The 72,089-nt window shown below is 35.0% G+C and overlaps 2 protein-coding genes across 3 annotated transcripts; both read left to right on the top strand.

Annotated features, from left to right (window-relative positions):
• Positions 1–20,181: 20,181 nt before the first annotated feature.
• On the top strand, positions 20,182–47,421 carry LOC120079636 (probable manganese-transporting ATPase PDR2). 2 transcript variants are annotated; one of them, XM_039033902.1, is made up of 22 exons: positions 20,182–20,334; positions 20,455–20,753; positions 28,121–28,213; positions 29,628–29,830; positions 35,432–35,504; positions 35,654–35,826; positions 35,912–36,083; positions 36,550–36,654; positions 36,736–36,846; positions 36,954–37,040; positions 37,117–37,299; positions 38,845–38,895; positions 38,991–39,116; positions 39,239–39,318; positions 41,476–41,584; positions 42,986–43,114; positions 43,862–43,927; positions 44,129–44,200; positions 45,246–45,397; positions 45,544–45,655; positions 45,741–45,857; positions 46,006–47,121. In XM_039033902.1, the coding sequence occupies exons 2-22, from the start codon at positions 20,505–20,507 to the stop codon at positions 47,119–47,121; spliced, it is 3,579 nt and encodes a 1,192-aa protein (XP_038889830.1). In that variant the 5' UTR covers positions 20,182–20,334; positions 20,455–20,504. The 2 variants fall into 2 exon arrangements, with proteins under 2 accessions (XP_038889830.1, XP_038889831.1); XM_039033903.1 differs by lacking the exon at positions 20,182–20,334 and having other exon boundaries at positions 20,505–20,753; positions 46,006–47,421.
• Positions 47,422–49,641: 2,220 nt separating this feature from the next.
• Positions 49,642–59,004, top strand: LOC120079922 (50S ribosomal protein L18). Its single transcript, XM_039034378.1, has 3 exons — positions 49,642–49,930; positions 50,274–50,453; positions 58,503–59,004. The coding sequence occupies exons 2-3, from the start codon at positions 50,343–50,345 to the stop codon at positions 58,953–58,955; spliced, it is 564 nt and encodes a 187-aa protein (XP_038890306.1). The 5' UTR covers positions 49,642–49,930; positions 50,274–50,342; the 3' UTR covers positions 58,956–59,004.
• Positions 59,005–72,089: the final 13,085 nt, after the last annotated feature.

The raw sequence follows: 72,089 nt of genomic DNA, 5'->3' as shown, positions 1-72,089 counted from the left end.
ATAATTTGTTTTATAGGATAAATTGGCTGAAGTCTATGAAGGTGAAAATATTTTGACTAAAGCATTGGGTACAGAGGAACATTGGGGACGTGTTAAAGGAATGGGTTATTTTGTTTCCCACTCCCAATATTTCAAATTAGTAAAACCAAAGTTCTCAATGAGCCAAGAAATTGAAGGAGACCCTAGTGAAAAAAATGTTCGACATGGTAAAGTGTCAAGAGAAATAACTCACAGCAGACAATCTCATCAGTCCAAAAGTGTTGCACTAAGTGCATCTGAAGAAGAAGATACTAAGAAGATTCCTAAAGAAGATTTGGAGGTAATTTATTTGTTGTGACTTTTAAATTTTAATCATATTGTACGTGCTTAACCATGCATGACATTAGTTCTTTTAAATTTGTTAAGGAGGCACCATGCCACTTGGCTATAGAAACTGTAGATAATATTGTTGCAGTAGCCACAGCATTTAATGATGATGTGTCATGCTTAACTGTTAAAGTTCTGATTGACATTGTCATGGGAGAAGATTTGCCTATACCAATTCCTGTGAAGTGTATAATAGAGTTCTTAAATCAAGCAATGGACAAATTCATAACATGGCCTCGTGAATGTGTAGTTATGGTTGACGAGAAAAAAATATGTCTCTTTTTCAGTATATGAGCTTGGTTATTTATTATTTTTCCTACTGTGAATTTTTGTAACTTTGGTTATAGTAGGACCATTGAACAATTAAGAGCTTCGCCAGTCCTCCAAATATACTAACGCCAATGGTACCATCAAACTCTTGAACGGACATGCCATGCATAACATGAACAATGTAGACATGATCCGTATCACAATGGACGAGCATATATTTGGAAGAGACAAATTTATTTATTTAGGCCGCAATGATCTGATCCAATATTGCAATATGGTTGAAATAGGCTACATGTGTATTTTGATATACATTGCATAAGTATCACTCATCTAGATTCACTCATGTATACTTTGTTTCATGTTTAAATAATAACTTTTACTTTGTTTAGGTATCTTTGGGATGAATGTGGTCGTGATATTACAAAGAAGTTTTTTATAATTGATCAAACAAGAATATCGCCACATGTGAAGTCTCAAGATATTCGATCCAGAAATTTAGCCAATCAACTAGTATTGGCTAATTTGGACCAATTAGTCCTTATTCCATGTAACATAGGGTAAGTAAATACAAGTTCTTAAATTATTTTTAATTTGCATTATACACATACTAATATTTCAAAATTGTTGCTTATTATAGTTATCATTGGATATTGATTGTAATCAGTCTACAAGAAAATTGTGTTTATGTTTTGGACTCTCTTCGAAGTAAGGTTCAAGAGGATTTTCATGGAGTTATAAATATGTAAGTGTAATTAAACTTTCTTAGATCTTAATTGAAGTATTTATGTTTAATAATGTTTTCCAACTATTTAGTGGATTGAAAACATGGCAAGCCAATCACGATCTCCAACACCATCAGTCTTCTCCAAAATGGAAACCTGTAAAGGTAAATTTGCATTCATTTTTTAACAATTTATGTTCATTCGAACATAAGAATAATTGTTTTCAACTTCTTTATATGCAGTGCCCCCGTCAATTACATTTTGTAGGATGCGGGTACTATGTGCAAAAGTATATACATGAAATAGTGCATAATCCTACTACTCCCATTACTAGCCTCGTACGTATATTATTTATTTTTTATAAACTAGATTTAATTTAATAAATGGATGTAAACTTATGTTGAATTTATCTCCTTTTTTTTTCCTCTTTGTAGTTCAATACAAAAAATACATATACCCAAGGAGAGATTGACGTAATTCAAACCCAATGGGCAAGTTTTGTTGGCCGATTTGTGTAAGGATGTAATTCTTGTTTTTTGTCTCAATAGAATATAAATGCTAGCTTAGAATGAATGCAAATTTATCTAACCATGATCTGTTTATTGGAAGATTTATGTATAATATTTTTGTGTTTATGGGGTATTTAGTGTTAAGTATTCATGGAATTAGTACTAATTGATATTTGTGAATGAGAGAAATGATGGCTTGGTGTAAGTATTCTATGAAAGTCTGTTATTGTTATACAAAAATGTTGGTGATTAGTGTGTTTATTTCATATTGGATGAGTATATGTAATGGATTGGAAATATTAATTCTTGTTTATGGATAAATTCATAGTGGAAGACAAATATTGATGGCTTGCCATGCAAATTTTTTTATACTTTTTAATAAAAAAAAACAATGACGGACATTTCCTAACCCAACACAAGACATATAATGTCGTTTTTAACTTTTTGACTGAAAAAATGGACTCAGCAATGGAATTTTTTTAAAAAAAAGGACAATAATTGATAAAACGGACAGATTCTAGGCTTCAATGTTGGTTTAAAGGGCATCATTTGATTCTTGGGCTTCAGTTACAACCAACATTAAAGGGTTTTAATGTCGGTTGCAAATTTCATTAAAGGGCCCCTTTAATGTCGATTTAAAACCGACATTAAAGCCCAAAATTCTTCTAGTGGACATGAAAATAGGATTAGGAGAGATTGGTTAGATTTTTATGTCACGAAATATTCGATGAGTTATTTTCTAGATTGAAGGTTTATCATTTAGATTGGGCAGGCTCTGATCATAAACCAATTTTATGTGATATTTTGGATATTCGTTCTAGAAAGAATGGTCATCACAAGCCATTCAAGTTTGATGAGTATTAGACTTTACATGTGGAATGTAAGAAGATTATCGAATCTTCTTGCAATTGGAATGATTACATTACTCAAAAGAACTCTTATCATTCAAAATTTTGATAATTATTCAAAGTACCTTTCAATTTGGAGAAGGAAGATGCTAAATCAAAGGAGGAATAGAATCAATGCTTGTAAGAATGAACTGAAAGATAAATAAGACAGAGGCCCCATAACTAACTTCCAAAAGATTCATGAACTAGAATTTGAATTGGATCGTCTACTAAAGGAGGTCGAAATCTACTAGAAGCATAGATCGAGAGAGGATTGGCTAAAATGGGGTGATCAAAATACCAAGTGGTTCCACAAGAAAGTCTCTATGAGGAAAAGCAAGCGGTCCCCATTGCGCTTTCTAGTAGGTTTTCGGGTCAAGGCGTTGTTATTCCTCTTTTGCACTAGTCCTAATGAAACATGGGGCATTATTGGCAGCAATGGAAAATGGGTTGAAGATACTAAAGCGACTGAAAGACTTTCATTTCCTATTTCTAAAATATTTTTTCTTTAATAAATCCTTCTCCATAAGCTATAGATGCTACCAACCAAAATTACAAAAGAAATTAGTGATTTACTTTTAACACCATTCACAGATAAAGAAATTATAGAAGTTGTCAAGCAAATGTTCTCAATAAAGGCTCCTGGACCCGATGGCCTTCCTGCCATTTTTTCAAAAATATTGGAATATTGTTGGCAAAAGCACGACCAAAAAATGCTTACAGGTATTGAATGAAAGAAATGGATTTCAAATAATAAATTCTACTCATATTGTTTTAATTTCAGAAGACTCTAATCCTTCTTCTGTAGGAAATTATAGACCTTTCTCTATTCATATTAATGGTGAAACCAAAGGGATAATTAGTCCATCCAGGGGGCTCAGATAAGGAGATCCTTGATCTCCATATTTGTTCTTGTTCGTTGTTGAACGTCTCTCATCCTTACTAAAAAATGTTATATCAAGAGTGCTCTTTCATGTTTTCATTTATCTAACACTTGTTCTGTCATTTTACATTTTCTTATCGCGGATGACAACATGGTTTTTCGTAAAACAAAAAAGGAAGAATTGATTAATCTCAAACATATTCTATTCATTTATGAGTCAGTTTCGGGGGGAAAAGATAAATTTTAATAAATCAACAATCCTTTTCTTGGAAAATGTTAACAAAGACAGAGCTACCTTCTTACATGACATCCTTGGAATTTCTTTTGTGAGTGATTTGGGTCATTATCTTGGCATTCCTTCAACCCTCTCTAGAAATAGAACTAATAACTTCAAATACATCCAAAAGAGAATTTGAAAAGTTGTTCAAGGTTGAAAAAGATCTTTTTTGTCTAAGGCTAGGAAAGAAAATTTGATAAAGAGTATTGGGCAGGCCTTACCTACCTATGCTATGAGTTTATTCAGGCTTCCAAAGGAATTTTGTTACAATATTACAAGATCATTCTCAAGATTTTGGTGGAGCTCTGATTCTAATAAAAAGAAGATCCACTGGATGAGTTGGAATAGAATGTGCCTTCTCAAAGCTCTTAATGGTCTTAATTACTAAGATTTGGAGGGTTTTAATCAAGCTCTAGTTGCCAAACAAGTTTGGAAGATCATGGAGAATCTGAATACTCTTGTTTTAGTGGTTTTAAAGAATCTTTGTGTCCCAAATACATCGATTTTAGAAGCTTATTCTTCTATGGACTTATCAACAATTTAGAAAAGTTTTTATTGGGGGAAAATCTGTTGATTGAGGGTCTACGCTATAGGATTGGTAATGGTTCTTCCATACATATTTTTAATGATCTATGGCTTCCTTGTCCCAACACTTTTAAACCCATTTGTTTTAACCCCCTTCTAACAAACTGTCAAGTCTCCGATTTTATTCAACCAGATGAAGCTTGGAATGCTAATCTTTTAAATGAATTTTTTAGTGAAGATAATGTGGCAATAAACTTCAATACTCCAAACAAGATCATATGACATTTTGAGAAAACTAAAATTTACTCGGTCAAAAATGGCTATAAAATCTCTATGAAAAAAATCATTGAAGAAGACTCGTCCAATGAAAATAAAATGGTTCAGATTTAGAACAGTTTATGGAAACTTAAAATCCCTACTAAAATCAAACATTTCTTATGGAGAGTCATTCATAACATTCTACCTACAAAGATGGAACTCAAAAGAAAAGGTTTAGAAATTATACCTCTATGTCCCTTGTGCAATGAGTAAGATGAATTTTTTTATCATATCCTTTTTAGTTGTCCCGGAGCAACTGCAATATGGATGATCTCTGATTGCCCGATTATTTTTGAAGACTTAAACCACAACTTTGTTGATAGATGGAATTAAATCTTGTTGATTTCTTCTCATGATGAATTAGCTCTTATTACTATCTTTTGTTGGGCAATCTGGTATGAGTGCAATAGTGTTGTTTATTGATGCTCCATTGCACATATTGAAAGTCGAGTACTGCGGATTCAAAATTATTTAGAAGAAATCTTACAAAGCACGGCTCCCTCCAATCTCAACTTATTTACATCTACACACATTTCTTCCAATACTAACCTGAAATGGTTGAAGCCTCCACTCAGTACAATCAAGGTAAATATGGATGCAACATAGGTACATAAATCTTCGTTGATGGGTATCGAAATTGTTTGTAGAGATTTCAATGGTTCTCTTAAAGTTGTTGCTAAGGAATTTATAAATTTTGTCTTTGAGCCTCTTACGTCTGAGATGAAAGCCATTCTAGAGGGGATTTGCCTTGCATAGGAACCGGGTTTTCAAACGAAAATTGTTGAGTCAGATTATTCATCAGTCATAGGTCTTCTGAATAGGCATATTGTTTCCTTCATCAAAGTCCTTTGTATTTCTAAAGAAATTTAGGCGTTAGCAAAGATTTCCAGGAGATTTCTTTCTTTCATGTAAATCGTAAATCAAATACCATTGCAAATGAATCTATTGTATGACCAAATATATATATATATATGGTGTATCAGGTGTGATGTATTTTCAAATTGGGCCTATTCTCTTGCACTAACTGATGCCCAAAAGACTTAATAAAATACGTTTCTTTTAAAAAAATAATAATAATAAATAAACTTTCATTATATATATATATATATAACTTACTAATTTGACCACTTTTGTGACTAATAAATTACTATTTAATATAGATATCATAATAACATAAATTCCAAATAATTTACATCACACCATTTGCAAAATATTATTAGAAAATTTAAGGAAAAACTTCATATACTCTAATTAGCGCATTTTAAATTACAAATATATAACAAATTTTATTCATCATAATATTCATAATGTATAAAACAAAAATAAAATTTATTTCCTAAAACATAATGTAACCTAATTATGCAAAATAAAAAAAAACATTAAAATTATTGTAAATTGAAATTAATAATAGTAAGAAAATAACACAGAAACTACAATTGATGAACATTAAAATTGACAAACATCAAAATCTTATCAGTATTGAAAATTGCATTAAAATTTATCAATATTTTCAAGTTAACGAACCTGCGGCGGCGAAAACAACTTAAGCCAATTGATTATTGAAACCTTCGCCGGCCATTAAGAAGTTTTATTAATTTAATTCAAAATTTCCAATTATGGGTGAAAACTCACCCGATTACAAGAATTTGGTGCGACCTATATGTTTTATGTTCTCTACTTTTCTACCACAAAAAATATATATAGAAAAAAATTTATTTTTTTACAAAATGAAATTGCTATGTGACAACATTTAGTTAGACCATACTTGAGATGCACCAAGATAGGTGTATTCAAGGAGCACCCAAATTTTTATTTTTATGAAAACACACAATTATTTGCAACAAACACATAAAAGATCGGAGAATCACAAATTCTCAATCTAAGCTCTGATAGCACATGTAAACTTTAGCTTCATGATTATACAAATATCATATAAAACAATAAATGTCATGATCTTATGATCTTAGATCTAGATGATTTACACAATAACATTACTTAGAATAACATACTTTGATCCATGATAATGGTCTTATTGTCTTTATTTAGAACTTAATTAGATTTGTCAATGAGGAGAAAAGAACTACATTACGATGTAGGGAGAGGACCAATCTTTGGGGTTGTATTTTTATTATGACACCTCCTATCAAGATGTCTATTTAGGAAATTATCTTGTACTTAATAAAATTATCTTTTTTTAACCAATTGACCTAATAAAATAATAGGTCTAAAAAATAAAATATCAAATATTACACATGAGTCTCGTTAATGATAATATTAAATCTAAAATAAATCTTAGAATTTTTTTTTGCACTTTTTAGAACTTTTGATTATAGTGTAAATATTTTTAAAAATTCTTTTATATTTAAAAAGATTTACATAGGCCACAATCTGGATATTAGGCGTATACAGGCAAAAATCGGTGACATGCTTAGCTTGTCTTTTCAACAAGTGTTGAAGGAAGAGGAGCCTTATTACTTATAGTGTTGGATGATATGCGGGAGGGACTTGATTTAGAAACTGTCGGAATTCTTTATGGGGAAGATCACGAAGGATATGTAAGATACTTGTCACTTCAAGACATCACAATGTATATCCCTAATAATTTTGAGGTGAAGTTTCTTAATGAAGAAGGATCGTGGTCTTTCTTCAAAAGCTTGGTAGGTGAATCACTTGAACCAATCTTGAAGTCTGCAGCATATGAGGTAGCAAAGGAATGTCTAGGGTTGCCAATTGCGCTTAGTACGATTGTGAAGGCATTGAGCGAAAAATCTTTGTCAATATTGAGATATTGGGAATGCGACCAAAATCTCACAATGGTTGGATGTATAAAGGAGATCAACTATCTCTATTGGTATGTGACCTTTTGGATGAAACCAAAAGAAAAGTCATAAAATTTTATGCCAAAGAAAATAATATCATATCATTGTGGAAATAGTAGAGGGTCGTTATCCCCATCGAGTGGTATTTGAGTCATGTCCCTAACTTGGTTATCCCAGTAAGAATTCTCAAGTGCTGAAAAAAGATGTGTAGTGGAACCTCGAAAGTAGTCATTGTGTGATCCATGGTTGAGCTCTAACAAAATCTCATATTGGTTAGAGGAGGGGAGGATCTTGGATATACAAAGGACAACTATCTCCATTGGTATGAGGCTTTTTGGTTTGAAACCAAAAGCAAAGCCACGAGGGTATCTCCCACATTGATTAGATAAGGGGAGGATCATGATTGGTATGACTCTTTTGGGTAAAACCAAAAGTATAGCCATGAGGATTTATGTCCAAAGTGGACAATATCATACATGCCTCAATTAGACTAAGCTATAAATGTGTAGAGAGTGAAGAAGCAAGGTTAATATCGGAGTAGTTTCTCGAAGATTATAACATTAACATGGAAAAATTGTTCATGTATGCTATTGGTCTGAGATTGCTACAGGGTATCCATTCTTTATAAGATGAATTCAATTGCATCCAGAGATGATAAGATGTGTATAATGAGTTATGGGTAAGGATCTACTGAATTGATAGAAGATGATGCATTCAGGAAATACAATGCAGTCTTAATAAATACTGAAAACTTTCACAATCTTCCTCAGAAGATGATGTTTCCAAAACTTGAGGTGTTGGTACTAGTTCAAGGTACTTTTTTGGAACCAAATATTCAGATGCCAGAAGATTTCTTAATGGAATTGGTGAAACTCAAAGTTTTGGAGTTGCACAATTTGCAGATTTCGCTGTCATCATACCACTCCTTGGCGAACCTTCGAGCTTTATGTCTACGGTTTTGTGAGTTGGGGAACATGGACATGATTAAGGAGCTGAAGAAACTTGAAATTCTTAGCTTTAGAGGATGTAAAATCAAACAAGTACCTCCAGCTATTGGCCAACTGACACAACATGAACATGGGAATCTTTTCATATTTGTCATCATAACAAGATTAAATTATTAAAAATACCCTGCCATTTGTTTAAAAAATATCCCTACTCTTTCAGAAGTTGCAATATTATCTTTGACCATTCATAAATGTTTCAAAATTGTCCTTAGAGTAGAAGAATTATTAGAATGTTGAACGAAAAATTGACATGTCTGAATGTCGTTCTTTTACACTTAAATGCAAACAAGTGTCCTAATCATTGTCATGTCATTCCATGCCACCACCATATCAATTTTCTGTTTAACATTCTAAAGGAATTCTACTCCAAAGATAATATGAGTAGTTAGACACTAGGGACAATTTTGGTTTGTTTGAATGTTGAACGAAAAGTCGACATGTCTAAATGTCATTTCATACCACCACCATGAGGGTATCTCTCACATTGGTGTCTAAATTGAGTATTTATGAAAGGTCAAAGGTAATATTGCAACTTTTAGAAAATATGAGTATTTAAACCCAAGAGACAATTTTCAGGGATATTTTGGCTATTTAGTCTCATAACAAGAACAATGGAAAATCAGAGTTGGCAGTGAAAAGCTAAGAAAATATGGACTGTGCTGTACTACTTTTGCAAGGAAAAGTACAAAGGTTGATGTCTTTCTAGAGTGCCATATCCCTCTCTATTTCTTGCAAAGTTCTACTATATAAGTGAGAAATCTTAGACTTGTATTCCCTTCAAATACAATAAGGATGCTTAAGAGTCTCGAGAAGTTGGAGATACAGGACTGAATTCGTTGAAGAGAGATTTGAAATTCAATGGTCAAATTCCAAGGAAGAAGGTGATATATTTGCCAGCCAGTTGAGATACTTGGATTTAAAAGATCTACTAAGATGGAAGAATGTTTGGAACAAAGATACACAAGAACGGGTTACCTTTCAAAACATAGCTGGTGTCTCTGTTGAAGGTTGTTCTGAACTGAAGTCTTTTCCAAGCGTCCTTTACTACCAATCTTCAACTATTAAAAAGCGTAGAGTTGGGAATTGGGGAGACAAATTTCCAATGGAAAGGTAACAATCGATTTTTTAACATTTACTATCAGGACGTTATTGCATGCATGCAATAGACTTTATTTTAGATAAAAAAAAATTAACTCTTTACTCAAATAAAAATAAAATAATTTCATATGTCAAATAAAGTTGATAAAAACTTCACTAAAACAACTTAAAACATTTGTTCAGGTCCACTTGAAAACATAAAACAAAATTACAAAAAAAAAAAAATCATAAAAAGTTTTAAAAAATAAATAAATACAAATACCAGAACTCTAAATTCAAACATCAAGATTAGAAATTTTAAAACATAAAATCATGAAAACATGAGCGGAAGCTTCTGTCTAGTCCCAATGGCACAGTTACGGATTCTTCTTGTGTATGTCCTTACTTTTACCTGAATAACACAACTTAAGAAATGATGGGTATAAAACACTCCCCACTATTGGGGTCAAGCTTATGCATATATGTCTAATAAATACAATATTCTAGTGGAACATGAAAAACCTCAACTAACTATGGATGGTCATCTATTGAATAATTAAACCCACCCTACTATAGATAAGATGTACCCACAAACCTCTGATGAAATCTGGAAGGAGATCACTAACCTCTGGCGAATCCCGAAGGAGACACAACCTCTAGTGATTCCCGAAGGAAACACAAACCTCTGGTGAATCCTGAAGGAGACACAAATCTCTAGTGAATCCAAAAGAAAACACAAACTTCTGGTGAATTTCGGAGGAAACACAAACTTCTAGTGAATCCCGTAGGAGACACAACATCTGATGAGTACATGACTACAAGTATGGGGAAATTATCGTGATCATATTTAACATGCAACATAAATAAGAGTCCAACAACAAGGTCATATTAAACCAAATTGTTTAAATTGAAAAATGCTCCAAGAAAGAATTTCTTTATGAAAAATATTGTGAAAAATCAATTAGTTAAAACGAAAGTCTGACCAAATGGTGTATGTTATGCTTGTGCCAAAATTGGTCATAAATATCATACTTGTTATTTTCCAAAAATGAATGTTAGTAATTTTAGAACTAATTTAAAATGGGTTCCAAAATCTGTACTCATTAACAATAAAGGACCCAAAAATGGGTACCAAAATCTTTTGATTGAACTTTGTAGGTGTGGTTCAAAAAGCATTTGGTGCTTAGACTTCAAATGAAAAATTAATTCAAATTGGAACAACATAACTAGTATGACTTTGCTTGAATGTAAAAAAAGGAAATTTTGCATATTTGGGTAACTTTTATTTTTTGAATTATTTAGATAAGTATTTTTGTTAGTATTTTTTTATGGAAGTTATATCTCTGGAATGATTTTGAAAAGTTAGAATTTGAGGTTTTGTGAATTACATTGATTATTGGATTTAATGCCATGAGTAATCTTTGTATATCAATATATTTGACATTTGTCTTTATTGCTAATTATTTGGCTTTTTGCTTAATTAGATGTCGTGATCTATCTTTGTGTTTTCTTGAAAAGTATTGAGAAAAAAGATACTTTATGGCACGAGTTATGCATATTCTATGGCTTACATTGTTGAATGAGAATTACTTCGTTATGTTGTTTGTCCTATGTTGAAAAGGTATGTGATGTTGCAATGTTGTTTGGAAGGGTTGTTAAATTCCTTTTCGTAAGGGGAGTATTTGAAGTGATTTACTTTCTTGATCCTCGTTAGCATTTTGTTCAAAATTAGTATAAATATATTTGTTATGCTATACCATGCTTATATTTGATTGGCAATGCTCTCTTTGTGGCATAATAGGTGATAATGTTGATTTACTATCATTTGGTATCATTTGTTTTCAACAATCGATGTTTTTCAACAATTGGTGTTTATTTTATAATATTTGATATTGTGATATCTTAATTACTTGAATTTACTTGGATGATTCTATCTCATTGGTTTTTATTGGCATATTTCTTATTGGAAGGAGATGCTTGATTTTAGGGGGAGTTATACACTTTTATATATGAATTTCATGTTTGATGATATTGATTTCACATCCCTTTATTGTAGTGTGATCTTCTTATGCATATTGCTTATCCTTTTAGGGGGAGTAATTGTCTTTGAAATAAAAATTTTTATTTGACAATTTGTTTGATATTTCTACCATCAAGTTGAATTATATGTTAAATGTCTTTTTGTCCCTTATTAAGGAGGAGTATTTAATTGATTTCAAAAGGGGGAGAATTTTATGAAATTTGGTCTTAGAAAAAAATAGCTTGGGCTCGGTAATTTCTTATGATGCCTTTTGAATTTACAATGTTGCTTATTTTTAAAAGGTGTATTGATAGGAAAAAAATACAAAGTATGTGCTTGTGATTTTAGGAGAAACATTTATGTCTTTATATTATTTTTATTGTCCATTTTTATTGGTTCCAAAAGGTGGAGAGGTATTAAGAAAAATGAAAGCATGTTGTTATTGAATATATTCTTCGTGTTCAAGTGAATTGAAATTATACATATGTTAATTATGATTCTTGTTCATATTTTATATCACGCGCCTCTTTGGATTTCATTTTTCTTGAGTTGTTTGCCATCATAAAAAAAGAGAGATTGTCGGCTTTTTTGGTCCTTGATTTTAAATTAATTAATTAGTATTTTGGTGATAACAAACCCGCTCCTATTCACTAACAATTTAGTATTTTGAAGTAGGGATGGCAAAATTTCCCACAGGTTCGAGTCCCCAACCCGATCGAGGTGGGGAATTCCCGGTTTGACTGGGGACGGGGTCAAATCAAGGATTTAAGTCAGGTCTCGGTCTGGGACGGGGAGGGGATCCCCGCCTGTCTCCGACCCCGAACTCGATTCCCCGTTTCCCCGGCTCGATTTTTTTAATTGTTAATATATATATATATATATAAATATTAATAATAATAAAATAATAATTAATATAATTACTGAAACATATTGTTTCCATTTGTTTTTTTTTTAATTTAAAAATCTAATATAATAAATTTAATTTTTATTAATTTATAATAAAAAAAACATGTGAGGTTTAATTTAAACAACTATAATGTAACAATAATAATTAATTTCCTAAATAAAATTTACCGTTTTCAATATAAATATTAAATTTTATTAATATTTAAATAATAAAATAATAAAATAAAAGAAAATATTTTTTCCTGTCGGGGACCTGAATCCTTGAATGGTGATTCCCCGACCCCGACTCCCCAAAATGGGGAATGGGACGGGGCGGGGATAGGGACAGGGAGTGCATCCCCACCCTACCCGACCCCATTGTCATCCCTATTTTAAAATGTCAATTGCCTAGAGCTTTGAATAATGGTTCCAACGAACAATTTGAATCCACTCAAATCGGAGCTCAAACGAAGAAGATCCAAGCTCAAATAAAAAAATCTCGAGTTGATAACATGACAGAATTGTTCTTATCAAAGTACACCTAATTGAAATGTGTCATTTGGAGAGTAATAGTGGACTTACACATGATATATTTTTTTTATTTAATGGATTGGTTTTTTTAAAAGAAAATGAATTTAAAAAAAAAATAAATTTAATATATTTTATACTTGTGTCTAGAAACTAGTTTTGGAACAGGGTGAGCATTTTGGGCCTTTTTGTTGAGTTTTAAAATAAATGATTTTAAAAGATTTATATTATTATATTATTTTTTGTTTATGGCTAATGACTAGTTGAATTTAAAATCTCCACCATCGATTTTTCTTTTCCAAAATCCAATGGCCAAAATAAAAGATGGTTTCCAACATTTTTTTCCTCTCTATTTAAACCTATCTTCTTCCCCAAATTTCAATAATAATTTTATACTATTTTTTCAATCCTTCCTAACTCAAAGCCACCATTGTTATTATCTCTCAAAACTTCAATTCTCTTCTTTTTCATCTTCCTGTTTAGAGAGATATTTTATATTGTGAGGATTGATTCATTGAATGCTAAATTTGTAAATCCACTCTTTTAGAAAGATTGTCGAGTGTGCTATTTATTTTTTAAAATTATTGTAAGGATTGCTCTTACCCGAAAAAAAAGTCATTGTAACGGTTTGATCCTCAATCGTGGAAAGGATTGAGTTTATTCTTGCGCCCGGAAAGAGTTAAGTTCGTAGTGACATACTAAAGAAGAGCTTGGGAAGTGGATGTAATCTATGTCGAACCACTATAAAATTTTTAGTATTAAGTTCTCTATCATTCTCCTATTTTAATTTTGTAACTAATTTATTGTTATATTATATTGCATAGAATTAATTGCAATATTTGTTCCTTAAATTAATTGTTTAGTGTATATTTAAGTTGGTTGAATTGATCTTTACATATCTCATACAAATCTTTTTATTAAAATAAAATAAAATAAAGTATTTAAAGTGTTAATTTTACTTTCATAGTTTCTTTAGATTGAATTATTTTGCATGAAAATATTGTTTAAATTATTTGATAGCCAAAAGTATATTGATTTGTTTAATTAAGCCCACATTAGAGAAAAAGTTTTAATTAGTTTTATTAAACCTTATTCACTATTCTACGTTTGTCATACGATCTACGCAGCATGTGATCATTCTAAAAACAACTATATTTTTTTAAAAATAATTTGAAGAATGTTATATTTTTTTAAGAAAAACTTTAACAAAATGTAACGTAAAAAAAAATCCCCAAATCAATGGTTTTTGTGTTTCATTACGACCATAGACTTTAATTTCGTAAAATTAGACCATAAAATTAATTAAGTGGTGTAACTTTTACAATTGGTCTACTTTTCACTAATTCACTAATTAATTTTATCATAATACAATGTAGAAAATCAATTAATTTCAATAACATAAGATTGTGCACAAAAAACATGCTCGACAAATGCACAAATAAATCATATAATTACTTTACAAATATTTAGAAGTTTGACCAAATTTATAATTTCATGGTGGAGAGTATATGCATTATACCACTTAAGCCAAGTTCATGTTGGCATGTTTTTAATTCATAAAATGCATGAGTCTTTTTTTTAAATTTTAATTTAATTTTATTTTTTATCAATACTTTGTTAGAACAGATGTCACGATAGATTATTGCATCGTGGAGAAACCACTGTCCTGAATGCAATTATGACGTGACCTCGATGCTAATCGCTATGTCGGTTGTTCCCCAAGGTTAACGCAACCTCCAAATTCAAACGTGCACACATCGAAAAATGGATTAGAATCAATGAGAAGGTTGCTCAGAACAGAAAAAGATAGAAGAAAGAAATTCACAGTTGTTGTGTCTCCTCTCTCAGGTATGATCTGTGTTAAATAATAGAGGAGAGGAGGTCATAGATGGTCATATGAACGTTGGTACAACATTCGTAAATGGGCAAAACTGAACGATTATATGAACATTGTAAAACGAAAAGAAACGAATAGTCATTAAATGGTAACAAAAATGAATGGCCACGAGAAAAATATTAATAAAATGATTTTATTTAAAATAAATTTAATAGTAAGTAATAAAAAATTAGTTCTTTTTTCGCACAATGACCTAAGCCCACTCATGGGGTCGGACAGACGGCGACAGGCGCACGCATGTGATCAAAATGTTATATTTCCACCACCAACACACTTTAGATTCTCATCTAGAATGTCTTGGTACTTATACTCTTTAGGCAATTCTAAATCTATCCATGTGGGACAAAACTTCCCACTCCCATTAACTTTTCCTATAGGTCTAAGCCCAAAAGTCATTTCCAACAATCTCCACAAATTATTGTTACAGAAAAGTTAACAAGTAAAAACTGTTATGAGCAAATAAAGGAGATCAAACTCAAATATCAATATCTAACAATTTGAATTGATGCATAGTGAAGTAGAGCAACAACCTTGTTAGAGAGAGTAAGTTACCTCTCAAACTTTCAATAACACTGGTTGAGACCCCCACAACAAGTTTTACTCCTAATCCTTTTATTGATTATGCAATATATAGTGTGCTTATTATGGCCATACACATAAACCTTGGGTCACTGCAAAAGCTCTAGAAAGAGACCTTTAAACTCTTTCATAGAAGGCGATCACACTTTTGCTATCACGTTAGATGCTTCATCGAGTTTGTTAGAGATAAACCACTCAAACTGAGCTATGAAGACTTAATCATCTAGTCCGTGTCAGGACCATCTTTATCAAGTCTGTCAAAGAAAAACCACTCAAATACTGAGCTATGAAGATATCACACCCCCTCCCAAACTATCTGCTAGCTTAGTTAGGGAGATGGCGAGAAGCCAATATACATCGTCCTCCACTAATGATACTTGTTGACCCTGCTGAATCATTGAACCTGATAAACATACTAACCTTAGATATAAAATACTTTACATATAACACAACACAACGGAACCCCTGAAAACCTCTAGACACATATGAAATGCTGTAGAGATATGGTTCATTTGACAGGGTTTCACATATATGAGGAATGCCTTTTCTCAAATTGAGATACTATTTATTTACGGAAATGGGCTTGCAAGGTTTGACAGCTATATGGAATGAGAATGGGACCCAAAGGAAGACATCTCTGACCCACGTATGGAGCTTGATCTGGAAGCTTTTAGCAGAAAACAAACTTTGGTAGTTATCAGGCACCGAGAGCTCGATCTCTACCTGAAAAGTGGGAAAACATTTTGAAAGAGTGAGCTATAAATCCCAGTGAGTGACTAAATTTAAATCCGCAAATCAGAACACGTGATAAACCTTTAAATGTATGAATATGTTCAATCAAAGCGTTAAACATAAACGTGTAACGCTAAAAGCTTTCTCAAATATTCCGCAAGTACGTCATTAAAATCTAGCAAGGCATATCAAGTATATAACACATTTTAACTAACATGACAAATCAACATTGAGTACAACCAACGTTTACTAACTCTACGATGTAATGGGGCCCGCCCACCACTCACGACAGCATCGTTGTCAAGGAGTACACTCAACGTCAACAACGGAATATAACCTATATGCACACGGTACCATATAGCCTCAGGCTCAATATCTCAGTCATGTAGTCAATAAAAGTCTCAGAAAACCACATGAAAATACCTAAACATGCCTGCTTATCTTTATCTTTCGTAAAACTCAAGCTTACTCAGCTTGCTCGTGAAAAACTGAAAATCTTTTAACAGTACTCGCTAATACATACTTTACTTTAAATGATATCGTTTCAACTACTTTTCAGGAATTCAATAATCACGTGCTCGTATATAAACCTTATTAGAAAATTTAAGCTCAAAACTTATGCCTGAAACCATTCATAGAAATCATATATCATTCATAAGTTCATATTCAAGCATGTAAACCATTTAAGCATAAATTACAATTTAGAAATCATTTTCGAAATTCGTTTTGTCACTCACAGTCTTGGCTAGTTCCTTGGTCTGTAGACTCAGTCTATTTACTCTTAGCCTGTCAAACAAACTAAAACCGAGCATCAGAACTATAAATCATCTTGTCTTTTCATGCTCATGAATTCTAAATTCTAGAAATAAAATCATACTTCACACTTTTTTTTCCAGATTTTCTAGATTTAATACCCTAAATTCCAATACTCATAACTTCCTCAATACTTAACCAAAATTAATGTACTATATATCAAACTCTTTATTTTGGAACCCTCTACAACTTACCTGAAGGAATAAAAACGACATTCCCAACGAATTTGTCCAAAAATCCCCCAAATGTAGCAAATACAGATTCGTACTTCTTTGCTACCCTCTACCTTTCTCCTGAAATTAAACCTACTTGTATTCGTTTTTGGCTCATAAATTCTTCATGTAAGTTATAGAAAATTTAATAAGCTTTCCAACCATATCTAATTGAGCTTCTAATTCAACCTGTACACCCCAAAATATTTGAAAAACTAGAGAAAATCTTAGATCCTTCTGATTTGCACGAATTTTTTGTGCTTTGTATTCCTTTTCAAAAACCATTAACTTATCATCAGATTTAGCTCAAGCTTCCTTCATAAAATTTGTTAGAAAATGGATTAACTTTCAAGAAAGTCAGATCTCATCTCTTAGTCTTCTTGTGTAGCTCAAATCGACTTAAAAACCAGAGATAGGCAGGTTGAACCCAGATTCTTCCATGATTGCAGAAGATTTCATCATCATCCATCAAGTCCACATCAGGACCACCCAAAAAAAGGGTTTTGGATCAAGGTTTTAGTATTATCCATCAAGTTGATCCTAGAACCACCCACATAACGGACTATGGACCATCAAGTCTATCGTAACAAACCACCCAAATAAAGGGCTATGGACCATCGAGTCTATCACAATAGACCACTCAAACAAAGGGTTATAGAATCCTATAAGGGTTTAAGCTCCATGTTTACTAATGATTCTAAAATATTTTTTTTGTTAGGCCTTTGGGCAAAGGATCACCAAATTTTTCTCAAACCTCACAAATTCCAAGGAAATAATTCCTCTCTTTAGCAATTGTTTCACAACGTCATGTCTAAGACATATATGTCTCCTTTTGCCATTATATACACTATTCTTGGCAATACCTATGGTAGCATATGAATCACAGTGTACAGAGACTGGTATTGATGCTTCCCCCAATGGTACACTCCCAAATAGGTTTCTAAGCCATTCAACCTCATGTCCTGCTAATTCTAGAGCAATAAATTCAGATTCCACAGTGGATCTAACTATACAAGTATGTTTTGCAGACTTCTATGATATTGCCCCTCCTCCGAGTAAGAGTACATATTCACTTGTAAAACTAACCTCATCATTATCAGATACCTAGTTTGCATCATAATAACCTTATAATACAACAGGAAATTTGTTAAAATGTAAACAATATTTCATAGTGCCCTTAAAATATCTTAATAGATGACGAAGAGCACTCAAATGATCCTAATCAGGATTATGTATATATCTACTCAATCTACCCATAACATATGCAATATCAGGTCTAGTATAGTTCATTAAAAACATAACACTACCTACGATTTTTGCATATTCAGATTGAGATGCTCCATCTTCTTTATTTTTCTGAAGACTTATACTAGTACCATATGAAGTTCTTGCAGAAGGATCATCAAAATAGTCAGATTTCTTTAGTAATTTTTTAATGTAGCGTGATTGACACAAAGAAAAACCATTTTCAGTTTTTCTTATCTTAACACCAAATATTACGTCATCTTCCCCTAAATCTTTCATTTCGAAATATGACGATAATAACAATTTGGTATTACGTATCGTCTCTATGTTTGTTCCAAAGATGAGCATATCATCTACATACAAACATATAATCACACACTCAGCTCCAAATAACTTTGAATAAACATACGTATCTGAGGAGTTTATCTTAAATCCATTGTTTATCAAAGTATAAGTTGAATCTTTCATACCGTTGGTTGGGAGCTTGTTTAAGACCATAAAGAGATTTTTTTTTTTTCAGTTTACATACTTTATTTTCCTAACCGACAACTGTAAAGCCTTCAAGTTGTACCATATAGATTTCTTCTTCTAGATCACCATTGAGGAATGCTATTTTTACATTCATCTGGTGAATTAGAAGTTCGTGGATAACAACTAGTGCAATCAAGACTCTAATAGTAGCTATTTTTGTTATAGGGGAATATGTGTCAAAGAATTAATACCTTATTGATGTCACAATAGGTTATTGCGTCGTGGAGAAACCACTACCCTAAAAGCAATTACAACGTGACCTTGGCACTAATCGCTATGCTGGTTGCTCCCTAAGGTTAACGCAGCCTCTAAATTCAAAAATGCACTCGCCGAAAAAATGGACTAGAATTGATGAGAAAGTTGCTTAGAACAAAAAACAGTAGAAGAAAGTACAAGAAAGTACAAGAAAGAAATTCACAGTTGTCGTGTTTCCTCTCTCAAGTCTGATATGTGTTAAATAGCAGAGGAGAGAAGGACATGATCGATTAGAAGACTCGAACGGTCATGTGAATGTTGGTACAATGTTCAGAAACAGACAAAACAAAACGATCATATGAACATTGTAAAACGGACAGAAACAAATGGTCAACAAAAATATTAATAAAATGATTTTATTTAAAAAAAATAATTAAATAAATAAGTAATAAAAATTAATTCTTTCTACACAAGCATGATTTCCCAAACCTAAACCCACCAACACACTTTAAATTCTTATCTAAAATGCCTTGGTATTTATACCCTCTAGGCAATTGTAAATCTATCCATGTGGGTCAAAACTTCCTGCTCTCCTTAACTTTTCCTATGGACCTAAGCCTAAAAAGTCATTTCCAACATACTTAAAGTACTAATTTATTAGACTTGTAAGACTAATCTAAGTTTGAAGTGTAATTTGATCCACTTGAAAAGTTAGAGTTACAATTGATTTATATTTATACACTTAAACTCTCCCTCTTACGTTTGGTATTTAACTCAAGGATCTTAACAAAGATAAAAAGCGAACCAAAAAAAAAAGAAAAAAAAGAAGAAGAAAAAAGAAAAAGTAAAGGAAAAAGGAAAAAGAAAAAAAAAAAGAAAGAAGGAAAGAAAAGGAAGCAAGGCCCGTTTTAATGAAAACGGGTGGGTTAAAAACGGGTTCCGTAAAGAAAATCCAAAACCATCTCTTCATCTCTCTCAAACAAAAACCCAGCCGTTCTGCTGATTCAATCGCTTCCCCGCCGGCGCCGATCTCTCTGGTATATGCCGATTCATTACTTTTTCGTCTCAATTCAAATCACCTCAATTCGTCCCTTCACTTTCTTCCTTATTTCATGCTCACAACCTGATCGATTTACACTCATTTCTTGATTACCCAGATGGTCCACGTTTGCGAATCTTCGAATTGAGTGCAGCAGCGTTGGAAAAAATGTTGAGGTTCCATGTGGGCGGGAAGGTGGTCGAGAGAGTTGATTTGTTGAGGAAGAAACACTGGGCATGGCGGTTCGATCTGTGGCCATTCGCCATTCTTTATGCCACCTGGCTTGCCGTTGTTGTTCCCAGTATAGACTTTGGGGATGCTTTCATTGTTTTAGGTGGACTTGCGGCTTTTCATGTTCTGGTCTTGCTTTTCACTGCTTGGTCTGTTGATTTCAAATGTTTTGTCCAGTACAGTCAGGTTCTATTCTTATCCCTCGTTAGTTTCGTACTTGCGTTTGATGATACTTATGCATTGCTATTACATTTGAGAGGTAATCTTGTCATATGGTTACCTGCAGTATGTCTAACTGTATATGTGTAGCATAGCTGTAAAATATCACTCTTTATACATTTCTGCTGGTTTTGAGGGTGCATATTCAAAAGTTTGACCCTCAGTAGTGTGCAAAATACCCATTTTCTCGATTGAAATCTTGAATTAGCATATTTATCCATAGACCCCAATTGATTACAGTTTCTGCATTAGTGCGCAGAATCTTTACATTTTCCTTTGCCTATGTCTGGTTACCAATTGAGAGATATCACCCTTGATTGGCTGGTCTCCGTGAAGGGTTGAAACACTGGAAGAGAGAGTCTGAATCTTATTGCTTAATCAACAAAGAAAATCTTTTGAGCTTGATCCTTACTAATTATCAAGCAGATAACACACACCTTGGATCTAAAGCCATGTTTTCATGTAGTTAATAATATAGCCTATCATTCTATATGGTAAAGTGAGGGCTTTGAGAGGTCTGAAGCAAGGGGATCCTATTTCCCCTTTTCTCTTTCTCCTTCTTGTGGATGTCTTAAGTAGGTTGGTGAGTAAATGTGTCGAAGGTGGTATCGTTGAGCCCTTTGAAGTGGGCAAGGATAGGGTGGTCTTTCCCATCTTTAGATTGTGGATGATACCCTCTTCTTTTGCGTTGGAAGTGATAGCTCGTTTTTCATGTTAAATCATGTTCTCGCCTTTTTTAGGAGATGTCGGGTCTGAAGATTATCAAGGGCAAGTGTTGTGTCTTGGGTATCAATTGTGAGGAGGACAAGATTAAAAGGTGGGTGGAGTGGATTGGGTGCGAGGTGAGGAGCCGTCCCTCTTCTTACCAGGGCCTTCCTCTTGGGAATAATTTGAAGAATGTCTCCTTATGGGATCTCATGATGGATAAAATTCGCAGTAAGCTGGCTTCTTGGGGAAAATGGTTTCTTTTTTAAAGCGGGTCGTCTTACTTTGATTAAGTCTGTCTTGAGTGGTATTCCAATTTATTATTTTTCTCTCTTTAGAGCCCCGGGTGAGGTGTGCTTGCATTTGGAAAGATTGATGCATGACTTCCTTTGGGAAGCGATTGATGAAGGTAAAGGAAAAGACTCGCACCTTATTAGATGGGAGGTTATTGAAAAACTGGTTTCTTTGGGCGGATTAGAAATTGGGAATCTTAGGGATCGTAACAAAGCCCTTTTAGCCAAGTGGTTGTGTTGCTTTTCCGTTGAGCCCAATTCTCTTTGGCGTTGGATTATTGCTAGTAAGCATGGTTCTCATACTTATGAGTGGTTGGATAAAGAGATTAAAGACACCTACCAGAATCTTTGAAAAGATATCTCGAAAGAACTCCCTATCTTTACTCGTTGAGTTCAGTGTATGGTGGGCGAAGGGAGAGAGATGTACTTTTGGGAAGATCACTGGGTGGGTGAGAGACCTCTCTGTGGGTTATTTATTTGGTTATATCATCCGTCTTCTTTTAAAAACCATTTTGTGACAAATTTTCTTGTTTGGAATGGGAGCTCTTGTACATTTTCCTTTGAGTTCCATCGGACTCTTTCCAATAGAGAAACGATGGACGTGGTAACTCTCCTTTCTCTTCTTAAGAGTCATCCCTTTGGTCGTGGGAGGAGAGATGCGAGAGTTTGGAGCCTTAATCTTTTGAAGAGTTTTCGTGTAAGTCCTTTTTTCAGTGTTTGATTAACTCTTTTCCTCTTGGTGAATCTGTCTTTTCATCGTTGTGGAGGATTAAGGTTCCTAAAAAGGTGAGGTTATTTACTTTACAGGTTCTTCATGGTCGTCTTAGTACATTGGATAGGCTTGTGAGGAAGACGCCGCTGGTGGTTAGGCCTTTTTGCTGTATTCTTTGTCCAAAGGTAGAGGTAGGCGTGGACCATATTCTTTGGCATTGTGATTTTGCGAGCTATGTTTGGGATTCTTTTTTCCAAATGTCTGGCATGTTGAGTGCTCGACACAGAAGTGTTAGAGATATGATCGAGGAGTTCCTCCTATCCGCCGTTTAGGGAGAGAGGCCGGTTTCTTTGGTGTGCTTGTGTTTGTGCTATTATTTGGGTCTTGTGGGGTGAGAGGAACAATAGGGTGTATAGAGGGGTTGAAAGGGATGCTAGTGAAATTTGGTCTCTTGTTCAGTTTCATGTTTCTCATTGGGCTTCGATTTCTAAGGCCTTTTGTAACTATCATTTAGACTTGATTTTTGTATATGATGTAGGGCTACTTCAGGAATTTACATGGTTGTATCTTATTTGTTTGTTTTAATCATTTTTCATTTTAACATTTTAGCTTAGGTGTGACGACCCTTCTCCGTTGGGTTTATTTAAAGGAGGATAAGATTAGTTAGTTGTTAGGTAGTTTAGGTGTGAAACCACCCTTTCCCTTTGGGTCTATTTAAAGAGAAGTTGTTATCATTTCATTCATTATTCAGATCGATAAAATTCCTTCTTCAAGAAGCCTCTAAGAAACTCTGTTCTCTCTTGCAAACAATTGCATCAATTGGTATCAGAGCACCATCGATTTAGGGCCTGATGGTGACCAAGAACACCAAGAATCCCGAACCCCTTACTGCTGATGCGGAAGCATCTTCATCTTCTCCACAATCCCTCAACTGGCGTTTGACCAATGTGGAAGCTGCACTTGAAGAACTTGGCTTTTGGCTGCTAGATGTACAATCCAAGATGGTTGGTCTAATGGCGGTGATGGCTGGAATTCAGCAAGCTGTAGAATTCCTCACTCAAGAAAAGGGCAAGAACACTACTGCCATTGTCCAAGAACAAAATTTTAGACCTTTGCGTATTCAAGAAAAGGACAATCCGCTTCATCCCGCTGCTGCCACTGTCCAAGAACAACATTCCAACTCTCAACATATTCAAGAACAAGTTAATCCATTGTATCGTGAATCTGAACGTGAATTCTTACCTCATGCTTGACAAGAAAGAGTCATCCTGAGAGGACCAAGATTTCAAGAAAGCAGCCTCAATTCGATCAAAGAAACCAAGATTGGGGTAGAGTTCTTCTAGGACCTCCATTTGGGATTGGTCAGAAGGGACAATTGGGAAGGAATGGGCAGGACCCTGTTCAAAACCAAAATTTTTTTCAGCAAAGACACCTGCCCGACAATAATATAGGTTTGGATTATGACTCTTCTGATGAGGAAAATCTTGGAAATCCAATGCACGATTATTACCAAAGAAACCCTCAATTCCAAGACCACCTTCCATACTAAGAAAATTTCCAAGATAAGCCATGCCATAGGCGAAATGATCAAGAAAATTTTCAAGATTGGCACCATCCTCAACGAAATTATGTTAGACAACCTTGGAGACAAGATGCTGAATACAAGATGAAAATTGACCTTCCATGTTACAATGGGTGCATGAACATCGAAGTTTTTCTTGATTGGGTAAAAAATGTTGAATGCTTCTTTGATTACATGGGAACTCCCAAAGATCGGAAAGTTAAGCTTGTGTCTTTCAAACTTAAGAGTGGCGCTTCCGCTTGGTGGGACCAAGTCCAACACAACCGAAAGATGTTTGGAAAACGTCCAACTGAGAGCTGGCCGAAGATGTTGAAACTCATGAAGAAGTGATTCTTGTCAGCCAATTATGAAAGACTTCTCTACAACCAATTCCAATGTTGCAAGCAAGGTACACGAAATGTTGAAGAATAGATAGAAGAATTCCATTGGCTTAGTGCTTGCAACAACCTAGTCAAAAGTGAGGACCAATAGATTGCTCGCTATATAGATGGGCTGCGGTATGATATCAAAGAAAAGCTACATCTTCAACCATTGGCTAGTGTAGCATAGACTATTTCTTATGCCACAACAATTAAAAAAGAAGAAACTCTCAGGCAAAAGCGTGGCCTGGAAAGAAACCTACTTGGGATAAGTTCTCATCATCACAACCAAGGAAGGCTCAACAAGATGCAATCAAGGCTTCGAACCAAAATGTCTCGGTTAAAGGAAAATAACCTTTAACGACTAGGGCAGAAACTGAACAAAAAGGGAGTAATCCTAGAGGGGCTGATTCCCACTGTCGAACAACAAGCTTCAAACTGGGAGATTTGGTCATGATCTACCTCAATAAAGGAAGACATCCTAGAGGGTCTGCAAATAAACTTTCACAAAAGAAATTTGAACCTTTCACCATCCTTGAACGCGTTGGAGAAAATGCTTGACCTTCCCCATACATGAATATCAGTTCAACATCCAATGTGGCAGATTTATCATTATATCAGGCTCCAGAAGACTTCAAACTCTCAACTTAACTTGAGGATGAGTTTCTTTTTAAGGGGGGAAGAACTGATGTAGGGCTATTTGGGAATGTTCATGGCTGTATCTTATTTGTTTGTTTTAATCTTTTTTCATTTTAACATTTTATCTTAGGCGTGACAAACCCTTCTCCTTTGGGTCTATTTGAAGGAGGATGGGATTAGTTAGTTGTTAGGTAGTTTAGGTGTGAAACCACCATTTTCCTTTGGGTCTATTTAAAGGGAACTTGTTATCATTTCATTCATTATTCACATCAATAAAATTCCTTCTTCAAGAACCCTCCAAGAAACTCTCTTCTTTCTTGCAAACAATTGCATCAATATACTTGGGGTCCCTTCTTGATTTTGTATACTTGATTGATGTAACTAGTTAGTTAGAATCAGTTTGTTGGCCTTTCTTTAAGTTTGGTTTAGAACTCTACAGTTCTTTAAGTTCTTTTGAGTTTAGTTACCGTGTGGTAACTTTTGTTTGTTTAGGATGTTATGATGGTTTAGTATTTAAGCTAATACCATCTAACTCTTTAATGAAACATTGAAGTATTATACAGAATTTGAAAACTCTCCCAACTCAATACACCAAGTTTGATATCAGAGCCCTGAGCTTTTGGGGACTCCATGGCTGGTAATAATGCAGCTAATATCAGTAGGGGGAGGGATGCTGAGACCCAGAACCCACCAGAAGTTCTATCTCCAAAGACGACAATCGATCGTTTATTGTCAGTCAAAGGAAATTTGAGAGTAATGCGAGCAAGTATTGAAGATTTGCAAATAATGATGAGGAATGTGTCACAATGACAGGAGCAACTTATTGTCACAACTGGAGCAGGAAAATAATGAACAATGTAAGAAATAAGGATTTTTGTAATGGTATTCAACAAAATCAGGAAAGAAGGAATTATAGATGATGCTTCCCATCTATGGAAAGAATTCAAGCTATTGCCAAAACATAAAAATTGTGAAAGATTTTTTTGATTATATGGACACCAAAACATAAAAAAGTCAAATTAGTAACCTTTAAATTGAGGTCTGCGGCTTCGACATGGCGGTAACAGTTGCAAGGAAATTGAAGATTACTTGGAAAAAGACCTATTAAGAGTTGGCAAAGGATGCTTCAGATGATGAAGGCTCGTTTCCTACCCACAAACTACAGTCAAATAATGTACTAACAATATAAAAATGCAAACAGGGGAATCACAATATTGCAGATGTTACCTAAAAGAACTACTTGGTGTATCAAGCTGGGAGAGTTTTTGAATTCTGAATAAATACCTCAATGCTTCATTAAATAGCTGATGGTTTGAGCTTAAATACCAAACCATTATAACATCCTTATCCTAAACAAACAAAAGAGCTAAACTAGTAATGAAGAAAAAAAAGATGGAAAAAATAGTAAAAAATGACCTGGATAAGAGTTGAACACAGGCGCTCAAGTAAACTACAAACTCTAATAACCAATCTGCCAAGTTGGTGTTTTGTATGTTTATGTGAACTCAAATAATATTTACCTAAACAAAAAAATGATTTTTTTTTAAAACAAAAATATCGTCAAAATATCAGCGATATTGTCAAACTATCGATAATATCGGTAATATCGCCGATTTATGGTTAAAATGATGTTACCTTCAATTTTTCTATTGTATTTTAGAAAAATATCGACTTTACTTCGCCGATATTTCGTGATTTTTTCATCCTTGCAAATATGGCACTTAAGTGGCTTGGCTCTCCCACTTCAATGGTTGGCTTTTGTAGTATGGTTTTCTTGGCAATGGTATCATAGCTAGGTTGTCGACGTTCTAGAGAGAAGCATTGGTGGAGGGTTTTGATTGCGTGTTTTCAAGTAAGTACCGTCGGTTTAACCGTCGAGATGTTGGCTTTTTGAGGATAGGGTATTGTTAAGAACCAAGGTAGTATGGGCTACTTTTGTCCCACATCGACGAGGATGGGATGACCAATATGGTATTTGAGTGGCTTGCCTCTCCCACCTTAATAGTTGACTTTTGGGGTGTGGTTCTCTCTCCTTTGAATTCCATTTGTGTTGTGACGAAGGCCACTTTCGCTCCTCTACCATATTCATAGATTCATTCTTTGGAAGTTAGGAATGTGACTCGATAGCGCAGGCACAAGACCTCTTTTTCGCTAGTGCTGACGTAGTGCGCACATAGGGGAGATGGTGGTTTGGTCAGGTGAGGGTGTCGGCTAGGTCTAAGCAGCCTAGATTGTGTAGGGAGCTCCAGAGTCTAGTGTGTAACTTAAACGAAGGAGAGGTTCGAAGATGCTCGACCGAGTTTACGAGGGAGAGGGACGAGACTTTCTATTGTTTGCACTTGCTTTTCACTCGAAAGACAATGATCTCTCTCTTCTATAAATATAAAGCGAAGCAAAGTCGCATGGCTCTTCGGTGAAGAAAGCTCAATAAACACAGATGAACACGATGCAGGGCATAGCATAACCGAGACCACTAATCATTTCATGACGCTTGGGTCCTTTGGATGCGTGCAGTGAGAGCTACCCACTGATTAAAGTGGAAGAAGTGGAACCTTAGAATTTTTGAGGTTTAAGGTGAATAATGAGGAATGGGGACTCTTTTGTCTATAGTATACATCATTTGGCTCCTTGGGGTGAAGTTAAAACGACAGAGTTCTTTGTAATCATATTTATAGTCTTAATATGATTCAAGTCTTTTTATGTTAGTATGCTTTAGGAGGAGGTTTAGTCATTCCCTTTTGTGGTATTAATATAATTGTTGATCATTTCTCATCAAAAGGAGAGAATAGGAAAAACTATTACCTCCATGGTTGACGTGCTTTCTACTGCATTCACTAATTCACATAGAAATTTTATATTTTTAAAGCTTAAAACGATCTCCTTTCTCATACTTTTTTTTTTGATAATTTGGATTCGTTAAAAATTTAATCATACTTCTAATATTGTAGTCGTGATAATGGCTTAAAATTTAATTACAATGAAATCTTTGCTAGATGAGTCTGTAAATATCTCATGTCTTCGTATGGTGCTCTTTTGACATGCAGGTTAATGATATTCACCGTGCTGATACATGCAAGATAGTTCCAGCAAAATTTTCGGGCTCAAAAGAAATTGTTTCGCTTCATTTTCGTAGGCTTGTAAGTGATTTAACATTTAAGTTCGCCTTCTAAGATGATTTAAATTTTAAATTAAGCATTTTAAATATTTACTGCTAACAAAGTGTGGTGTATAATGCATATAACTGTGGATTTGGTTACATGGATGCATTTTACAGTTTGCATTATATATTAGAGTTCAATGATTGCTTTTCTAAAGTGTTGATAAGGAAAGCTGCAGGGATTTCTGTAATCTCTTTGAGCAAACTTTTTATATGGTGATACTACCAAAATTGAGCAAACTTATTATTTATTTTTCTTTAAAGTTTTATTTTATTTTTATTAAACGTCAGGATAGTTTGTTACAAATGTCTATAACCAAGCATTTATATGTGTGGACCACTGTTGGTGTTAGATGAATGATTATAATTAACGTCATAAAAACAAGCTAATGTATGGTACATCTTGATAATAACCTTCTACTAAACTAGCTAAATAACTAGAACAAATACGAATACAAATTATTTTTCGATCTAATGAGCAAGCGTTATCAGATTGTTTATTATGGTGACTATTTTTCTCTTCATTAGTACAAATGTAGTTTCTGGCTGTTGCAAATTTTTTCCATTATTATATTCTTCTGTGTAGTTTAGTTTGGCTGAAGGTGGAATAAGTTATACTTCCACATGAGTACAGAAATTTAATAATAAATTTTAGATAGAATAGGTTTTAGTCCAGGATACTTGTCCCATGGGTAATTCTTGCAGTTTGTTAAGTTACCATTTAGAAGGAAGTTTTACAAGCTGTGCAAACTTTTAAGTTGTTAACCTGTTTGGTTTTTGTTTTTATTTTTCGCGTATTGTTTCAAATTGGTTAAGGGTCAGGTGTGAGGTGTGAGTTTTCTATACTCATTTTGTTTGTAAGGATCTCAAGTATTGTTCTGAAACTTTAGAATTATGTCCCATTAATAGTTCTCGGAGATGATGAGGGTGTTGGGGGAGTTAACCTAGTTGAGATGATCTGGAGCACCTGCTAATCCTAATGTTCTACCTTGAAGTATCAGTGTATTTTGAGCATTAGTCCCATTTCATTTTCTTAATAAATAAAGAGATTTGTTTCCTTTTTTAAAAAAAAATTCTTGCAATTTGTTAGCTTCTTTTTCTTTTTGGTTCCTTTATTTGGAATTTCCTTATTTATTTATTTTTTATTTTCATTTTATATTTGAATTATTTATTGGTTTGTGCATGGTATTCTTGCACAAGGGCCTTCTCGATATCGTTCTTATTCCAATTTTATTAGATTGTGTATTCTTTCACTGAGAAATGAAAATTGGATTTTCATAGAAAGTGAACAATTATTTCTTTTGGCATACAGTTTTCCATGCATTCTGATTCTGACATTGTTTTTTCAGCAGTCTAGTGTCTGTTCTGTTCACTAAATTCTCTCTGCTTTGCAGCTAGCGGGTTCTGCGTCTGGCGTTGATCTTGAGGAGATCTACTTTGATTTCAGAAAACAACGATTTATTTATTCAAAGGAGAAGGAGACGTTCTGCAAGCTTCCTTACCCAACAAAAGAAACTTTTGGTTATTATCTAAAGAATACTGGCTATGGCTCCGAGCCTAAAGTTGTAGCTGCTGTTGAAAAATGGGGGCGCAATATGTGAGTTTTCTTTTGCGGTTCACTTTTATTATTATTACTCTGTGCATGTGTTTGAACGTGGATGTTTTACAATTGACTGCTGCATGCTTGAATGGCGTGATATGGGATAACAAAGATAATGTTTCCACAATACATTATTACATTTAATGTGCACCATTCCACTCATTTGATTGAGTGACTTAGTTCCCCAGATAATGTTTGCTGGATATCTATTATTTAAAAGGATTATGTTGCACAGAGATAATCCTGAGTTACTCAATTGACAGTTGGATTTCATTGGACTTTTAACGTCAGGGAGGATGGAGAGATCATGATTCTTACATCCTTCGGGGCATTTTCCATGGAAACCATCTGTTAACCGCTTTTTGCTAAACACTTTTTGATGTAGTAGGATTAGGGTAAATTAGGGGGTTATGGTCAAATCCTTAATTGATTAGGATTGGGATTAGCTTCCTTGGTTTATTAGGATTAGGATTAGTTTCTTTGATTAATTAGGATTAGGATTAGTTTGCTTTCCAATTCTAATATAATAGAGAGATTGTCCTCTTGTATTGGCAACTTTTGATTCATAATAAAGAGTTCTTTGGATTCTTGGAGAGAATTTTTCTTTTATCTCTATAGGCTACATCAATTTGGTATCAGAGTGACCGCCTGGGCCAACGTTCACTGCGGTCAGTGGAAGACAAAAAACTCTTGGTGACGCTGATCACAAGAGGGAGCTTTGTGAGTTGTGCTTGTTGCCGAACAGCACACATCTAATTAGGGGAAACCCTTAAAATTCCAAGAAAGAAAGAAGAAACCAAAGATTTTTCAAGAATTTGCAAGAATGGACTATTACCAATCAAAGATGTCCAAGAAAAAATAAAGCAGTTTGTATAGGCAAGAAAATCAATTTTACTTCCAAGAATAGTGCTGAATTTCTGACTCAAGTGATTCCGAAGATGAATTCCAACTTACTAATTTTTCCAACGCCTAATTTTCTCAAAGAACCTATCATTATCCACATTGGAAATTTGATTCTAGTGTTTCTAGTGACTCCGATGATGTTTCTAAGGCAGTTTGGGACGAAATAAGAAGGCAGAAATATCGACAAAGGGTCCAACCATCCAATCAAATCTGTCTTTCAAGAAACCAACCGACAAGACTTCAAGAACCACAAGCAATTCATGATCTTCAAGCAAGAAACCAACATTTTAATCAGCAATACCAGCCAAGAATTGGTGCTCTTGGAAATCAATTGGCAAGACTTCAAGAACCTCAAGGAATTCAATATCCTCTAGCAAGAAACCAACATTTTAATCAACACATCAGAACTAATGAAAACCAGCACCTTGGACAATATTTTGGAGGTCAATTACTGGGAGATATGATGGAAGATTCGAAATCTTCGGATGAAGGCTTTGTTGAGCATCGTGAAAACTTGAGTATGGCTCGAAGAAGAAAATATATGATGAAAGAACACCTGTGAATCATCTCACCACAAATTTGGAGATCGAAATATTTTCAAGAAAACAGAAATATTCAAATAAAAACATCTATCAGGAGAACTTTCGACAGGAAATGGATGGAATTTGGGTTCTTTTGGGAAAATTCAAGAAAGACAGAATTATAATCTTCAAGATTTTTCAAGAAACCATCAAGAATTACATTTAATCACGTAAGAAGATCAAGAATACAAACAAACAAACTATGAAACTTTGCAAGAAACGAACATAACAGAGAACCAGTGCAAAGATGTAGAAGGGTCAGACAAAATAAAAAGTGAAAAAACATCAGTTGAGGAAGACAAGTCGAATAAAGAAAGTAGAACGTGTGAGGAAGAGTTTGCATTGGAAGAAGAAAAAATCGATAAAATCCAGGAAGACTACACGAAAGATACACTTTAGGATCCCAAACCCAAGTTTCATAAACCTGTAAAAGGTGTTCTTAGGTTGGAAATTGAGAAGCACCATATTTGCCATGTTGATGATGAAAACATGTCCAAGAGTGGTAGTGTGATCAGTGTCTCTATTGATATGATGGATAGTTTGGTTGATTCCACATTTAAAAAGCTCCCTAGGAATGGTTTTGATAGCCATCATCTTAATGGCAGCTTGAAGATAAAATTTTCTATCCGGAAAGATATTTCTGGAAATGGATCGATTTCACATGAAAATGGTGATACAAACACAGATGATTTCCAATTTGGAACCCTCTCCTTTTTAATGAAATCTACGATCCAGTCCATACCCAAATTTATTGAAATACCTAAAACCCATCTCCAATTGGCTTTTCTTCATTACTTATGGAATATGCTCATGTTTCACCGGCAATAGATTTTCCTTCACTGACATGGGATGAAATTTGGTTGTTATTGGCATTGGATGATTAGAAAAAAATTGGTTTGAATGACTTACTTTTTTATTTCTATCTTCGTTTTCGTTTTAAAACTCGAGGACGAGATTTTTTTTTGTTTTTTGTTTTTTTGGGAGGGATAGAATGATGTAGTAGGATTAGGGTAAATAGGGTATTATGGTCAAATCCTTAATTGATTAGGATTGGGATTAGTTTCCATGAATGATTAGAATCAAGATTAGTTCATTGGTTTATTAGGATTAAGATTAATTTCTTTGATTAATTAGGATTAGGATTAGGATTAGGATTAGTTTGCTTTCTAATTCTATACAAGTAGAGAGATTGTCTTCTTTTATTGGCAACTTTTGATTCATAATAAAGACTTTTTTGGATTCTTGGAGAGAATTTGATGTAATAGGATAGGGATATTTGGTAAAATCAAGTTAATCTTGGTTAATCCTTGATTAATTACTTCTTAATTTCCAATTTAGTTTTAATCTCTTTTGGTTATCCTTTTGGGACTCTTATAATTCTCTATAAATAGAGAGAGCCTCCTTGTATTAGGTCATATTCACATTAATAAAAAAACTCTTGATTTGATTCTTGACGATTTCTCTCCTTTTAGTACTAGGCTACATCAAATTGGTATCAGAGCATCTAATCTGGGCCAAGCTAACTGTCGTCGATGGAAGCTTGGGAAACTCTTGGCTACAAAAATCGCAAGAGGGAGCTTCGTGAATTGTGTTTGTTGTCAAACAACACACACCTAACTAGGGAGAATCCTTTAAATTCAAAAAAATTGAGAAGAAGCTTGAAGAATCATCCAAGAATGGAATTTTATAGAAGATCTAATGCATTTTGGTATATAAATTACTATTCGTGCTATGAAGAACGACCAAGAAGGTTGAAAACATGTTCGAGAAAATTCAAGAATCGGTCCTACAACAATTTTGATGAAGAAACCTATTCAAGAACACCCAATTTGTACATCAATCCTGAAATATTGGAGGAAATGAAGAAGGGAGCCAAGAAAATCCAATGTTTGTTGGGAGAGATAACTCAAAACGTGGAGTAACTTTTTGAACATTTGCAAGAACTTAAAAAAGTATTAATGCAAGAAAATCAAGAATCCATCCAACGAGGTTGTGAAATCGGGCAAGAAACGAATGGAAAAGAAATCCATTGCAAAGATGAAGACCAACTGCACAAAAAGAAAATTGAAGAAATTGTCAACAACAAGGTTAAAAAAATCAATGAGATTAACTCTAAGATTGCACAACATGAACCAGACGAGGAGGAATAATCGATTAATGAAAATGATGATGGGGACGTGGAAAGCAAAGCCACGATAGAAGTAGAAGAAAACAATACCCATGGGTGTTTTACTTCGAAAAGGTTCGAAACCCTAATTGCAGGTGACCACGAAACGTGGAAGATGATATGTTCGAAATTGAAAAAAATTGGGTTTCCGAGTGGAATAGACGGCAACATACAAGAGGTGGAATTGAAAGTTGACGAAGGTGACTCATATGAGGAAGATTGACCTATCATTTGCACGATACAGTTCAAAAGATTTGACCCATTACTCTGTTGACCTGACCTGCATGTGTCGCCAAAGCATACCAAAAGAATTACATAAAGAATTTGCATCTTCCATTTTCTGCCCATCCCTAAAGATAAATAATTTTCAAATTTTCGATGAGGTTTTCACATTGTCAAAGGATTTATTTTCACCAATGAGGATCATATCACCGGAAGATTATTGTTGGAGTTCTTACAAAGGATTTACAACATAAAGGAAAATATACCACCTATTAATTTGTTTTTGCTGGGAAAAGATAAATATTCCACCTATTAATCGGGCTCAAGAAATTTGGATGTTATTGATATCGGTTGTGCAAAGGTGTTTTCTTTTGAATGGCTTTACTTTTTTTTTTTTTTTTTTTTTTTTTATTTTTTTTTTACATTTCATTTCCGTTTTAAAACTTGAGGACGAGTTTCTTTTGGGAGGGATAGAATAAGATGTAATAGGATGGGGATATTTTGGTAAAATCAAGTTAATCTTGGTTAGTCATTGATTAATTACATTTTAATTACCAATTTAGTTTTAATCTCTTTTAGTTATCCTTTTGGAATTCTTGTAATTCTCTATAAATAGAGTGAGTCTCCTTGTATTAGGTCATATTCTCATTAATAAAAAGACTCTTGATTCGATTCTTGGAGATTTCTCTCCTTTTAGTACTAGGCTACATCAGAATTCTTCTTTAATCTCTTTAGCCATATCACTTTTGGATTAAAAATACCCTAAGAAGGCCATTTGTTGGACCGATACTGAAAAAGAAGTTTCAGAGAAGAGGATTGCATTCGAATTATTGAAAGGGCTTTTGGTAATTTTATGAGACCAGGACACTCTTACTTATCAAAATTTCGTTTTTGGGTATCTGGTATCTTATACGTTCATTAAGGGAGTCTGTCATTATTCCCAGCTTCAAATTGATATTATACTATGTGCCTCTTTTTTATTTTTTATTTTTGATAAGAAACAATGTAGTAAGAACAAAAGAGAAGGAAAAAATTTTGGAGGCTGGTGTTGAGGAAATTTTCTTCCAAAAGAACTGCAAAAGAAAGAGCCTTATAGAAGGATTAATAATCATAAGTTATTAATGAATTTATTGTGATTTGAGCACCAACCATGAAGTAGTATGCTATAGACTACGACAAAATGCTCCTAAACTACTCTTTGTACTTATATCCTGAAATACAAAATTTTAAGAATAATAATAATCCACAAAAATGCAATATAAACTAACTGCATCCGACTTCTAATTGAAGTTTGGTTTGCTATGGGATGTGAAGAATCGGATTGGTGGAACCTGATCCTTGTTACAGAATTGGTATGTTTAAAGATCCGTCAGGTTCAGGATTGATCCTAGAATATTAGGTTACTAATTGATGGAATACTAGGCTCGGTGTTTGCACCGATAACTTGGTATATCCACTATAGAACCATTTTATGAAATTTAAATAAAATAAGGTAAAAACGTTAATTTCTTAAATGCGTTATTTTCTTGGTGTACTTTTCTTTAGTTCTCCATCCACCATCAAAATCAAAATCTAAGACAGTGCCATATGTGAAAAAAGATAATATAAAATATATATATATATGATCTTTTAATTTGAATTAACCTCGACTTTTTAGTTCTTATCAATGATTGAAGTAGTTTGTTTAATGCTCCTTTTCTTTTTTAAATGTTTTTGGCTTTACAGATTCGAGTATCCACAACCTACGTTTCAGAAATTAATGAAGGAGCAGTGTATGGAACCATTTTTTGTGTTTCAGGTTGACTCTATTTTATCCAAGGGATTTTGTGTTTACTTTATAGTTTCACTCCCTTCTTTTCCCCTCTCCCCTAACCCCCTCCATTTGATATATTTTGAGAGGCATTTGTAGTTTCTCACACGGTTGTAACTTTGCTGCCTTCCCCCCAGGTTTTTTGTGTGGGACTATGGTGTTTGGATGAGTATTGGTATTACAGCCTGTTTACTCTGTTTATGCTGTTCATGTTTGAGTCAACAATGGCAAAAAGTCGGTTAAAGACCTTAAGTGAGTTAAGACGTGTCAGAGTGGATACTCAGACCCTAATGGTGCATCGTTGTGGAAAGTATGTCATTTCTACTACTTGGGCTACTTTTCCTTTTCTTTGGCCACTCTGGTTCTTGACATGTAAGTGTGATGGTGTAACGTAGGTGGGTGAAGCTACCTGGAACTGAGCTTTTGCCTGGAGATGTTGTCTCCATAGGGCGTGATTCTGGTCAGAGTGGTGATGATAAATCTGTACCTGCTGATATGCTTATCTTGGCTGGAAGTGCTATTGTTAATGAAGCCATTCTTACTGGGGAGTCTACACCACAATGGAAGGTGCTTCACCTTATTTATTACCAAATAGCAAAAGAAAAAAAAAAGAAAAAAGAAAAAGAAAAAGAAGAGAAAAGAAGAACTACATACTTATAGCCTCCAAAATGTACCAAATAGCAAACTTTCTACCACAAACATAACTGCATAGCCCCTTGAAGCTGAAACAATGTAATGTATGATTACAAGTTACGACCTAAAATTACAATAAGAATTAACTTCAAGTACTGAATAATTGTGAAAATTTCCAACCCAAAATTACAAGAAAGCATTTCAGCAAGGTGTTCTTTCTTAATACCTAACCTATGGTATTTATACAATAGTTTCTAACTTTTCTTTGAATACTATTGATGTGAAATGAGTTATTTAAATAAGTTCCTGCAGTTGGGGTACTTTATAAGTGTTGAGAATGATATTGAAAAATTTTATATCCATGTTCCATGACCACATTAACTAGAACTTATCTTCCCAGGTTTCAATAACTGGGAGAGGAATCGAGGAGAAGTTATCAGCTAAGAGAGACAAAAGTCATGTGTTATTTGGTGGGACCAAAATACTCCAGCATACTCCGGATAAGGTAGATTTGTTGAAAGGAATCTGGTGGCTATAGTTTGGATCTTGTGAATATTCTCATTTTTTATTATTTGGGTGGAGACAGACCTTTCCTCTTAGAACCCCTGATGGTGGCTGCCTAGCAGTTGTTTTGCGAACTGGATTTGAAACAAGTCAAGGGAAACTAATGCGCACAATTTTGTTTTCTACAGAGAGGGTAACTAATTTGACATTTTTTGGTTTGCAACCATAATGAAATTTATACTATGCTTCTCGTCCAAGATCTGATAATATGTATCTATATATCTTTTGCTCCAATTGTAGGTTACAGCTAACAGTTGGGAAAGTGGCCTATTTATTATGTTCTTAGTTGTATTTGCAGTTATAGCTGCTGGTTATGTACTTGTAAAGGTAAGGTGACATACTTTTCTGTGCTCTGAGTTGTAGATCTCAATGATATAGGGTGAAGATAGTTTCTTTGATGCAGGGGTTGGAAGATCCCACGAGAAGCAAGTACAAGCTTTTCCTTAGTTGCTCACTTATAATCACTTCTGTTATTCCTCCTGAACTACCAATGGAACTGTCGATAGCAGTTAATACATCATTAATTGCTCTAGCACGCCGTGGAATATTTTGTACAGAGCCTTTCCGAATACCATTTGCTGGGAAGGTAGTTTACCTATGCCTGTCTGGTGAATTTTCACCGCTTCTTTTGCAATCGAGTACACTTAAAACTCCTTTCTTCATTATAAAATGGGAGATTGTTAATTGATTTTCAAATCATATGTATGATATTTCTATTCATTGTTTTGTAATCCACCTTGGATGCATTAACTTGCAAGACAACTTTCTTTCAGTTTTCATGGCATCACAAAATTATAAAGCTTTAGTTGGGAGATATCCTAATTTGATAAGAAACCAAAACTTTCATTAATGAAAGAAGAATTACAAAATTGGGTGGTAAATATCATAAATACAAAAGAGAGTGGAAGCCATACACCAAGAAGAGTCATTGAAGTGCATGCATGATGTCCAAAATTTTGTATGGTTGCTACTCATGTTTCTTGTTTCCTTCATATTTCTTGTAAAACAATATTTACTACACATCCCCAAAGAAGTTGGTCAATGGCGTTGGCATGGATTAGTGGTGGGACCAGCTGATATTAAATTGTTGGAAGAGAGGAGAGACTGTAGACTGTTGGAGGAGGAGCTATGGTGACCACTTCTTTCCACAAAACCACAATCTAGGTTGACAAAGAAAGTGGTGTGGTAAAAAAAAAGTTTGAGTTGGTTACTTCAATTAGAAACTTTAAACTGTACAAGATCATGAAAGTATTCAAAAGAATTAAACTTATATGTGAGTTGCCTTACCAACAAATTTTAGTAAAGTTAGATATTTATTTCATGAGATTGTTGAGGTCAAGCTTGTGCTGGTGTGACACTCATGGATATAAATGCTTTGTAAAATTGATTAAGAAGCTCTTATTTGCGAGGAAGGATATGTTGGAGCCACAATGGTAGGTAACTCATAGCTGAGTTGCAAACATTCTCTCTCTGCTATCTATTAGGAATATTAGTTGAGAAATGTTAGGAGAGCGTCTATCCGTTAGGACTATTAGTTAGGAAATGTTAGGAGACTTATTAAGATATTAACTGCACATGTTTGTCATTAGACATCAGTTAAGAGAGTTGGTTAGGGAAGAGTTATCATAAATGGGGAGTGGGTAAGAGAGATGAAAGAAGACAGAAATTTGGAGTTTAATTTTGGGGAAGTTGTGGTCTCTTGAAGCACTTGGATATTGTAATATTTTCTTTCTTTATATTGTAATACGATTTCAATGTTACTATTTTCTTCCATTTTCAAGATGGGGGTCCTATCAAGGACTTGGAGTTTGATGCAGTTTAAGGCGTCACTTTGGTGTTTAGCACTAATTGGACGGTTATATGTCTTAGACTTGTTTGTGTTTTTTTAATTGTATTCCAACAATTTGGGATGCTTGTAATTTTCATTGTTTTTTAAATATTATTTTTGTTGTTCTCTTATATCTGTTGAGTTTGGTTTTGCTTTGTGTTGATGTATTGCCTTTTTAGAGCTGTCATACATAAATCTGTGTTGTGTAAACTCGTTCTTATCCTGTTTTTGTTGGAACGGCATGTTAGTACCTCTCTCTTTGTGTGTTTGTAATCAAATTTTGTATTGTTTCTTCTTCTGCAGGTTGATATTTGTTGTTTCGATAAAACTGGAACATTGACATCAGATGACATGGTTTGCTCATATTGAACTCAAAATATGAAAATAGTTATCCATTATGCAATATTATTCAAGATGTTCATTCTTCTTCACTTTCTGGGCATCTGTAGGAGTTTCGAGGAGTAGTTGGGTTGAGTGATAAGGAGGATTTGGAAACTGACATGACTAGTGTGTATTTGCGCACAGTTGAAATTCTGGCTTCTTGCCATGCATTGGTTTTTGTGGACAACAAGTTGGTAAGCTAGCTTCATTCTTGAATCCTTGATATATCTATCTATGAGAAGAAAAAGTCTGCGAATATGCTCCTTACAAAATATTGTACACTGGAACACTATATTTGGTCTTCACTTGTCTGTAGGTGGGGGATCCTCTTGAAAAGGCTGCTCTCAAGGGAGTTGATTGGATTTACAAATCTGATGAGAAAGCCATTCCCAGAAAGTAATGCTCCCCCCTTTCTTTTAAGGACCTGCAAAAATATGAATTTATGTATGTGGGTATACTTATACATCAGTACATGTAAATTGTAATGTAGAAAGATACCTTAAATTGTGTCAACCTAGTTGAGATAGTTAGGTGCACCTGCTGATCCTAGAATTCTATAGTTAGTTGTATCTTTACTCTTTTGTTTCTTGTACTTTGAACATCAGACTCTTTTCATTATATCAATGAAAAATTATGTTTCTGTTTCAGAAAAAAGAAAGATACCTTACATTGATTGAAGTTTTAGTTTAAATATGATCTCCTACGTACTATGATTAAAGTTATAATTAAAAAATTTTATGTTTACAACTGTGATTAAAGTTACAATTAAAAAGTTTTATGTTTACATGTCCTCAGCATGTAACTAGTTGTGCCTTGGGCCATGGTCAATCGGTCAAGAGATAAAATACAAATTTAAATTGGTTTGAGGTTATAAATTGAATTTTGGGATCACCTACCTCAAATATTAATACCCAAGCTTACTAATACTAAAGGAGGTCGCTCGTCCAGTCCATTTTGACTGGTATCTCAACTTATTTTTTTCTCTTTGTTTAGGTCCCTATATATATATATATATATTATAGGAACTTTGTTTAGGTCCCTATGACCATTAATAAGTCTTAGGAGAAGCTCATGAGAAGCTTCTTAGGGAGGAAGGGGTGGATGGGGCCATGGGGGGAAGAATTTTCTCTTAATGAGGTGGGAGATGGTGTCCAAGCGGTTGGACCATGGGGGTTTGGCTTAGGTAACCTTAGGGCATGATACTTGGCTCTATTGGCTAAATGGTTCTAGCATTTTCCTTGTGATGCGAAACATGGCTTTCTTGGCTAACCTTAGTAACCTTAGGGCAGGATACTTGGCTCTATTGACTAAATGGTTTAAACATAGCATTTATTTTAAGGCTATGTTTTATCAGTTGTGGGTTTTGCTGTCAAAGTATCTCCTGCCAGCTTTTTGGTTCGGAAGCTTGCGTGGTGTTATCTTTCTAAATTTTCCTTGTGACACCAATTCCATTTGACGTAAGGTAATTTGTGAGCACGTATGGGGCCACATTCTTTTGAGTGGATTTCGGATGGGGTTTAGAAAGGCACTTCCAGAAACCTGTGAAGGATATTTTGGGCAGTTTCTCTATTTCTCTCTTTTTGTTTAGTGTTTAGTGGGGAATGAGATTAATACTTATTTTTGGGAGGATATGTGGATGGGGGATAGACCTATTTGCTCTTTGTTTCCTTGATTATGTTATCATACATCCAAGAGGGACCATATATATTATAATGGCTTCCATTCTCTTCTTTCTAGAAGAGTGTCCTCTTTTTCTCTGGCTTTTTGCCCTCATTGTTCGATAGGTAAACAAAGAATATTGTGACCTCTTATCTTTCATTGGAGAGCTTGTGGTTAGCCTTGGGAGTGGGAATCATCGTCCTTTGGGTCCCAATATTGTCAGTGGGTTTTCTTGCAGTTGCTTATTCTCTTGCCTTGTGAAGCCTCTCCTCTGCCTAGCTTCTGAATCTTTTCGTTGCTACAGAAGGTCAAAATTTCGAAGAAGGTTTAATTCTTTGTATAGTAGGTCCTTCATGGAAGAGTTAATACCAGGGATTGTGTTTTGAGAAAGTTGTTGGGTTTGTTAGGATAGGACCACAGTGTTGTCTTCTCTGCAAGAGGCTGGTTGAGGATCTTGACCACATTTTCAGGAGTTGTGACTTCACTGTTTTTGGTACAAAGTGGCTTCTTTCTGGTTTTCATTTTCCACCTAGCTTGACCTAAAGGGTGTAGCTTTATATGCCCGTGCAAGAGCCTCTTAGGAAGATAAAATGTTTCTTTGTACTTCGTGCAATCTTTATTCACGTGCGTCTATTTTTCAGAACAGTCATCTATACACATTGAGTTTACGTTCAATGTTACTTGAGCAATTTACGTTATCCTCTTCATTCTTCAATATATATTTTGGGTTATAAATTTTTTTTTTTGCTTCTGCTTTAAGTTTTGTCATCAGCTAATGCTCTTTTCATTTCTCACTGGGTGAAACATTCAGTTATTATAGTCATTATTTAACTCTTCATTGGCTATGCATTTTTCTTTATTTTCATTATATAATTTACTTTTAATTAATTGCAGGGGTAGTGGCCACGCTGTCCAGATTGTTCAGAGGCACCACTTTGCTTCACATTTGAAGAGAATGGCAGTTGTTGTGCGCCTTCAAGAGGAATTTTTTGCATTTGTGAAGGTCTAATGGTTTTTTCTGCATGACCAGTATACGTCATAGACATGTTTATTTCTAGTTAGTATTTACCTTGTTTCATGATTATTATTATTATTATTTCTCTTTTTCCTTTTTGGGATGAAGAACCATACATTCATAGAGAATATGAAAGGATACACAATGGGTAACTAAAAGGGAAAAAAAAAAAAGAACGAAAAAACCAGCTAAAACATTGAAAGCAACAATCTTTTAAAAGAGAGGCTAGATTTATGTGTTTATTTTAGGTTCAATCCATGGTGACCACCCACCTAGGATTTAATATCCTATGAGTTTTCTTTGTACCAAAATGTTGTAGGGTTAAGCGGGTTATCCAGTGAGATTAGTTGAAATGCGTGTAAGCTAGTTTGGAAACTCAGTTACATAAAAAAATTCTATGTATTTATTGTATTTATTTATTTTTCTTTAAAGAAACCAACATTCACAAAATTGAATGAAAGTATAAATAAAGGGCTTTGAAAAAGAATTGCTCAAGCAAAAGGACAACAGAAGACAAAACAAAACAAAAGGCACATCAATATAACTAGACTAGCAAGTTAGCAACCTTCACTTCCTGCGTTTGCATCATCCATTCCGACTTCTTAAGGAACACATGGCTTGAAAGAGGAACAATAGAACCTGTTGGGCACAGAGAGAAACCCCACTTATCCATATTCTTCAATTTTTTATACTTCAACACTTGAAGGACTTCCTCCCTTTTGATACATTTGTATTAATGAAATTATGGATTTCAAAAAAAAGATAAAATAAAAGGCAAAATTACAAGAAAACTGCTATAGCTTATAAGAATGCATTATTTAAAAAATTAACTACTAAACTCTTAGAATGCCCATAGAGAGGAAGGGAAATGCTCACTCCCTAAACCTCCTTTCCACACTTCTTAAACCCGTTAAAACTCTCCTATTTTTATCGAGCCATAAAATTTAAAAAGTCCAATGAGAGGCTAGAATGAACGTGTGTGCCGTAGTAATTTATTTATCTTGAAATTGGGTTTGGTGGAATATCATACAAATTCTTTGTTTCATAGTTTTATAAACTTTCATGAAATATGAACACTATTTTTAGGGTGTTTATAAAAAAAACTCTATTTTGGAGTGTTGGAGTTCTACACGTATCTTGCAAGATATGCTCATATTTTCATCAATAACGTAATTTGGTGAACACAATGGCGAAAATAAAGTCATTGATACTATTGTTATTTAATTTCAGACCTGCTAGGACATGGTAGGAAGATATGTAGCATACATTTGGGTTGCATATAAGTATTTAGATTCTGGAGCCAGAGTTACATGTCTAGTTTGTGTATTTACGATACAAATAATTATTTGAACCTCTCCAGTCTAAATAAACTTGGTCTCTTCATTTCAGGGTGCCCCGGAAACCATCCAGGAGAGGCTCACTGATATACCTTCATTTTATGTTGAGACGTATAAAAAATATACACGACAAGGTTCCCGTGTCCTTGCTCTTGGTTACAAATCACTTCCGGACATGACAGTGAGATATTCTATCCCAACCCCCCACCACATCTGTGTATAAACATAAAAGGACCGTGCATTATATTGTAATGGCTTGTTTTCACTGTTATCAATGTTGTCAGTCTAATAGCCCCTGTTTTTGTCACAGTTGACAATTTCATTTTTTTTTGTTATGGTTATTTTTCCAACTGGGATTTCCATAATCATCATTGTCATGGACGTTATCACCATCTTTGTCTCAAAACATGGACACTATATTTAGCACTGCTGTTTTCCCACACGGGGATATGCACCGGAGACATGCTGGACGTGTGATTTGAAATCTCTGATCTTAATTACTTTTAAAATCTCGAACACGTTAAGGCCATATGAACATGAAGGGGAACACATTGGGTGGATGACACATGTATGGGAGAAAATGATCAAAACTATTTTTCAAAAGATATATTAGAATAGGTAACTTAGGTGCAATGAAAAGAAGGGTAAAAATCTATTGGAACTGAACAATAAATAAACCAATTAATAAAAAATGAAGAAAACAATGATATTTCTTTTATAAATGACCTAATTTCTTAGAACATGGTATGCCTCCTTGTCTGTACTATCTCATGTTTGTGTCCATGTTCCTTAGATCATTGTCATTGTTTTCTTCATTGTTGTCAATGTCATATTAAGTAATATTTGAAATGAAATGTACATAAATCCATAAATTCATTATGAATACTTCATTTACCTGGCTGGTTTCTATTTCTTTCCAATATTGAAGGTTAGTGAAGCTCGAGGCCTGGATAGGGACTTGGTGGAGAGTGACCTGACATTTGCTGGTTTTGCGGTAATCAGGGACTTGCTCTCTCTCTTGTTTCAGTTTTAGTTTCTGATTATATTTTCTCTTGTCAATCATTCTGAAACCAAGTGTTCAATGATTCTCCCAATTTTTACCCTTACGATATATTCAGCTTGAAATTAAAGCTACTTTTCTGTTCCTTTTTTGTCCCTATTTTCATTTGTTTAATGTTTATCAATTACATTCCAGGTGTTCAATTGTCCAATTAGAGCAGATTCAGCTACAATATTATCTGAGCTTAAAGGATCATCCCATGACTTGGTACAGTTTATCCAGCCTAATTATTTCCACTTAATTGCGACTTATAGAATATACTTATTGGTTTACTATATCAACGAGATTTAAGACCGTTGTTAATTTCGTAAGAAAGTAATCTTCTTTCCATTTTGCATTTTGTGTGTCTATGATGGTAAGCTATAATATGAATTAATCAGTACCAGGGGATTATGAAGTGAATTTGTTCTGTGTGAAACTGAGTTATATTCTTTAGTTTCTCTACTCAGAAGTGAAATATCTGACTATGGTACTCTTTGGAATTCAGAATTGAATTGTGGATCTTTGAAATAAGATTTTCTGGATTAAGCATCTAACTGGATGAACAAGACATTCTGGGCATCCGAAAACTATAAACTTTTGAAAATGTACTCGATTAGTTCTTAATTCTTATATAGTTTTATTCTTGATAGAATCAGAATGTCAACCCACGGTAATTTATGACAATTATTCCAAGTACGATTGTTGTAATTTATCTGATGGTACATAGATTCAACTCCAATTTGCAAGTCAACGTCCATTGAATTTTTAACATCCATCTGGATTCTAACCATGACCGTAAGGAGTTCTCTTTGATCCCTGAAATTGTCCTTTGATCTCCTGTCCTATGTTTGTCACGTATGACGTAACTGTAAACTCGGTCGATTTATCAAGACATTCTTGTAGGTCTTGTTATGTCTTATAGGCAATCTAATTGGTAATTTTTTTCCCACATTTGCTACTACCTCTCATTTTGTGGGTGTCGGTCACTACGCCTTTATGTAATTATGATAATCTTGTTCTTTTGTACTGAAGTCATTTGTTAGTAGGGGTAGACTCCCATGTTCTGGGACTTGTTTCTTTTTTGTATTTCCTTGTATTCCTTCATTTTTTTTCATTCTTTTTTCCTTTCATATGTCCACTTTTCTTAATTGAAAATAAATGATGTTAAATGTTCCCATCTTCAATCTCTTTCAGTGCCGCTCATATTTTATTCTCATTTATTTGAAGCAAGTGGAAGAGTGAAATACATTTTTTTTTTTGGTTGTATTAGGTAATGATTACTGGTGACCAAGCTTTAACAGCGTGCCACGTAGCTAGTCAAGTTCATATTACCTCAAAGCAAATTTTAATTCTCAATTCAATGAAGGGAACTGAGGAACATGAATGGCTTTCCCCAGATGAGTCGCAGACAGTTCCCTACAGGTGAATTTTATTAGCATTTAAAATCCTTATTTTGATTCTACTTTTTTCCCCTTGCCTCTCAACCGCACCGATTTACATTTTTTGTCCTTACATATGTTAATGTTTACATTTACTTGATTTCTTTGTCCTCATATGTATTTCCTCAGAGAGAAAGAGGTGGGAACTTTATCAGAGACGTATGATCTTTGTATTGGAGGTGACTGCATCGCAATGCTACAACGCACCTCCACTGTGCTGGATGTTATTCCATATGTTAAGGTTCTCGATCTTTCTCTCTTGTAAGAATATTGTTTCTCGCAGTGATGCCAACTTGATGCCCCATACATGTGAACTGTTTTATTAGGTTTTTGCAAGAGTTGCTCCTGAGCAGAAAGAACTGATTTTGACCACTTTCAAAACAGTTGGAAGAATGACGTTAATGTGTGGGGATGGAACAAACGATGTTGGAGCTTTGAAGCAGGTCTTGACTTAAGATGTCTATTGACTTATATTTTAATGCATTAACAAATGTTATGTGGAGCAAGAGAGATTTTATGCTCGAACATTTAGTTTGGATGTTTGAGATGAATGTCTTCCCTTTATAACAATCTTATATCCTTGTGTTTCAGGCCCATGTAGGAATTGCTCTCCTAAACGCAGTCCCTCCTCCTCAAAGTGGTACCTCTTCTTCAGAAGCATCTAAAGATGAGGCTGTACGGTCTGCAAAGTCAAAGAAATCTAAGCCTTCATCCGAAACATCAGGAAAAGCACTTTTAAGCGGGGAAGGTTCTTCAAAAAGCAAAGGTGGTGCAAAAATGGATTCTGCTGCTGAGCAAGCTAGTAATCGTCCACGGACACCTGCAGAGATGCAAAGACAGAAGCTAAAGAAACTTATGGATGAGTTAAACGAAGAGGGCGATGGGCGCTCTGCTCCTATTGTCAAGCTTGGAGATGCATCCATGGCATCACCATTCACCGCAAAGCATGCTTCTGTTGCCCCTACTACTGACATTATTCGCCAAGGTCGAAGTACTCTAGTGACAACTCTACAGATGTTTAAAATACTTGGTCTCAATTGCCTCGCTACTGCCTACGTACTGAGCGTTATGTATTTGGATGGTGTAAAGCTTGGCGATATTCAAGCCACTATCAGTGGAGTTTTCACAGCAGCCTTTTTTCTCTTCATCTCACATGCACGGCCCCTTCCGACACTCTCAGCAGAACGCCCCCATCCACATGTCTTTTGCTCTTATGTTCTCCTTTCTTTGTTGGGCCAATTTGCAATCCACTTATGTTTCTTGATTTCTTCAGTGAAAGAAGCTGAAAAGCATATGCCTGATGAATGTATAGAGCCTGACTCAGATTTTCATCCCAACTTGGTTAACACGGTTTCATACATGGTAAGCATGATGCTTCAGGTGGCAACCTTTGCTGTAAACTACATGGGTCATCCCTTCAACCAGAGTGTATCCGAAAACAAGCCGTTCTTATACGCTCTCTTGGCTGCGGTCGTTTTTTTCACTGTTATTACCTCTGATTTGTTTAGAGATCTCAATGACTGGCTGAAACTGGTTCCGTTGCCTGTGGGACTGAGGGACAAGCTTCTGGCTTGGGCACTTCTTATGTTCTTGTGCTGTTACTCTTGGGAAAGACTGTTGAGATTTATGTTCCCGGGTAAAATCCCGGCATGGCGGAAGCGACAACGACTAGTGGCTGCTAATCTGGAGAAGAAGAAACAGGTCTGAGTGGAATTTTTGGTGGCAAGTGTGGAGGAATCAACAGTTGATAAGCAATGGGTTCGAGCCCATGTATTGTAGCAATAGAAGAAACTGATGATTTATATTTGCCACTGAGGCTTACTTAGTGGTGGAATTTTGTCAAAATTACTTATAAAATTTAGGATTAGACATGCTATTTATGGGTAATCTTAGACTGACAACTATTGATTGGGCTCAGTTTTTCAAATTCAAAAGATGTAAATGACACATTTAGTCATCGTTGCTTTATCCTAATTTAATGAAATGCTGTTCCACAGTTCGGTACTACATGTATTTATTTATTTTATTATTTTGAGTAGAACTAAGGATGAGGATTTGAAGCACTCCCTCTACGGTGCTTTTTCTATCAATTAGATCCTTTTCCATGGAATAAAGTATCCAAGCATACCTATTTCTTCATATTTCTATTTTCGTGAAATTTCTTTCTTCTTTTAAGCGGAATAAGATTTTAAGTTATGCTATATTAAGCGGAATTGTTTAAGAAGAAAGAAAAGACGTTACTTCGCCATCAATTGACCTCAAAGAGAGTAAGGGATTTCCTTTGTTTGAATCCATAGAACTTTTGTTCTTCCATTTTTTTTTATTTAATTCTTCATTCTTTTACCCAAAAGACCTACTGGTCGGCGGTTGCTGCCTACGACTCAGTGTGTGTGGTGCTCGCTGATTGGAAACAAAAACATCCGGATGTTGATCTTGTCTAATGGTTGGAGATTCCACGATAACAAGAAATCGAAATGAATTGTTTGATGTTTGTTCGTTCTCCCCTCTTCAATTCCCAATGAATAATTTGAAAAAGCAAGAGCAGCAAGTCCAAGTAAATAAAATACGAAAACAAATATGCAATTTTTTTAAGATTAAACAAAAGGATTTGTAAATAAAAGTGCTAATGCTAGGAAGGAGTAATCGTTTAGTTAAGCTCATTTGGGTAAAGTATCATATTTTGTTATGTGCATCTTTTTTTCTCTCTCTCTTTTTAATCTAAATATATTTATCACATTTAAATATATAACTGGTCATATTATATCGGTTAGTTGTGTAATCTAGTGTCGAAAAGTCAAGTCATGTAAACTTAATGTATAAATTGATTGAAAATTGTTACGTTTTTCAAATTATGGTTTTAAGATAAGTATGTCAGATGGATTTAAACTACAAGTTGAACATACATTTTTAAATTTATGTTTAAGAGATCAAATCTTCCACTTTATATTAGGAACACATATTAACTGGTTAAGACATTTTTTTTTGCCTTACTTGCTATAGTTTTATTTGAGAAAATGGAATCAAGGAAGATTGATCTTTCATCTCCTACAACTATTGAAATTGGATGGTTTCTTTCTTTTCAAATTTTTTAAGTCTTGAATTTGTTTGGTGTTTTAAAAGTTCAATTTCAGCTGTGCCATCATAGAAATAACCTAGCTATATAAATAACACAACTTAATAGTAAATAGTATCACACTAACTTGAATTTAATTCAGCTAGTTAAGAATTATAAGTTTGACCAAAAGGTTAGTTCGATATTTTACTCATTATTGAAGTTAAAACATAGCAAATATTACAACTTAATAATAAGTAGAAGTAACTATACAACTTAATAGTAGATAATACAACTATGAATGAAAATGTCAGCTTAGGAGTAGCTTAATTCACTTTATAAGGTCAGAAAATTTTAAGAAACATTGATTAAAAAAATATAAAAAGAACTTAATTTACCAATAAAATATAAGTCTTTGCTAAAATAATGTTTGAATACTACTTTGTTTTCTACATTTTAAAAATTTTCAATTTAATAGGATACTTTTAAGATATGAGATTGTTTATAAGATAATAAAAAACCTAATTTATGAGTTGAGAGTCTTGAGACTCGAGAGATCTATAAAGCTAAAAGTTCCAAATCGAACAGAAATGAAATTATAGTGAAAAAGACAAGAGCATGGGCGACATCAATCTTTATTCTTTTATATATTTGTCTCTCTTTTGATCCAAATTTAATGGTATTAAATTTCATTCTCTTTCCTAATTTCAATTTGATTTATAATGACTTGACAACTCAATCATTAATGTTTTGTTTGACGTAAAAGATTTCAAATAAGAAAAATGACTTCAATTCTCTATTTGGATTTAAAGCAAAATTGATTAGAAATAACTTAAACTAAAATTTCATATTTCTACTACGAAAAATAGAAAGGAAGTAATACGCTTTTTATCTCTTTTTAAGTTTTACCCTTTGCAAGAAGACATCAACTATTAAGTAGTATAAATATTTTTTTGGGAAGTTTTATTATAAATATGAACAATTACCTATAATTATAAAAGCATATCATAAAATCAACCTATTGCGTAAAAACTAAAATATTATCATCAAAGCATAGCTCAACAAACTTGTAAAATTCACTTTGTGGGTTTAATTAATTTCTAAATGGTTCAAATAGAACAATTAATTTACAATTAAACCCTTATAATTATATAAATCAAATATTAAAAAACCTTTCGTTCTTTCTCACTTCTGTTGTCGTGTCGCAGGCTCGCAGCCGCACATCACCACCAACACACAGCTCTCTTTCTTCTCCCTCACTCCCTCCGGCAGTCCCACAAACAAGTTTCGTTCCAATCATTTTGTATTCTTAGTCCTATTTCGTTTTATCCATTTCGAACACAAGAAATGATTTCAAATCCATTTTGATTCGAAATCCTTACAAGTCCATTGGTTCCAACATAGAGGGTTTTATCGCAGAAATTTGTTTCGCCTTTTGAGTTCCCTTCGTTTGTGTCCTATTGGGTAATTTCTCTCTCAGCTTTCACATTATTTCTTTGTTTACTTGATGGAGTTTTGGTTTTCGGCTGCCCTTAATGCATATAATTTGTTCTATTTTGCAGCTTCTTCCATTTCTTTACTCGTTTTTAATATTTGAAATGCTCGCTAGTATGAATTGTGTATTGCTGGATAACTGTTCGGTACAATGTCAATGTTGAATCTGGATGCGTCCTTCTGTAACAAATTTAAGCCATCTCTAGTGTACGAATGCTCAATTAGTAGTTTAATCCGTTTATTAAACCTCTGAGTCCTGAAATATTTTCATGTGGCTGGGAGATATAATATTTCGCCTCTTTTTTTCTTTTAGGTGTTCATACGAGTTGGAATCAGGTTCTTTCAATACAAAAGGGGGGTTAGCTAGTAAAAGGAGGAAAAGATGTTGAGACACTTCCTTGGAAATATGCGGAAACATGTGGTTTGTGCATGTGAAGTGAACAGGGTCAGACCTTATTTGCTTGTGCCAACAAGTGACTTTCATAAGGGGGAGGTAAGATTTCATCCCATAGTTATCAATATTCTTGTTTTTAAATATTTCAGTTTTTTAGTAAGCGAAACCTCCAAAAGAAAAGACCATACACTATACATCTTCAAAATCACAAGATTTCACTCTTTGCATAAATTTACATAATAAGGTAACACCTCATACCAGAAAACAACGTTGACTCGTACCAAAAAGGCATTTGATTACAGCTCGTATTCGTCGTCGGATTGGTGTTGGTGCTACTACTTCTTTTTGGCATGATTCTTGGCTTAGTTGTGGTATTCTTTCTAACTTGTATCCAAGGCTTTATTGTATTACTCACTCTATTTTCGTTTTGTGGAGATCCTTGAATGGCTTGCTTCATCCTTCAATTCCCTTTACAAAGACCCTTTTGACCGTAAGTTTCGGAAGTTGAATGAGGAAGGAGACACCCTTTGGCTTGAAAAACACAACAAAAAAAAAAAATGGCATTTTTGCTGAGCTCACTCTTTGGGAACACTCTGGATGCCATACCAACATTCTCATTCCGTCTATGGAAAACAAGTTAGGATGGTTCTCTTTCTTCTCACTGGTTTTTGAGTATTCAGGCAAGCCCCACCCACCCACCAATCCCCTATAAAGCATCGATACTCCTAAAATGACCAAGTGTCCGTGTTGGAGACGTGTCTGACACTGACACGCCCCGACATGCCTCCGACACGTGTCCAACACACCAACTGCCATGTCAATTATTTTATTATTAAGTTTTTATTTCTGACACGCCCCCGACACGACAAGACACTTCTCGACACGGCTGAAGACACGACAACCTGCAAATTAAAAAAAAAACAATTAAAACAGGGCATTTGAAGCCCAAAGCCCAACCGAACATATTTTAAGTTTATTTTAGGGTTCTATTGGCTAACCTCTACTGAAAAGAGTTGAAGACCCCCACAACTTTTGCTTCCTCTTCAAACCCAGCGACTACCAGTTCTCGTTTCCATGCTGGCGACTTGAAGATCTTCACGTTGGCTACTGGAAGACCCACCAACCCTCGTGTCGACGACTGGTTTCTCTCTCCCATTTATTTTTTTTCCTTCTATTTTCATTTTTTCCTCTCTCCATGTGGGTTCCTTCTATTTTTATTTTTTTTCCCTCTCTTCCCTTTGATTTTTCCATCCCATTTCTGCTATTTCATCTTCTTAAATATCTCTTTTTTCTCTCTACATTTTTTATTTAAAATTATGGTTGTTAACTTGTTATTTTAGTGTTTTTAAATGGAATATTTCACAATATGTTTATTGCACACATATATTTAATTTTTTAATAAAAAATAACGCGTCCTTCACGTGTCGTGTCCTACTTTTTTTTAAAATTGGCGTGTCACCGTGTCGTTGTCGTCGTGTCGACGCATCGCGTGTCAGTGTCCGTGCTTCCTAGCCAATCCCTCATCCAATACCAACACGCAGACATACGTGGATGATGTTCAACCCACCCAGGCTCCATTACTAAAAAAGGCCATAGCCTCATCAATTTGTGACAACCCAATTTCAGAACTCATTCACCCTCAATTTGATTGGGATGCAATGGTGATAGCCACTCTCAATTTCATCCTTCTCGACCTGCTGCACCATTAACTCTATTTTGGATGATAAAGCTTTGCTACAAGTTTATAACCTAGAAATCTCACAGACCCTCTGCAAAACAGTTGATTAGGAAACAATTGATAAGCAAAAAATTAAGTTCCTCCCCCCTTCCTCTCTTTTATCTTTCAAATAGCAAATGGTTGTCTCATAGGGGGTGGATCGATCATCGATGTCTATAATCTCCCTCCAACACTTTGGACAGAAGACATCTTCAAACACATAGGTGATTCATATGGTGGCTTTCTTCAATCGTCAAACCAGACTGACACAGGACTACAACTATCCTTTGTGCACCTGGAAATCAAAGTAAACAAAAGGGTCTTCATCCCACATGAGTTGATTATTCCAAAGGAATTGGTTGCTGTTGATCTCCTTATCCGGATTCAAGCCATGGACCTTGACACAAGAGGTCACTGGAAAGAGCAAAAACTGTCGATCAAGGATTGCATTGATGATGGTGTTGTGACTGGGGATCTCCTTGATTCTTGAGATGCTGAAAAAGGTAAATCTCTTGCCATTGACTCATTGCTTCCGATTTCCCCCATCTCTTTCCATATATGGAATCTCTAGCCGCATCTCCTAAATTTAAGGAGTTTACAAACCAACAACTTGCCTTATCTCACATGACCACTAATACGTTGACCCCACCAAATTTTCCCAATTCACCCAATCTGCCACCTTACCCTAATTCAATAATTGAGCCAAAAAAACTCTTCCATTTTAATCGACTCACCTAATCCTCAATTAACCGGACCAATTGCCCTAACTCCACCGACCCATCTTCCTCTTTTAGCTTTCAGCCACAAAACCCTCGCCCTACCCACTTGGACTCCCCATCGTTTTCACAACCATCTCTTTCTACTGTTATTTTTTCGAGAGGGCCCCCCTTCCATGTTGACAATACTTTTTCCACCTCAACAAATAATTCCAAAATCCCCTTTGTTGGTTCTAATACTGAAGGATACCTTTCTAGCCCTACTAACGAAACGAAATTTACCTCCCAGCCTCTCAATTTGACCATTTTTGGAAACCAGCCGGATTTATCTCAATGCCCGTATCCACCCTCCCTCCCCTCCCATCTGATTTAAGCCCGGATATATGATTTCACAACACCAAATGTTGCAACATGTTAACCCCTTCTGCATAGACTATTGACCCACCTATATCCACTTCGTTTCCTATTATACAACAACACCCACCATCCTCACCACTCTTTCCAATCAGTCTACATGATTTGGTTTCATTATTATCCAAATATGGATTATGTGTTATGGCAATTCCAACCAATCCCTCTCCAACTAAAAGTAAGAAACCATCGACCACTATTGGAAAGAAGCCCAAATTACAGAGAGAGTTACATGGCCTCTATTCATTAATCCATTAGGACAAATTTGCTACCTTGGAAATTAGGGAGGGAAACACAGACAATCAATAAAGTTCCTAACTTGTAACGTTCGGGGCCTTAATTCTTGGAGGAAGAGAACCTTGGTTAAAAAGCTTATACAATAACACAACCCAGGTCTTGTTCTCCTTCAAGAAACAAAATTATCTTCTACAAATACCTTATTGATTAAATCTATTTGGAGCTCCTCTTACATTGGATGGATTGCTTTGGATGTCATTGGATCATCAGGGGTATTCTTATTCTTTGGAGTGAACCATATTTTTCTATTCATGACGTCATCAAGGGCCTTTTTACCGTCTCTATTAATGTTTCTTTGGCAAATGGTCACACTTTTTGGCTCACAACTGTCTGTGGCCCCTTAGATAATGTTTTCAAAGCTAACTTTTGGCAAGAACTTGATGGTGTGGTTGGTTTGGGTGGTGAGTGGTGATTTTGATGTCACTAGGTGGTCTTGGGAGAAATCACACGATTGCACCATCTCTGCTAGTATGCGAGCCTTTAATCAATGATATCCAATTATCATTTGCGTGATATTCCGCTGACGAATAGATGCTTCACATGGTCTAACTCTGGTCCTATTCAGTATTTGTCACTCTTGGATCTTTTCTTTCTAACGGAAAATTGTCTTCAGAAATTTGGGCCAATTACTCTTAAATGACTAGACCAAACCACTTCTGATCACTTTCCTTTGGCCTTATCCATAGGAATTATTACATGGGGACCTTGTTCCTTCAGATTTGGAAACTCATGGCTCAAAATTCCTTGTTTTTGTTCATTGGAGAAGGATTGGCGAAAACTTCATCCTATTACTGATTGGCCAGGTCATGGATTTATGATGAAATTACAAGGGTTGAAATCTATAATTCGTGATTGGAGCAATGCACAACACAGTAAAGCATCCAACCTTTCCTCTCTAATGAATCAGTTAACACAATTGGATGATTTGGAAGACAGAGTCGAACTAAACACGTATCAGATAATCAGGCGCTGCTCACTACGAGCACAGATTGAGAATTTGACTTGTTCAAGAACATATCCGTTGGCAACAACAATGTTAGCTCAAACGGCTCATTGAGAGAGATGAAAATACTTTTTTCTCACATAATTGTTGTTGCTCAATGTCGTAAAAGCTTGATTAATGAAATTCTTTTCGGCAGTGGCACCAGTTTATTGACGGATTAGGACATTGAGGCAGAATTTTTGGCTTTTTATTCAACTCTTTTTACTAAAGATGGCTTTTTATTCGTTCGGAGTTGATCTCATCATGCGGAAGCCCCACTTTTGAGTTTGAAGGATACCAATTTAACCTTCTTATGTTCGGGGGTGCCCATATACTCAAAGAAACTCTCGACTTCCTTCACCCAATCCAAGAAAACCTCCCGATGTCATGATGTGTCCATTCCTATGGCCATTCCTTCAATACTTCTGGCTCTCGGGATGTAGCATCTACATCGAGAATTCTAGTATTGTATACGTCATTAGTCCGATCCTTTGTAGGAACTACTCGTAATAACAAACTTGCAGGAGGATTTTTGAGCTTTGACGGACGTTAGGTGTGTGGTAAGTAAGACGAGATCCTACGGTTCACTTTGAGATGTTCATTCTTCCATTGTAGGTAGGGAGATCTACCTTCATTTTGTAGCCAGAATCTGCCCTCCAAGGTGGTCTACGCAAGTTATGGAAGTAATCTTGCCAATCTTGATAGGTGTTTTGCCTATAATACCCCATGTAAGGACCTTCTTGAACCCATTCTTGATTTTCTTGGTTAAATTCTTGAGTGTGCGGCCAACTTTGATTGTCTTCTTCCGAGGATTCAGAGTCATGACCCAGCAGATTTGGAGGAAAAAGTCTGGTCTGTTGCTGATGGAATCTTGCTATGACCCATGGGCGAGCTGCTGCACCACCAGACCCATGCCTGGCCACTAGAGCTTGCTGAAAAAACATTCGGGGCTGGTTTCTTGGAGGGGAACGCACCTGATCTTGAATTCTGATGCCCAAATGTCTCTGCTAACCAGTCTTTCTTGCTTTAGCCATCGGCTATCCTCCACTATCTTGATTTTCTTGATGGTTGTCGTGGGACTCAACTTCCTTGCCTTTGTTGCCCGACATTTTCTTGAACTCATTAGTTATTTGCTCCATTACTTGGTGCACAGCAGGCATGGAAGCCTGCATTGTTGTGAACTTCTCATTGAGCAGATTGATCGCCAACTCAATGGCAACAAATCTTTTGTTGATAGATCGTGGAGATATGGATGCTTCCACATTTGAGGAGGAAGGAGGGGTGACGCCCTTCACCATGATGCCCTATCACGTAGGGTGCTCTGATACCAATCTTGAAGTAGACCCAAATCTTGGAGCAATCTTGAAGTAGGAGTATTGTTATTGATGATCGAAAATGAAGACAATGGTCTCTTTAAATAGACCCAAAGGGAAAGGGATGTTACACACCTAATTAACTAATTCTAAACCTAGGCTTCTTTAAATAGACCTAAAGAGGAAGGGCTTTGTCACCTAAATTAAAATAAAAATTAAACAATAGAACAATTATAAAAGATGACATAGTTTGACTAAGATACCCCTACATCAAATCTCCTAGCCCTGATGGTATGGTTTTACAGTTGAATATTTTAAGTTCTTCTGGTCTACCATTAAATCTGACTTGATGAGCCTTATATAGGGTTTTTATAACTGAGGAGTTATTAATGTTAAGTTGAATGAGACATCTGTTTGATTCCTAAGAAAATAGATTCTAAATCGGTCTTTGATTATCGGCCAATTAGTCTCATTCCTTGTGCTGGTAAGAGTGTTGCTTGTGTTCTTTCTAATTGGCTCAAGAAGCTTCTCCCATTTACTATTGCAGACAATCAGCTCGCTTTTGTGACCAATAGACAAATTCTTGATGCTTCTTTGAGGGCCAATGAGCTTCATGATGACTGGTTGTCTTTAAAGAAGCAGGGCATTGTTCTTAAACTTGACTTGGAGAAGGCTTTTGATATGGTTGATTGGGAATTTTTTCACTCTATTCTTATGATAAAAGGTTTTGGAAACATTTGGCGCACATGGATCAAAGATTGCATCACTAGTGCTAATTACTCCATTATTAATGGTTGTCCTCATAGGAAGATCATCCCAACCCGTCGTATCCAACAGGGAGATCCTCTTTCACCCTTCTTATTTATTTTAGTTGCCAAGTGTCTAAGTCGTCTTCTTGAGCATAGCTCTACTATGGGTCTTACTGTTGCTCATCCTATTGAGAATTCGACTTTTACTCTGAATCACTTGCAGTTTGTTGATGATACTTTGTTATTCTCCATTGTCGAGCGTCATGCTATACAGAACTTGTTTGATGTTGTACGTATCTTTGAATCTGCTTCTGGGCTTAAAATCAACTTTGCTAAGAGTGAGCTTCTTAGGATTCATGTTCCTGACTCAGATTTTAACGGGCTTCTGAGTTCTTCTACCTGCAAAAGGGGTTGTTAGTTTACTAAATATCTTGGGCTTCCTTTTGGTGACAACTCCAATTCTGTTCCTTTTTGGCAGTCGATGATGGTGGAGAGATTTCAGTATAAACTTTATAATTGGAAGTGTGCTTATATTTCGAAAGGTGGCAGACATATGCTTGTCTAGGCTACTCTTTCTAATCTCCCTACGTATTATTTGTCCTTGTTTAGGGCATCCTCTTCTATCATCAATTGTCTTGACAAGATGGTTCGAAATTTCTATTGGAAGGGTTCTCATGGTGATGGTGGTATGCATAATGTGAAGTAGAAGATATCTCAATGCCCCAAGCTTTTGGGTGGTCTTGGTATTGGAAACTTTAAACATCGGAATTCTCCCCTTCTTGCTAAATGGACTTGGTGATTCCTTACTGAGCGTGATGCTCGATGAAGATCTCTCATCGTGGCTAAGTATTACTCCACTGGTTGTACCTGGCCTACTCCTCATGCTTCAACAAAAGCCCCTTGGAGGTTTATTTGTCAGTTTATTGGTTTGATTACAGCTCGTATTCGTCGTTGGATTGGTGATGGTGCTACCATTTCTTTTTGGTATGATTCTTGGCTAAGCTGTAGTATTCTTTCTAACTTGTGTCCAAGGCTTTATCGTATTACTCAGAGATCAAAGGCCACCGTGGCTAATGTGGGTTTCAACTTCTGCTGCTTGGGATTTAAATCTTCGTCATAATCTTACTGAAATGGAGATTTCTGAATGGGTTGATTTATCGCTTCACTTGTCTTCTATTAGATTCTGTTTCTCTCCTGATTCTTTGTGTTGGCCTCTTAATCCATCTATGGTCTTTACGGTTAAATTTCTTATGGATGATTTGGTGGGTGCTAAGGATAACTATTTGTCTGATCTTTTATTCGGTGATTTAGAAAGATTGTTACCCAAAAAGATTAATTTTTTTTTTATGGGAGCTTAGTTTGGGTGCCATCAATACTGTGGATTGTTTGCAGCATCGTTTGCCTGATATGTGTCTTTCAACTTCTTGGTGTCACATGTGTCGCCAACATGGTGAATCTCCTATTCATTTGTTTTTGCATTGCTCTTTTGCTGCTAATTTTTGGAACATTGTTCTTCCTGCTTTTGGATGGTCCTTTATCTGCCCTAATTCTATCTATGATGCATTGGCTTCTTTATTGGTGGGTCATCCTGTGGTGGAACTAAGAAGATGGTTTGGTTGGCTATCCTACATGTTTTCTTTTGGAGTTTATGGGGTGAACGGAACAGCCAGATTTTTAGTGATTCTTTTTCCTCGTTTAATCGTTTTATGGAGTTAGTTTTGTCTACGGTGTTTTCTTGGTACAAAACAAAGCACCCTTTTACTCATTTCCACTTATCTTTTTAAGTCAGTAATTGGCTCTCTATGATGTAATCACCTTCTGGTGTTTAGGGTTCTCTCCTGATTTCATTGATCAATGAAATGCTTCTTTTACCAAAAAAGCATTAGAATAGTAACTTGCCCAAATTTAAACCAACTTTATCTAACCTTTGATTATCCAATGCTTGATTGGTGCTCTATCACAGGTTCATTATGCACCCAGAAGTTTCTTTGGTGTAGAGGACTTCTTAGATGATGATAATAGTCGGCCATATACATACCAGAAGGTGAAGAAATCCAAGAATCCAAAAAAGCATATATCATTTAAGCAACGGACGGTAGCCTACATGGAACCATTTACACTCGATGTGTTCATCTCAAAGCGGTTCGTTTCAGCATCACTTACGCACAGGGTGACTTGCAAACAAGTTGCAGTTGCAGGTACTAACTCAAAAGATATCAAAGCTGTTCTCAAGTCTCGTTCAGATATACCTGCTTGTTTGGCCGTTGGCCGTATTTTAGCTGAGAGGGCTAGAGAAGCTGATGTTTATACTGCTAGTTATACTCCTAGGGAGAGGGACAAATTTGAAGGCAAAATAAGAGCCGTGGTTCAATCTCTTATTGATAATGGGATTGATGTTAAAATTTATCTCGAGTAAAACACAGCTTATATCGTTTATGAAATGACACTTCTGGATCATGGATTAATCGTCTTCTGAATCTTTTATTTAGGTGTTATAATATCAAGGTTCAGACGGTTTGCTGTGTTTGTTTCTTGTTGTCTAGTGTTTTAAAAAGCACTCTTGAGGACACACGAGCAACGCCTTGCCTTGAAAAGGCAAGCCTCGTTATGAGGCACGTGCCTTTTGTGAAGCCTCAAGCTCTCAAAGTCCTGGGTCTTTGAGATTTTTCATTATTTTTAAAATAGTAATAAAGAGTTTTCCTTCTATGTTAACTAGAAAGAAATTCAAATTTACTAAGTCTAAATGTAATTTTTTTTGGTTTAGAGGTTTTTTTTTCTTCATATTTTCATTTCAACTATGAGTACGTTTTTTAATTCACAAATCCTAATCATAAAAAATTAGGCCTTATTTTATAGTAATTTGGTTTTAAAATTTTGAAAATTAAACTTATAAAAATTATTTCTCTATAGATGGACAAATAGAAGTTTAATTATTTTATTATTTTTTGAGTATTATTAAATTCATATAACTAATAGACATTAATGCAAAAAGATTATAATTGTAATTTTTTTTTGAAAAATGAAGTTAAAAGTATAAATCATGAAATTTAGAACCAAAATGAAATTAGATTTCAAGCTTTAGTATAAAAAGTACCTTTCCCCCATAAAAACCAACAAGAATTGGTCTCGTCCATATTGACAAGCCTCATAAGCCACAAGGGAAAATTTTGCTCACATGTGAGACCTAACCTCATTCACTGCCAACCGGCCATGCCATCGACAAACAATGTTTTGCATTCAACTGATTTTTTTTTTTATATCGTTCAGCATATGGCTAGTTTATATTCTAGATAGATGGTCACTATTGATTGAACTCATGACTTCTTAATCTTTCATCAAATGGATGTTTTCTTATTTTCCACAAAGCCAACCTCATAATAATTGATGTTTTCTTATTTTCCACGAAGCAACCCCATAATAATTGTTTTACATTCAACAGATATGCATAGAGGAGTGGACTGTAAGGCATTCAATTGGACCAATCATAATGCACAAAATAAGCATCAAGATCCGAGGAAAAATGTTCTCATAATTCCCTAGTCAATTTGATTTTCTCTTGTACATCAACATTTTCTCTTTAACTGATATGTGCAAAGGGACTGGAAGGGCATTCAATTGGACCATCACAATCCACAAAATAAGCATAAAAATTCTCTCTTCATCAAGAGGATGTTCTCTTATTCTTCTCTATTTTATGAAGATATATATTCGTGCAAGTTGGAAGAATGTCATTTAGAACCTTTCATATATAAAGTTTAACCTGGAAGCTAAAATTATTTTCCAAAAGTTCTCCCTAAAGCTAGGGTGTTAGACAATTAAAGAATATGAGTCCTCTTGATCAACCACCTTTTGCATATGTAACCTAGTGTGTTTTATAGAGAAAAAATGTTCTTGTTAGGAGGTGTTTTCGATGTGTTAAAGGGTCCGGACAAAATAGGGGTTGTCATTACTTGTCCTTAGAATCGCTTCAAAGAAGACTTTCTTACAAACCAACACGGACCATTCAATATGTTTTGCTTCCGTCACTCACATGCTTCCTATGAGGGCACTCAACGTAGAATAACTTCATGCTAAACACTCTTAATTTTGATGTTCTTATAATTATGCAACTGAATAGAAAAATATAATTTATTGGTATAGATAGTAACTTTCAATTCATCTTATATACAGGGATTGCTGTGGAATGATCTTGATCAAAACTTCCATCCCTATTTGAGAATAACTTGCCCTTTTACCTTTGAAGGATTTGCCTCACCCTCTCCCTAAGAGCATTTATTGCAAGCATTTAGAGAGGGGAGACCAAGACTTTATTCCTAAAGTACTAGTTTTAGAGACTATGGACCTACCGACATTAAAAATATTTGTGAAAATTTTTTTAATGTGAACAAAGAGAATATGATATTCTTGTGATATTAGCAATTTACTCTCATAAATGAAGTAGAGGAAGATATATAAAATGGTGTTAAGTTTTATGTCTATTACATGAGCCATTAGAGTTATGTCTTTTTAGTCTTTTGATTTAAACTTAGGTGTATAATATATCATTGAACTTTTAATTTTGAGTCAAATAGATTCTTTATTTCTAAAAGATTGTCCAATAAACTTTTAAACTTTTAATTTCATGTCTAAAAAATATCAAATTTTTCAATATTGTGTCAAATAAATTTTTACTTTAATTGATATTTTTTCAAATTCATGAAAATTTTATTTTTTTGAAAAGAAAATTCATGAAAATTTTAAAAAGAAAGTTATAACTTTCATTTTTCTTTTTTTGGAGACGAATACATGCAAACCCAAAGATTAAAAGGCCAAATCAACCTCCACAAGACAACATAACCAAACTTGAAAATGATCCTGTTAACAATGAGATTGAGACCCACCTATTGGCCAATGTGTTAATCCATCAACAACCGAGTTCTGAGGACTTAATTTTTAAATTATTTAGAACTTTAAGTCTTAATAAACCTAAATTTTGATTCATATTAGATAAATTAATTAATTTTAAAAAAATTGAATATGTGAAAACAACTAACTATATAAAAGGTATTAATAGATGCCCATTAGATGATTATGTTTAATATCTATTTACCATGTGTCATATCTCCATTACCCCAAAGTCCAATGTGTCTGGGCGTAAAGGGCACGTATGCGGTGAATTGGGTTGAAAGTGAAAGTTGCCAAAAACGGGTGGAATGCTCTCGAACCGGGGGAGATCCCTACGAAATTCATAATAAATTCATATGTACCGTAATCGTCCTCTTTGAAGAACTTATTGAATCCATCGTTTGGGCTCATAAGAAATTCAAAGTTTCTCCGGCTAGAAATGCTCTTCGCTGTGGGAAGAACTTGAGAATCACTTTCATTTTTTTGCCCGAGGGGCACTACTCCTTCAGACTGTTGGGTATGCCTTGTCATCACATCAATAACTTATCTCTTGCTTGCTATGAGACGAGGGATATTCAAAGCATCTAGGAAGAAAGGACGAGCGGTACCGAGCGCCGCTATACAGTTCAAGAGAAGGAGATGGCCGCGGTGGCGTTCCCTCGCGTAAAGGGCGACTTTGCCCCTTGGAGCTGGCCACGGGGCAACAACCTTTGACACCCCACACCATTGCAGCTGGAGAGGTCTTGCCCATCAGCCTACTTTGCCTGCCGTTGCTAAAGGTCAGATTTTCACTCAAGCTATTTCTTTAAAACTGGAATTGAAATTGCCGAAACCCCATGCCAACATTTCATTCAATCTTTGGCCGTCCAGCGAATGCTATGCATTCTTTTCAATCTTATACTGACGTTGAGACCCAATCTCGATGAAAAAAGCAAAAACGTGCACAAGCGGGTTGCTTCTCTGGAGAAAGATAGGCTGGTTAGGTGGTATCACAACCTCTTTAGCTTATTGGTTCATTCATTTAGTTAGTGACTTATCTCTCATTCCAGGCATTGGATTCTTATGAGAGCTCCTTGGCTTCCGTTTCCGTTCCTAGCTCCTAACCTCATCAAAATCTGAGTATGGCATATCCGACGAGATGGCAACATGTTTGAAAAGTCCAAAGAGCGCAGACTAGCCACGGAGCTTGGATACGGGACTCAAGATTACACACTATCAGTATCCAAGGGTGTTTGTGAGTTGGTTTGAATTGCATTGAAGGTTTTTTTAAATCCAATCCAATTGCTCGGTTTGTTAATTTCTTCAATCCAAATAACCCTTATTAAAAAATGAACCCAACCTAACCCAACCATGAAATATTCCGGTTGGGATGGTTCAGGTTAATCAGATTATTTATTTAAATTTATGTTATAAAAAGAAGTAAGATGTTAATATGAAAAAAATTGATTTAATTATTTTCATATATTGAATTAATATTTAAATATAATTGCAATTTATACAATGCATTTTTTTTTAAAGTGCTAAAAAGCTATTTTTAGGTGTTATTGGAGAATAAATTATCGTTTAAAGTTAAAAAGAAAAAATATTTTTCTACATGGTGCAGCATAATGACGAGCATTCATGGTCTTGTTTCCCTTCTTTGGCTCTCATACGGATAATTCGATTTGAATTCACAAAGCTAGTGGATGAGTATTTCTAAGTTTTGGAGTCAACTTGTGCCACTTCGGTTTCTAAACTTCAGATTGGGAGGAGAGTATTCAACGTTTCTCTCAAAGCAGGACACTTTCTTATTCATATCACCCTAGGATTGCTCGAGTCAAAGTCTTATCGAGTGATTCTATAGCTAAGCATTTTGATTATATTCACCTTGATATTTCTATTTAGCTAAATTGTTTTTACTTCTTCTTCAAAGCTTTAGTCTATGTTTAGTATTATGATTCTTGCATTGTATTGGCAAGTTAGAAGATTTTTATTATTGTTTCCTCTTATGTACTTCGAGCATTAGACTAATTTATTTATTTCAATGAAAAGTCTTGTTTCCGTTTAAAAAAAATATCCAAAATAAAAATAAAACTTAAATAAATATATGTACATAATTATAAGTTAATATATATATATATATATATAAGTTAATAATAAAGTTCGGGTTAGTTTGGGTTGGTTTGAGTTATTTTAGGTGAACCTATGAACCAACCCAACCCACAAAATTTTCATTTATTTGAACCCAACTCAACCCAAACCGCACGGATTGGATTCGGTTGATCGATTTTTTCAGGTCATTGGGTTTTTTGAACACCCCTATTAGTGTCCACATAATCCATCTCCTACTTGCCAAATTGTCTATGAATAGTGGCATTTGGTAGATTTTGGATGACATACATGCATTGGTGAAGAATCCAAAAGATTGGGAAATTAGTGGAGAATTTTGGAGAATTTTTTCAATTACCATTTTAGTCATTTTATATTTTAGCTATTTATTTATTATATATATTATTATTATATTGTATTTGTCTCATATCCGTGTTTTCGTTGTGCGCTATTGTGGTTCTCAATTTTACAACATGTTATCAGCACGAGCTTCTTTCATTTCCCTCGTTGAAGGTAGGTCCTAAAGGTATGTCGTTTTTCCCCGTTATAATTAATAAATTAAATGTTATTTTGCATATTTAGTACATATTAAATTTCTAATATAAATACAATGTTTTGTGATAATGTTGCAAACCTTACGATATTAGAATTCACAACCCTTGACATTAATGATAATAATTATTTGTCATGGGTACTTGATGCCAAAATCCACCTGTATGATATGAACTTGGGAAAACAATTAAAGAAGGAAATGCGACATCCAGTCAGGATAAAGCAAAAGCTATGGTTTTCCTTTGTCATCATCTCCACGAGGGATTGAAAATGAAGTATCTTACAATAAAAGATCCCCATATCTTGTGGAAAATCTTGAAAGAGAGATATGATCATCAGAAAATAGTTATTCTTTATAAAGCTCATTATGAGTGGATGCATTTGAGGCTACAAGATTTTAAATAAGTAAGTTATTATAATTCCACATTATTTAAAATCAATTCAAAATTATTGTTATGCGGAAAGAAAATTAATGATGTTGATATGTTAGAGAAGTCATTTGATCAGGGCCTAAAGAGTGAGTGTCATAAACCTCTCTCCGCCAATCAAATACTATTTATAAATCATCAAACTACTACTTATACTAACTAGTAGTACAAGCGGCAAATCCAGGATCGAACCATAGGTAAATGTAGAAGATTAGTTTATCAAAAGCTCATTTTTAGTTAAAATGTTAAAATGTGGAGTTTGGTGTGGATTTGATGTCGAAATGCCTAGAAAATAAAGTGCAAGTAAAGTAAAAGATAGAAATACAATTAACAGAGAAATTCTAGCTTAGAAGATGATATTGAAATGACTCAATGCGATCTTATTCATCGAATTATTTGAATGCAATCTTATGGTTCTTAATTATGCCTAGCCCAATTGATTGGACATCCAATCAATGGTCTTAATTACCTAACTAGTTAAACATACTAGATAAATCCATACTAATTAAACACATTTACCTAACCGCATTACGCTCTAGAGCTTATGCTAGGATAAATATTTAGTTTTCATCGTCTAACCAAACATTCAATACAGTTTCCCCTAGATCAATAGTCATTATAGACAAAATATCGCAAGCCTATTTAACCTTTTGCTTTCGAGATTAACCCATAATTTTATGTCACATATTACAAGCCAATCTCTTAAGCATTTAATCATAAAATCCCAAGTAGTTTATCAGACAATCAAGAGGAAATATGATTACAAAGCGATTCAATCAGAAAGGAAACTCATAATCAAGATGTAAATATTACATTTAAATAAAACTCCAAAGATTACATAGAGTTCAATCCAAAATCCTCTAAACTAGAGAAAAACTTATAACTTACCTTTCCATGGGATAAAGAAGAAAAAATCTTGGCTCCATCTCGACTAATTACATGAGAAGAAGGAAGAAATTAAAGAAAAATGCAAGTGAGAGAGGTGAGGAGATGAAGAAATCGGCTGGAGGCCGACTGGGGGTCAATTCCCTGCCCTAAAAACAAAGAAATCATTGTATAGCAATCACGATAACATTCCCTGAAGTGAATGTTATGAATTTTAATAATAATAATCATGATCGAAGTTGTAGTCATGGTCGAGGTGTGACCGTGACAGAGGAAGAAATATTTTTCTTTTCGTGGTGGACATTATAATCATCCAACTTTCAAGAGAACCACATGAAATGATGATCATAAAGGAAAAGCTCCACAAGATAAGAATTCAAAAGGTGATGAAAAAAATGCTTTTGATAACTTGCAGAAATGCTAGTTATTATAAGCCTTTTATTTAGAATTATGAGGGCTAATAAATAGAAAATGCGGTGATAATACTTAGAATTTGCAAAAAATTGAGTTTTACGTCAATTAACAACTAAATCCTCAATGACCCTAATATTATGCATTATTTCGTGCCAAAGTGTCTATTTTTTTAGCTATCGCAGGGATCAAACGAATGCGTTGGAAATAAGCAATCGCAGACAAACGCATGCGCTAAAGCCAGGCGACCGCAAAGACAAACGCATGCATTGAAAACCGAGCTATTGCATAGACGAATGCATGCGGTGATTGCATGTGCCCATCGCATGGAAGTTGCGATGATCAAATGCACCCATCACATGGAAGTTGCGGTGATCGAATGCGCCCATCGCATAGAAGTTGCAGTGATCAATTGGAAATTGCAGCCACGGAGTGACAATCATAATAGAAGGATGATCGCAGGAATGGTTAGAACACGTTGATACTTTAGCTGACTCAAGCTCGGACGCATACCTTGGAAGTATATCAACAAGATAAGACGATGTGACATTGCCCATACCGCGACAAAGGCAGCAGTGAGACGTAACACAATCATTGATATCTGTCGGCGTTTAAACCCTATAAAATAGCCCCTTCTACCTTCATTTCAAAGCATTCGAACTTCTGCCTCAAGGCAGAGGTTTGCGATCACAGATGAGAGCTTGAGCAAGATTTTCAGTGAGAATTCTTCACCTCCACAAACCAGATCGAGTGACGACCCGGAGCTTTCGCCAGAGATAGAGCTCGAGAGAGACATTCCACCATTCATCCATGGTACCACCGGCAGCCTTGACGCAGAGTCCTTCATTTCTCTTCTAACCTCTGTATTGTTTACATTTTAGCTTAAGATATTAAGACATTTTGTAATCAATGCATCTCTTGATTTCTTCAATGCTATCTTCTTCATCATCTTATCTTTATCATCATTTACCTTCATCGTTTATTATCAAAGGTGATCACATACTTAATCGTGTAGCCTAGAGATAGGACACATGTAGCAACCCACCGAGAGTTGTGCGTTGTGCAAGTATAGTGAGTTAATCCTCTTTGCTTGGTGTTAAGGCTGTTAGCAACGCTTGTCTATGGGTGTTGCATTGCTTGTCTATTAAGTTAAATAGTCGCGTCTAACTGCTTGAGAAGGTTTAAGAGATGGAATGCACTAAAGCAAAGTATGCATTGTTCCTAGAGATAGGCACAATCTTATGTTCGACGCAACCATGCACTATAGAGATATAGTCATGCGGCTGACCACCGAGAGGTGTGCGATGCGTTAGATGTGTGACGAGCTGGGATTACTCGAGCGAATTAAGTAATAAACATTACTATGCATTAATGGTTTTTGTGTATCTACCTATTCTCATCGCAAGTCTTCTATTGCTCAATCTGTTTAGATAGGAGTAGGAGTAGTGTATAAATTATTAAACTTATTTTTATTTTTATTCATCGTCTCAAACGCATTACTTCACAAGCATTATTGAGTGACAAGTCTCTGTGTTCGACCTCGGATTACCGAGAAACTTGCGTTCGTGTTATACTTGGCTCCGAGCATAAGAAACTTATGATAGGAAACGCGTGGTAATTGCATTACTAGATTAACACATTTTTCATTCCAACGCATGACCTCTGACACATGGGCGTAAACGCATAGCTTAAGCCATGTCTAACGCATGATTGCGTGTGCAACCCCATCCCTAATTTTCCTCCAATAAGTTTTTGGCGCTGTTGCCGGGGACTTGGCAGCTAATGTTTTGTGTTTTCACAGGCACCCTTTCAATCTTAGGCGTATTGTAAATTGTACGACCAAGCTGCAAACAATATTTGAAGTATAGGTGATGCGTTGAAAGTCAAATATTGACCCCAAGATAGAAAGGCTATCTGTCGCATGAGCTGGAAGCAGTCTTAGGTGCATGTCAACCATCATACGTCCAACAATTGCTGGAAGCTCCAATGGTCAGGGCGAACTCCTTGACCCAAGCAGTTGAGAACCATCTCCTACATGGGAGACTCCTTGTGGTGACAACACTCTAATTTCTCCAAGGACGTCTTCTACTCTATCTTTACCTTGCTTTCTTAGTTTAGTTTATTTTTATTGTCATTTTGGATACGTTGCTGCTTCATTGGTTGTGGTGTGTTTGCTTCTTATAGGTGCGATAATAACTCTTCTCAGTGCGCAATTACAACGGAAGAATCCTCCACATCCTTCAACGCATGGCTTCAATCGCATGAATTCCAACACATTGTCGCATGCGTTATTCTACTTAAGGTTTTGTTCTTATTATCTTTTATGCATTATCCTTTTGAAATTCTGCTTGTCTGATTGTGATTCTTTGCGATGCACCTATGATGGCACAAATAATTCACCGCATCCTCTAACTAGTATCGCATGGGTCTCCATACTTTTAATAGCTTCTTCAAATTATGAAAGTCTATAGTTTTATTGTGCGCAAACCCTTGCTCAAACATTTCTTACCACATTCCTGTTGAGGTTGTTTTTAGCTTGCGGTGAGAACGCTGCCACCCTCTAAGTTTGGGGGTGGCAGCGATCTCGGAGAGCTACGTTCACTACATTGCGGTGATTCCTTAAAAAAAATGGGAATAATAACTCCGCTGTCAACGCAATAGGGAAACCCATGTTGATAAGAGTTAAGTTGTGAAAGGTACTTCCTTGAAGTTGGATGTCTGCATGACACATGTAGAAGTAAGCCAAAACAAAGGCAAGTTGCCCAAATCAGCGCATTAGCGCAACTTCTCTATTTGGCGCAAGCCAAATTAAGCAAGACATGAGTTGAGTTGAATATGGAACGCAATCGAGGTTGGATGACCGCGTGACACACGTAGGGGTAAGCCAAAATGAAGAGCGTAAGTAGGTTCAATGCCGCATTCGAATAAGTAATCGCATAATCTTGAATTTTTTTGAACGAATGCATTCTTAAGAGCTGAATGCAAAGTTGCGGAGAATGAATAAAAAGTTTTTGAGCAAAGGCTTGTCGAATTTAACTTAGAAAAGATTTCTTTGAAGAAGCAGCCGAAGTGGAGGAGAGCATTTCTTCCATGGTTAGAGGTACGAGTAAATTATATTCTGAGAGGCTGGTCATCGAAAAGAAATGCCGGAAGGTGAGTTAAGAATTTCTTGAGTAAAACGCATGCTTGAGGACAGACATGATTCTAAGTTTGGGGGTGTAATAACTGGCAGAAATGCCAGTTATTATAAGCCTTTTATTTAGAATTATGAGGACTAATAAGTAGAAAATGCGGTGATAATACTTAGAATTTGCGAAAAATTGAGTTTTGTGTCAATTAACACCTAAATCCTCACTGACCCCAATATTATGCATTACTCTGTGCCAAAGTGTCTATTTTTGGAGCTATTGTAGGGATCAAACGCATGCGTTGGAAATAAGAAATCGTAGACAAACGTATGCATTGAAGCCAGATGACTGCAAAGACAAACGCATGCACTGAAAACTGAGCTATCGCATAGACGAATGCATGCGGTGATCGCATGTGCCCATCGCATGGAAGTTGCGGTGATCGAATGCGGCCATCGCATGGAAGTTGCGGTGATCAATTGGAAATTGCGACCACGAAATGACAACCATAATAGAAGAACGATCGCAAGATGGGTAGAACGCGTTTATACTTCATCTGACTCAAGCTCGGACGCATACCTTGGGAGTATAAACAAGATAAGATGATGTGACATTGCCCATACCGCGACAAAGGCAACAGTGAGACATAAAACAATCATAATAGCTGTCGGCATTTAAACCCTATAAATAGCCCTTTCGACCTTCATTTCAAAGCATCCGAACTTTTGCCTCAAGGCAGAGGTTTGCGATCACAGATGAGAGCTTGAGCAAGATTTTCAGTGAAAATTCTTCACCTCCATAAACCAGACCGAGTGACGACTAGAGCTTTCGCTGGAAATAGAGCTCGAGAAAGACATCTCCACCATTCATCCATGGCACCACCGACAGCCTTGACGCAGAGTCCTTCATTTATCTTCTAACCTCTGTATTGTATTACATTTTAGCTTAAGATATTAAGACATTTTTTAATCAATGCATCTCTTGATTCCTTCAATGCTATCTTCTTCATCATCATAAATACACTGTAAGATAAAGGAAGGGATTAGAATCAAGTTGTGGTGTGCAATGTCTTGCTCCCTCCGACTTTTATGCTGACTGTTTCACTCAACTATCGAACAATGGAGCTTCTCTTCTTCCACAAGAAACCCAAGCTCTCACCAGGGTGTTCTTATGGTTGAACGAGAAGGATTCTTGCTAGAGTTTTCTTCTAAGAAGTTTTATGACCCTCGTATCTTTTGCACGACGATTGCATGGGTATTTTTAGGCGTCTGATGGTGACTTATCTTCTCTCATTCATGATTGTGCTGATAAGGTGCATTAAATTCTAGACCTTGATGCGCCACCTGCAACGCGTCAGAAGTTCATTGAATCTTCAACGAAGTTCTCTTATCAGCTACCAACTCAATTTGAGATTTGACTTACACTGCCTATGTCATATCATGCTTCATCGCCTAAGGTTGTCACATTAACTGGTTATGTGATCGTGCTTTTGTTTATGATATTTCTTGTTTGATCGCATCAGTGGGTATTCTGCATTAAAATAGTGACATTAGCTCAAAATTTAGATAGATCAGGCATTGGAGATGTATGATCGCATGTTGTGATTACTTTATAAATTATTTAGAAAAAATGTCGCACTTTCAGAGCTTTTTTTTCTAATTCTTTTAGATGAGAGAGATAAAATAATTTGTATTTCTACAAGTTATCAGTGGTATGACCGGACATTGGTCACGTATTTGTCGTATATTGAAACACTTAGTTGATCTGTATAAAAAATGTGGAAGCAAATTCTGCATACCAAAATAATGGTATATTTGACCCATCTCATATAAAAAATTTGGATGTGGCAGACTTTCTGAATCTCCTGAAGAGAAGATCAACACAGTTGATGGAACATCAAGTATTTCTTTTGACTTTGAAAATAACTAGACCTAATGTTGTTTTTTTTTCCTTCTATCTTTTGTATATTCAAAATATTTTTTTCTTATTGTAATTATTTTCTTTTAGTGAAGAAACCTAGATCATTTTCATATGTCGGGTGATTAAAAAATGAGTAAAGAAGATTTATGTCTGGCAGACACTGTAACTACACATACAATACTTACAAGTAAACAATACTTTTTCAAATTGACAATGTTGGAAGCAAAAGTAAATACAATAATAGGTTCCGCAAACCTGATTGAAAATTTTGGAAAAGTAAATATTATTTTGCCTAGAGGAACAAAATTTACAATTGATAATGCATTGTTTTCTAGTCAATCAAAGATAGATCTACTAAGTTTTAAAAATATACGTTGCAATGATTATCATATTGAGACTGATAGTAAGAATAATGTGGAATATCTATATATTATCTCTACTGTCTCAAATGAAAAACGTATATTAGAAGGGTTGTCTGCTTTATCTTATGGATTATATTATACTCAAATACGAGTAATTGAAACATATGCAACAATGAACCTAAAGTTCATAAATCTAGATATATTTGCTATTTTTAGGTCATCCAAGGTCTATAATGATGAGAAGAATTATTAAGAATTCAAATGGACATCCATTAAAGAGCCATAGGATTCTTCAATTTAGTGAATTATCATGTAATGCTTGCTCTCAAGGAAAATTAATAATTAGACTATCACCAGCCAAAGTGGAAATTGAATCACCTGCATTTTTAGAACGAATTTTTGGTGATATATGTAGACCTAGCCCAACAAGTGGACCATTTAAGTATTTTATGGTATTAATAGATTCATCTAGTAGATGGTCACACATGTGCTTATTATCAAGTTGAGACCTTGCATTTGCAAGATTACTTGCTCAAATAATTAAGTTAAAAGCACAATTTCCTAATTATACAATTAAGATCATTCGTCTTGATAATGCTAGTGAATTTACATCCCAAACTTTTGATAATTATTGTATATCAATTGGGATAAGTATTGAACATCTTGTAGCTCATGTTCATACACAAAATAGTTTAGCATAATCATCTATAAAACATTTGCAGTTAATTGCTAGACCATTACTTATGAGAGTTAGGCTTTCTACATCTATATGGGGTCATGCTATTTTGCATATTGTGTCATTTGTACGCATTAGACCAGTAGCTTATCACAAGTACTCATCGTTATAATTAGCTACGACCATGAGCCAAATATTTCACACTTGAGAATTTTT

This window comes from Benincasa hispida, chromosome 6 (assembly GCF_009727055.1).
Source record: "Benincasa hispida cultivar B227 chromosome 6, ASM972705v1, whole genome shotgun sequence".
NCBI lineage: Eukaryota > Viridiplantae > Streptophyta > Magnoliopsida > Cucurbitales > Cucurbitaceae > Benincasa > Benincasa hispida.
Note: the sequence above shows the minus strand (reverse complement) of the source record. Positions and strands in the feature narration are given on the sequence as shown.

Excerpts from the sequence above, each read along its gene's own strand:
- LOC120079922 (XM_039034378.1), top strand. The coding sequence starts at position 50,343 with ATGTTGAGACACTTCCTTGGAAATATGCGGAAACATGTGGTTTGTGCA. Across the intron at positions 50,454-58,502 it reads GTGACTTTCATAAGGGGGAG|GTTCATTATGCACCCAGAAG; the intron begins GTAAGATTTCAT and ends GCTCTATCACAG.
- LOC120079636 (XM_039033903.1), top strand. The coding sequence starts at position 20,505 with ATGTTGAGGTTCCATGTGGGCGGGAAGGTGGTCGAGAGAGTTGATTTG. Across the intron at positions 36,084-36,549 it reads AGTCTACACCACAATGGAAG|GTTTCAATAACTGGGAGAGG; the intron begins GTGCTTCACCTT and ends TTATCTTCCCAG. Across the intron at positions 44,201-45,245 it reads AAGGATCATCCCATGACTTG|GTAATGATTACTGGTGACCA; the intron begins GTACAGTTTATC and ends TGGTTGTATTAG.